The 72,089-nt window shown below is 35.8% G+C and overlaps 3 protein-coding genes and 1 long non-coding RNA gene across 7 annotated transcripts; 2 read left to right on the plus strand and 2 right to left on the minus strand.

The window, feature by feature from the left end:
- Positions 1-12,364: 12,364 nt before the first annotated feature.
- LOC144351484 (organic cation transporter protein-like) lies at positions 12,365-45,612 on the minus strand. Of its 4 annotated transcripts, XM_085494824.1 has the most exons (11): positions 45,423-45,612; positions 44,282-44,680; positions 43,297-43,400; positions 42,946-43,100; positions 42,293-42,464; positions 41,938-42,079; positions 41,725-41,807; positions 40,923-41,134; positions 40,658-40,766; positions 13,306-13,515; positions 12,365-12,571 (listed from the first exon to the last, which is right to left on the minus strand). In XM_085494824.1, the coding sequence occupies exons 2-11, from the start codon at positions 44,678-44,680 to the stop codon at positions 12,502-12,504; spliced, it is 1,656 nt and encodes a 551-aa protein (XP_085350950.1). In that variant the 5' UTR covers positions 45,423-45,612; the 3' UTR covers positions 12,365-12,501. The 4 variants fall into 4 exon arrangements, 3 of the variants coding, with proteins under 3 accessions (XP_085350950.1, XP_085350951.1, XP_085350952.1); XM_085494825.1 differs by lacking the exon at positions 45,423-45,612 and having other exon boundaries at positions 44,458-44,574; XR_014928007.1 differs by lacking the exon at positions 12,365-12,571 and having other exon boundaries at positions 13,383-13,515; positions 40,895-41,134.
- Positions 45,613-51,284: 5,672 nt separating this feature from the next.
- Positions 51,285-51,755, plus strand: LOC144343723 (uncharacterized). Its single transcript, XR_013419040.2, has 2 exons — positions 51,285-51,418; positions 51,704-51,755. It is a non-coding gene; the product is annotated as an uncharacterized LOC144343723 (long non-coding RNA).
- A 624-nt stretch (positions 51,756-52,379) lies between these two features.
- On the minus strand, positions 52,380-56,550 carry LOC102806434 (organic cation transporter-like protein). The gene is made up of 5 exons (XM_085495107.1): positions 56,155-56,550; positions 55,437-55,540; positions 54,398-54,552; positions 52,779-52,950; positions 52,380-52,554 (listed from the first exon to the last, which is right to left on the minus strand). Exons 1-5 carry the CDS (start codon positions 56,548-56,550, stop codon positions 52,380-52,382), a joined length of 1,002 nt encoding a protein of 333 aa, XP_085351233.1.
- A 6,941-nt stretch (positions 56,551-63,491) lies between these two features.
- Positions 63,492-64,842, plus strand: LOC146729830 (lactadherin-like). Its single transcript, XM_085495199.1, has 3 exons — positions 63,492-63,613; positions 64,021-64,135; positions 64,288-64,842. The coding sequence occupies exons 1-3, from the start codon at positions 63,566-63,568 to the stop codon at positions 64,419-64,421; spliced, it is 297 nt and encodes a 98-aa protein (XP_085351325.1). The 5' UTR covers positions 63,492-63,565; the 3' UTR covers positions 64,422-64,842.
- The last annotated feature ends 7,247 nt before the right edge of the window (positions 64,843-72,089 follow it).

The following is a 72,089-nucleotide window of genomic DNA, read 5'->3' on the forward strand; positions in this document are numbered from 1 at the left end:
TGCTTACCCCGTCCATGCACCCAAAGTTGAATAATTTGTGAGTCTGACCGGAGTAAGCGATACACTGAGTCAGACACTGGCAATTTGGTATAGCGCCACCAGCGGCCATTATACTATTATTACGGACTTCAGAGAACTCAAGTAGTCCTAGTGTTTTAATAATGGCGGCGACCGCATGTGAGGAGCTCCACATACTAGTAACATATAGGTACGTAGTTTTATTTGTTTACATAATTAGTTAGTGATGATCATCGTTTATTTATTCAACAGTGATTTCATTACAAATTGGCATAGTGGTGTGGCGATGACAGCACGAGGTCGCGTTTATGTTTTACGGTTAATTGGTGCGATTTTGCGATAACAAGAGCAGTTTGATGATCGACTGATACTAAATAAATCACACCACCTTAAGCCTTTTCCGAGGCATCTGAGAAGGCGTGTATTTCTACGTTGGTGACGTTGTTCGACTTTTGTGAGGCTACTCCGCATTCAGGAGCTGGGAGCTAGTATTCAATACAGGTCTTCAGTACAGGGTGCTATGTGAAAGATTAATTCGAGTGTTATTAAACCTTCACGTCTGAGGTACCACCTTTCTATCGAACAAAGACACACAGAGAATCGAATTGTTTCAACCTCTCATCTCAGCGCCACCTCGAACTCTTCCAAGACCGCGTCAACACTGCATCAAGGCTGCCCCAGGACTGCTTGCCTCGGGGTGAGCTTGCCACAACTAACTGAGATCAGCTTTATTCACATTCCAACTGTCAACCAATTACAGAGAAGTTTAAGAGCTCGAGGCGTGGCCTCCACACATATAGTCAATCACACAAAGTATTTAACACGCCATAATGTCAGATTAATCGCCCCTGATGTCGGGACATAACTTCTACATGAACCTGTTAGTTTGGCGCCACAAGTATTAGAACAACACTTCATAGTTGACAATTATATCAGCCAGTTATTCCAACACTAATCTCCTTTTAACATACGAATGAACCTGATCATGAGAAGTTACGAGCAGGTGTGGATTATCAAGGGGTCACCAGTGAATATGACTACAAAAAACGGCCTCATCTAAACACATGGAAAATAAATCATGACAGCTACTGGAACCAGGGAGTATCGGCAACTGCACTGTACTGTTATCTCCTACCACTAGTAGCACCCGTACAAGGGGAGCCATTCCGCTTCACATAGACCGGGCGGGCTTCACGGGATGGTATAGTTTGGCAGTTCATCGATGAATGTCGTTCTTTGCACTATACATAAGCTCGTTGAGTGAATCTTGAGTTGGTCCATTGATGGGTAGATTCTTTTGGCGATTCAGCATTTCAGTGAGTTGGAGTCAGTAATTCAATCTATGAATAGCGGTATATACAGGTTTTTTTGGACCGGTTCGGGGGCGGGTTTACAATGTGTTGAATCGTAAAACTGCGTTGCTTGGGCGAGCGTTTGTCCAAGTATTAAAATAGCAACAGAGTGGAAAGTGTAGTTATCATGTCCGACACTCAATACATGTATTCCTTGTAGCATGACTTTGTTGAGAGTATATAGTGTCCAGTTTTGGTCATCTTTTGAACGTGTGAAGTTTTGATAACAATACTGGAATCAATAGTTTCTCGTCCTGTTGTTCAACTTATGACCAGGACCTTTTAAGGGAAAATCGATTTCGTCGTGGTATTCTCTCAGGCTGGCTGCATTATAATCTGGAGGTACTCGTGACCACAGGGATGACATGTGGGCTTAAATAATATCCTGGGGTTCAACAGGTCGAATGCTAGTTTGTAATTGTCAGCGGATGTAGAAAAGCCATCTATTTATCTTTTAGCCTCGCCGTCCACAAAACTACGGAGGTAGGCAAACTTCTGATTGTCAGATATTTTGTATATATCAGTCTTAAGCATGACCAGGTTTCCAGCTCGAAATGTTATATCTGCTGATCCAATTTCGATTTAACAAATCAACTGTATTTGGCAAAATATCTTCAGAAAATAAATAAAATTGTTATTATTAATATTTTGTTCCTTTATATTCACCAAAATACACTTCAGTATTAAGAGATTTTTACAATAAAGGTGCTCGATATAAACTAGGCCAGTTAATATGTATGAATAATTATGATGACTTACCCATTTCAGAAACTATCTTATCTATAATTGTATTTTCATAGCTAAGACTGGCATAATGGTCTATGAAATTTGTCTTATTCGTGCAAGAAAACATATAATTAGACATAAAAATTGTCAAAATGGGACCATTATATAACAGATTTTATGAATTTGACCCTCCACGAAAAGTGTGTTGTCATGTCGACATTTTCGGTCATTGTGACGAAACGGAGGGGCAAAATAAGAACTATATAAGGACTTGATTTAGCATAGATGCCTGCTTGTAACAAAGCATGCCGAAACAAATTTGTTAGGCATTTTCTACATTCTGCTGGTGGTCTCTAAATGACGACTTGATACATTAAAATTTAAAAACCTGCGCAATGAATTGAATTTCATGAAAAGATGTTTTGAAAATAAAGATATACGAGCCGGGCCTGGAAGTATACTGGCTATGATGAAAAACACTATCTGATGAAAGAGGGCAATACGAACTCTTATGCAACAAAAGTGAAGTCGCGTGTACCTGATGTAAGCAGGAATGTATCAACATTTAATAATGATGGTGGTTTCAAAATCGTGAAGCGCATGTTGCCATGGTAGCCATATGTATGTGGCACCTGTGCGTGATGATAGTGGCTTCACAATGGTTCAGAGCCGGCGACAAAGGCGCCCTCAGCTTACAGTTGGAGCAGCAGCTATGGATGAATAGTGCGCTATCACAGCGGTTCGCTCTAATTCTCTTTTTAAATTATTCGTATCTACATTAGCACCGACCGCAAAGTCAGAGGGCATTTGCAGTTACCTGAAGAAGTCGATCAACCTGGAAGTAAAATGTGAAAAACTTAAATCGAAGTTTCATACGTATTCCTCGTTTGTAGTAGACTCTAACCAAGAAAGTGTCTGTCTCGACTATTAAGTCCTGCTTCAAAGGCAAATGGGATATTAATTCGAAGGTATTACTAATACTGGACATGGCAGTCAGACTGGTCACATATAATTATAGATGTGCAAAATCATATATTAATGATATTCGAACACTTTGTGACTCATGACATTGTTTTAGTTCAGGAGCATTGGCTCTGTAAACATGAACTTCCATTAAATGTCAAAAATATATAAAGGGTTTTCATCATGTAGAGTTTCCGCTATGAACGACGAATTAGGCATCCGTATGGGGAGGCTATATGGTGGAGTAGTAATAATGTGGCGACAGTCCGTGGGTAATATGGTTAAAATCAAATATTTAAATGACTGTAGACTACTGCAGTGGAACTTTGCAATGATTAGGAAAAAATAATTGTATTATTCAAGAATGTGCTTTGGCACATTTCATTGTTTCAACGCTGGAATAGGGACAACATTTGAACAGGAGCTTAAGCGATTTTCCAGTGAAAGCAGCTTATTTATTTCACATTCACGTTTTATAGTGAAGCCCATGGTAGTACCGCTTGGTTGGACCATTGTATTCGGTGCCTAATGTTATATCAAGTATCAATATTATGCACGATGCTTTGTCTGCGGACCATTTTCCGATGGGCGTGACAGTCGAGTTGACAGGTCTAGTTCATTTTAGAAATAACGACCAAATGATCAGTGAACACGTGATTCTTTTCTTAATTGGAAGAAAGCGATCGCAAAGGATCTGAACCAATATCGTTTAAACTCAGGCCATCTATTTAGTAATCTCGAACTCTCTAAGGATGCGCTAAGCAGTTGTAATCCGAATTGTATTAATAACAACCATACTGAGGAGTTGTGTAAATTACGTGTATATACTAATAGAGTGGCATCGTCGCACCAATCGACCCAGCATTGTATACCTAAATCAAAAACTAGGAAGTCACGTCACAAGAAATCGTGCAGGAGATGAACAGGTTAGAGAAAGGTAAAGCCATGGGTATGGAAGATATAGTCTTGAAAACGTGATATATGCCGATTTAAGCCTTTACTCAATTATTAGTAAGTGTTTTACTGCATATCTTGTGTACGGGAAACTGCCTGGTAGTTTGACGAAAGCACATATTGTTCCTATCGTCAAAGATAAATCTAAAAATGTGTCGTCAAAAGAAAATTATAGACCAGTGACAATTGTGTCTGTTTTATTAAAGGTTTTGGAATCTTGTTTGCTTTCGCGCGTCTTAAGTAGTATATTTATACCAGTGACTACAAATTTGGCTTCAAGAGCAGAATTTTATAAGTGCCGCCAGTCGCCGGTATTCGCTTGTTTTATGGGCGTGTCTAAAGTATTCGATCGGGTGAATCACTGGACATCGTTTAGTAAGTTAATTAATAGAGGTATTCCATCGTTTATTGTGCGTTTTTAATGGTTTGGTATAGAAGCTAGCTTTTCTGTGTACGCTGGGGTACGGAGGTTACAAGTAGTTTTATTGTGACTAATGTGTCCGCAAGGGTAGTATACTGTTATTTGCAATGTATGTAGACGAGCTTACTAGTGATAAACTTTGTTTGGCAAAAATGGGATTCCATTTATTAGGCGTGCATATAAATCATTTACTTTACGCCGATGGCTTGATATTAATGTCTCCGTCGATGAAGGCGCTTCGTAAAGTGTTGACATATGTGAGAAATATGATATATGCCATGATATAATATTTCATTATATTTCCAATAAAAACAAAATGTACTGCTTTTTCCCAAAATATTGGAAACAAGCCGGAGTTTCTTCTGTATATTTGTATAACAATTTGTTATATTGTGTTCGTGATATATGGTGTCTGCCACTGGAGATGATGGTGGAGACAACTCAGATCAATTTATGCAAGGGCAAAACTTATTTTGAAGAACTTTGGGAAGTGTTCGGAACATGTTAAATTTTCGACATTTTATATAGTAACTATACTTGCTTAAATGTATGGAGGAATTATACTGTTAAGCAGTTGCGTGCTCTGCATGTAACGTTACTGTAAAACAATGCACCTCGGTTGATTTTTAACATAGAGAGGTGGAGCAGTTTTCATAGTTACAATAGTATAATTGATAGTTGTATAAACAGTGACTTATTCCCGAGGTCAAGTTTTTGGCGTAATTACAGACGCCTTCTTTACAAATATACACACAGTATAGATATGAAATTAGCAGTGCCCGCTGTCTACGAAATAAACAGCAATTAATTGTTCTCCAGTTTACATAATACTTTATTTGTACACCAAACTATAACGAATGTGTCCAGTTTAGGACACAGTTGTGCGTATTCAAATTCAAGTAAAATGCGTTTCTTGATTCTTCCATACAAATGTCACTATGTGTCACATTAGTAAAACTTTTAAAATGAGTAGTATGACAGAACTCCAACCCTCCCCGTGTTCCATATTTTATTATTTCATATTAAAGAAAAACACGTGCAACAAACCGGAGTGGGATTTAGGTCGGGGAACCCCATTGCCCATTAATATGTTCCAAGATAGGGTTACAGTCTAGCAACGCGTGTCAGTGTAAAACGCGTGTCATTGTCTGTGTGAAATAAAATGAAATAATAAGACGTCTAATCCGAATAAATAACTATGATACACAGTTTATGTTGAAATTAAAAGTTACTCCAAAGAATTGTGCATTGGCAAACATGCCGTGCAACTGCGGTACTTCACTGACGTCGACAGCAGTCATCGCTGAGCTGCACGCTACAACTTCGTTTGTGATTTTGCTTGCTGGTCGTGGATTGAATGAGTCTTGTTGCCGGTTAAAATTTTGCTCATTTGGCGTTAATAATCATTATTTGGAACTGAGTAACGCCGTAACGTTGCCAACAGAAACCGCATGCTATATCAAATGTGATGGTTGCGGCTCCATATTATTCTCTGGTGTTACTGTGGGTGGATTTTCCGAAAGCCCTCGAAGGCAGCTTCAAGGTATATAAAACTCAGTTTCCAGGTGGTCAACATACATTAATTTTTCCCAATCGTAGTATTCCATGAGATGTACACCTAATATGCCTAAAATGTTGCTGAACGATTTGAACCGAATAAAAATAGCAGTCGAAAATGTGTTTACAAAGTGAAAATAGTTCGGTAGCCAATGGAAATACCATGTTCATTTGCATATCGATCGTGAAAATACCGAAAACATTATTGCATGGGTGATATGCAAATTAGTTTTAGTCTAAATAAGTGACAGCCCAAAAGTACCATTACTGTTGTTCAAATTTCATTTCACTCGGCATATTAACGGTATTCTCTCCATAGGCAGAAAGTAATGCAAACATATCTGTACATAAAGGCATGTACATCCCATAAGAAAATATATGCTATCATGATGGCCCGCCCCGTGTTTAGAGAACCGATTGTACTGTTGATGCTGTTCAACATAACAATTGGACTTGAATAAATTAATTGCACGGTACGCCATCTTGTTCAAGTTAGCACCCACTTTCGATGAAACTGCTAAGTTTTGTCAATTTTTAAGACAGCCAACAGCCAACCATTTCCACACAATATAACAGTCCTCGCAGATCAGATACGTGCATATTTATGAAGTATGGTCGAAATGTTGGACATTTGGTAATTAAATAGCTGTTTATAAGTGGCTAAATTTGAAGAAACGTTTTATTGAGTTTTTACAGAAACTAATTTTTGACTATCATAACAATTGAAGATGTTTATACTCTTGGAAGGAAAATCTACCAGATGTACTTATGATTTACATAACAAAGGATGTTTACAATTCTACTGACTTGCCTACGTGAGACAGCTGCTAGCAAGACCACATTCTGATTGGCTCATGTGGAAACCAAGGTGTGGACCTTAATCTGGACCAATTATGCCTATAAATTGGCTAGACCGAGAACAGTTGTGGTCTACCATTTCCACTGAGTACTGTGTGTGTTGCTGCTGTGATACTGTGAGACAAGTGATACATGCTTCAATCATTATTCTGTGAGACTTTTATGAACTGCTCTATGATCTCCTGCCACCAGTGGTGCCTCCATAATAACAGCGTTCCTTAGCACGCAAGACTTTATCTCTTCGTTGTTGTGTTGCAGAAGTCAATGACTGTCATCAATTTACACATCCTGGAACTGTGAGTTATCACCAATGCACACTTCCCTAGGCAATGCCCTATTTTAGTGAATTTATTCATTGTATTTATGTTGTGCTTTGTTTCTTGTAATTGTTTTGAGAGGTAGGTGTGTAATAGTACGATTTTGCGCTTAAGAATGGGAATTCGAGTTTTCCAGCAACGGTACTTCAGATTCATCATATCAATAATTCTGGTCACTCCAGCACAAACGAAGTGATCTGTACAAAAATGGTTGGATGGTAGAGGGGTTCAGAATCGGCGGGTTACTAGTATTATGAATAGGCTCGTTAAAGAATTCATGAATTTAGAAGGTTTAGAAGTTCGTTTAACTCTAATTGAGCTGCATACGGCAAGACGTTCGTTATAGAATACTGGAACGTTCAAAATGTTAGCGAGTTTTCAAAAAATGTAAGGTAACGGAAGAGTTTTTTATTGTAGTTTAGCTTTCCGTGATTCCCTAAAAAATTAATCAGTTAAACAGAAGCTTAGAATCCTGGATTCAATGTGAATAAGGCCGTGCCCGCCCTCTATCTGAGGTTGGTAGATATGAGCCACACAGTGTTTACCTTGCCACATAAATTTGTTGAATGTTGTTTGTAGCGATTCGATCAGATCTTCGGGCGACATAGAATAGAAATAAGGCGATGTCACAGTTTGGATGCACAGAGCTGGTTGATGACCAGTACCCGACCACGGTAAAAAGTGCTTTCGCAAATTGACCCTGCTGTAGTTTGTTGTCAATTTTGGTTAAAACATCATTCCAATTTTTCTGGCTGAATGTCTTGTTTCTCTCAATAACTGTTCCAAGGTTTTTAAGACCTTTAATATCCCATTTCAGACCCAGAGGATTGTCCGACCAGTTTATCCGACCGACCACACCCGACCACAGTCCTTCAGATTTATTAACGTAAACTTTTGCATTTGATGAGTTATGATGAAATCCACGTCATCTGCGTAGGTTGAGAGGTGTCATTTTCTTTCATTGCAGCCTGGTAAAGTCAACCCACTAATGCCACTTTTGGTGCGAATTTTCTGTAATAGGGGTTCGATACATACTGCATAAAGTTGTCCCAAGAGAGAGCACCCTTGTCGTATACCATGATTAAAATTAAGTGGAGATTTACGAGTTTGGTTACTTTCAATGAGACTTACAGAGTCAGTGTATATTGCACTAATATAATTAATGAAAGCTTCTTCAAAACCAAACGCACGTAGAGTATTGAAGAGATACTGGTGATGAACACGATCAACCACTTTTTCTTGATCAATTGAGACTATTTCTAACGGAACGTCACGCACGTAACAAATTAATATTGTCAAAAATGTTTCTTTCTGGAATAGAATAACTTTGATCAATATGTATGATTTCGGCGAGATCAGAGCGTAAACGGATAGATAATGTTTTGGTAAGAATTTTGTAGTCTGTGCAAAGTAAAGACACAGGACGCCAGTTTGTAATTAAATTGCTGTTGCCCTTCTTTGGTATAAGGGTTAATAGAGCCCGATGGCATGATAAAGGCAATGTGCTTTTGTTGATAGAGTCAGTAAATACATCAAAGTAGTCGGGCCATATGATTGGCCAGAATTGGTTAAACAATTCGGTTGGCAGACTGTCATTGCCAGGCGATGTATTGTTTAGTTTATTAACAGCCGATCCTAGTTCACCATAACTGATAGACAAATCAAGGGTGTTTTTGCTATCACTGTTTATTTGTAGTAAGTCTCTGAGCAGTTCGTGTTGTGATGCATCACATGTGTCATCGGGGCTATACAGCTGTGAATACAATTTTTACTTATTTTTCTGATCTCCGCAGGGTCATCAGTTGTCGATCCATCACGCATTACCAGCTGTGACGTGGACTTGTTCACACCTTGTAATGTTCAAGGTTGGGATTTAATAAGTTTATTGAGCAAGGATTTCATTTCAGTAATAACCGATTGAACGTTATTACAAGTGGCGTCATTATTTTCAAGCGTAAGTAGCTCGTTTTCACGAGATTGTTTAGCGACTTTGAGTCTGTGTTTTGGCTTTGCTGTACAGTTGTGAAAGCAATTTAATTTTCAGTTTGCCTACTCCCCACTAATTTTGAATAGACGCGAACTTATCTTTTTCTAAGCGCCACTGCCTATATAAGAGTTCAATGAAATCACAATAATTCTGTTCTTGTAATAATTGTGTCTTGAGACACCATATCGGACTATGTGAGCGGTGAGAGCGTCATGTGTCATTTTTGTTGACAGGGGAGTGGTCAGAATCAATACCTGATTTGTTAATTGATAGCGGAAACTATTTTTGTGGCATGGTTCTTTGAAATGTAAATATGATCAATACGAGCAGCCTTGTTATTGTTTTCCGAGAAGTATGTTTTGTGGGTTGTATCGTCGGCATGGAGACGAGCCCATGTGTCGATACGTTTTTGTTGCTTTACGATCGCAGAAAACAAATTTGAACTGAGAATGTCTGGTTCGGTACGACTACGGTTGTCGTTTAACGCGTCCACTGTACAATTGAAGTCACCTCCAAGAATACATTCCAGCTCACTATTCACATAGTAACGTAGAATGGTATAATTGAGTTACTACAGAGAGTTTGATTATTGGCCACATTACACTAACAAAATTTCCAATAAGGAACCACAGATATGAAAACATCAGAATAAAAAAAGCCTTTATGGAATCCTCCATATTCTTTAATAACACTCACGAGGATATATACAACAAAAATAACATGCATTTTTAGAAATATAGGCAAACTAATGATGAAAGAAATTCTACAGCATAAAGCATCTAATCGGTCATGTACCTTGCAAAGAACAAGTCATTGTCAATGACATAGTCCCCGTCATGTTATAGTGACATTGTCAAACAATGACAAGCATAGTCAGATTATGTTTACCGATCATGCACACTGTGGAGCCATCAAGTTCACATTAATTTCACTGATTGGTTAATTAGGATTCATAGAGCATGATGCCTGATCAACCATCAGGATGTACACTGTGGTGCCAGCAAGTTCACATTATTTCCACCGATTGATTAATGTCAGCATCCTTTATTTTATGTTTTTGTCATATTACCTCAAACCCTGCACATGGAAGTTTGCATAGAATCATGGGAAGAAACGGTGTGCATTGCCGTGTGTTAACTGTCATAAGGGTGATTGAAAGGTCATACTTGTTTTCAACTCTGGAAGGACAGTTCGAATCTACCAGGTGTGCTTGTGATTTATATAACAAATGGTGTTTACAACTTTGGAAGAAGAATTGGAATCTATCAGGTGTGCTGTTATTTGAATAACAAAAGATGTTCATGATTTACTGAGTTACCTACGTGACACAGCTGCTAGCAAGATCACATTGTGATTGGCTCATGTGGAAACCCAGGTGGTGTCACTGAATCATGTCTATAAATTGGACAGAACAGTTTGGGTCCATCATTTCAACTTGGTATCATGTGTATGCTGCTATGATATTATGTGACAAGTGATACAGGCTACAACCATCATTCTCCTGCTTTCAGCGGTGCCCTTCAGAATACCAGCGCTCCTCTGCAAGCTCTCTCAATTGCGATAAGCAAGTCTTACTCTGTGACAGTTAATTTAGATCCATAGAACAGAATGCTTGATCAATAATCAACATGCACACTGTTGTGCCATTAGGCGTATCTAAAAAATAGTTGATGACAAAACAGTTCGTTTTTCATCAAAATGGCCGCCAATTCACTAAATTTGTACAATCATCTCTGTAATATGAGCAGTACACCTGTAAAAAGCATAATGGCCTACACTTCGAATTCAATCGGTCAAGACATGTCCGAGAAAAGATTGATGATGTGTCCAAATGTTGATTTTGGTGTTTTCAGGACAAAAATGGCCGCCAGTGGGTCAAAGTCAAAGTGGGTCAAATCGATGAGCACATGTTTCTTATTGTGACCTGTCTTTGTACAGCTTGAAGAAAATCTGTCCAGGCGTCTAAAATAAATGACGACCGACTTACGGTTGGGTGGTCGGGTGTAACCCAAAAAACATTCTACTAAGTAGAAGAGTCATCAGTTCATGTTGTAATATTGTCAAGAATATGCCTGACCAGCGCATATGTGGCATTATAATTTGTTTAATTCATGGTAACGCCGACATTACATCTAATTAATCTAAAATCAATATATAATCTTAGCCCTACTATAAAACTAAAAGACTAACTTTCATTCAATGCATAATTGGAATGAAGTAGAAATGTTAATCGGTTTATAAGTAATCAACACGTAATTCTCTATTCATTGGACGGGGCTTTTTTAGAGACCAAGAAACACTGGTTTAGAAAAATATGTTGTATACTATCTTAACGATCAACAACATAGTGAAGAGTTAATTGTTTAGCTATAAAATATGTGAAAACATTGTCAACAATACATCAAAGCACAGTTGCTGTCACATCTATGTCCCATTGTACCAGCAATTTCCCGTTTGAAAACAAATTTAGCAAATTTACATTCGATTTTTGTATTCATTCAAATTGTATGCTTGATAATAGGGATAATAACGGATAATGCAGTAAAGTCAACGTACTTTGACTGGTCAAATGACACTAGTACTGAACATGATCAGATTTTAAAAATATTAGTACTAGAATGGTTTGACCTCAATTGCTTGACTATAGTTTTTATCAATGAATAATTGAAAGGGAGTTATCCTTTCACATTGGCCACAAAATTATGGGTGAATCTTGCTAATGTAGACGGAGGCATTTACCACTCGAACATTTCACTGTGCATAATTTTAGAAAATGAACAATACTATAGTTATACAATGCAGTCATTTTCTTTTGACAATCTTACCAAGAACATGTTCAATTTCACCATGATGATAAACAACTTTGAATAAGGTTATATCTCACAGTAAAATTCGTTGTAGACAGTTCAATTTAACACATTCCTATGTCGAGTGTATAAACATGTTTCAACACCAAAAGCAAACAAATACGTGTCATAGATATATTGCCAGCTAATTAATTTAGAAAGTATCAGTTATGTTACTCCTTCGTCCAAATAATGGGATCATTAAACTGCATAGGTTACGTTTTCGACGCAAATTGCAACCGACATCTGGTTGTGGACGAGAGACCCATGGGACCGGGTTTCTTAAACTACCAAATCACTATTATTGGTTTTCCGTCTTAAAAAAAACAGTTGTTCTGACATACATTAAAACAATATAACAAGTATAAACTTTTAACTAGGATATATGCATTTATATATTCAATCTTTCATACATGTTATTATTATCTAATCATCCCATGATGACGTAATCTCGGAACACTACGTGTTTCATCTCAGCGTTGATGTGACTCGCTGTTTTTATTCAAGGTATATGCATGTCTTTTACGACAAGTTGCATATGCTCGCCGCCATCTGTTGTCGATTCAAGTATTCTACATTAGAAAAAAATGTAAGATATATAATGGTAATCTGCAAACTTAGACCAATATCTAGACTGTGTATTTCGAATGTCAACTCTGACATCCCACAAAATAGCTGACAATTGTATAATGTGGATAATATAATATTATAATATATTATAATATAATAATTATATATTATCCAATTGGATTGAATTCACGGCACTGCTCCGCAAAATAGTTACACAAATGAAATATGTGTGTCTGGAATCGACACATATTTTATTGAAAACTGATAATACTCAGCCACTACCATATCAACCACGAAATAAGTGCACCTCAATTGTGTTATGAACAATTACAGCATTTGGGTGTTGAAATATATTTTTCACATAAATACACAAATACAGCAATATTTCAAGTAGCTGGTTAATTCTGAAGCATGTGCAAAGAGTGTAATGTTTAATTAATACCTGACAAGGTTATTTCATATTGTTGATATTTATAACATACATTTTAAGATAATTTTGAATATGTTCTTCTTATTTTTTATTTATATTAAGAGCATATGTTATTCATGAATGTCAAATACATCTTACTGATTTTCATTTGTCGTAATTGTACACTTCAATTTCTTTACCCAAATTAGCAATGCTTTTAGTGTTGCTTCTTATTGTATTTATCAACTTATTTATTATTGCGCAAATATATATATATATTTATTGAATACGTATGTACAAGAAAATAAATGAATATTATCAACGTACCTTTGTGAATTCTCTAGTTCATCAATAGAATCAGGTACTGGTTTGTTCATGGTATCGGGAAGAAGAAGAATTAATAGTGCGGATATTATACAGGGAATGCTTAAAGCTGAGATCGGAGCAAGGTACCACAGATTTTCCAACAGCATGATAAACGGTGCAATAATATCGCCAAGAAACATGAATGCATGTCCAACACCAACAGCACTATTCCTAGAAAATAAAACATACATGCCATCCATTTTAACTGATTTGTTTAATTTGTTTGCAACCGGGTTGGGTTATATACAGATTGCTAGAATGTGATTGTTAGCTAATTGTAACAAACCATTAATATACACTTTCAGTATGTATTCGTTTCCAGTATGGTACACTGCTCCCTGTGGTTGGTCTGGTATCAGTCTCGTTGTCATCACCATCATAGTCTAGTAATTAAAGGGTAAAGGTAAACTCGGCCAAACTGACATTCTTCTCTGGGATGTCAAGAATGCTCATGTCTGAGATTGGTCGCAATTACATTTAACAGTATACATAATAGGGTTTACAAAAGAAATTTGCAATGCCACTCTGCTCATTTGCACACAACTCGAAACAAATTAAAATGTTTCTAGAAATTGTTATTGCCATTTTGACAATAGGTTTTAGAGAAACGTTTTTTTTCAACAAGACTATCGTAAATAATATCCCACATTTCTCTGAGAAAAGCCCATTACTGTGGTTATCTGGTGAAAAGGGGTATTGCTGTAATGTAACTGTAAACATAATGGCGATTTACATTATTTATGTATGTGCAGCATTAAGCTACAAGGGAAATAGCTGTGAACACTTCAAAGACAAAAGGTCAGGGTCACAGTGTGTAATTATGTGTATTTGTGCTATGTAATAAAACTACATTGGGAAAATAGCCAGTGGCATTATTATTTGCACACATGTTCCGTGTGAGATTCACAAGACCTTGCTACATCTTCAGATCAAATTCACAGTATGAATTTATGTATGATTGTTAAATAACTTCAGGTGAAGGGTCATAGACACAGTATGTGTTTATGTATGTTCAGTATTGGACTACAAGGAGTAATAGCTAAGAACTTCAAACTTGTTACACAGGGTATTTTTAAGGACAAATGTCATTGTGATAGTATATATGTGTATGTCTGTCATGGAAAAATTACCATTGTCTTTAAAACAAGGCGCATATTCGAGTTGACATTTGACATTTGCAACATTTAACGTCAGAGGTCAAAGTAACAGTATATGTATATATATATATATATATATATATATATATCAGTTCTTTTTATTTAGATCATGGCAATTTTTTGGTCAGAGCGCCCTCTAGTTTTGTGGAGAATCATGTTCATTTGGAATGCTCTGATTGGATGGAAGTTCAAGCCTAGCAAGGTGTGATAGAATTGGCCTGTTATGTTCAGATTCAAATAAGCATGAACCACTAATTTGACAGGGAAGTGATACTTATAATGCAGCAAGCTGTTCTAATTGCTGTTGTGGTAGAGTTTTTCTATTTTCCTGTCAAATGCATTTATTGGTCCACTGAAAAATGAAAATAATGTTCCCTGTAACTTAGACTCTTATTGATCAAGGCATTTTAAAAATCATGGGTGTTAACTCCCCTCAAGTTATGACCCGTTGTCCCCTACAGAATAATGGTTGCATCTAATATTAAAATAAAGATGGCGGAGTATAGCGTTGATTCATCTCGTTCTACTCTGGATTACTTGGAGTCAATAAAGATCCTAGAAAGTTAGTATTTATATGCCTGTGTGTTTTTTGTTTGTTTGTTTTTTCACTGTCTTTGACTTTCCCAGTATGTTTGTTGCTGTTGACAACAATTCAGTCCTCTGCCAGGCTTCAGTCAATGTTTTTCTTCACTACCTACCCAACTCCTCGTCGGGCACTATGTAGCTGGTGTGGTATATTTATCACAGACAGTAGGGCAATTGTCACATTTAGTGCTCCAAGAAAATATTCTCTGTCCATGTGTATTTATATAAATAGATGCAGTTTCTTTGGCTTGAATAACGATCACTGGCTTCGTACATACAGGTATACTGGTTTACCTGTTTCTAGTTGAAATATAGCCAATCTTATTAACCAAGACAGTTGGACATTTGCCACATGTCACAACACTCATTTCCAAGTGCCATAGCTTGAAACAAGTAGTCAAATCTGATATTGGCTGGAGCTTTAGTTTATATGGACATGGTAAATGGCAAACTAGATGGTCAGAAAGTAATAAAAATAATCACAGCTTTACTCCACCCACCCCAATATGAAGTAAAAGGCTGTTTATAAGGCCATGTATGATGGTTTCATTTTTCTTATGGAAAACAATTTTAATTAAAAACTTCTATGCTCCTGTACCCAACCGTGGGGGTTCATCACACTAAACAACAGGTGTCACTATTACTAAGATAAATGTACTTTTTTTTCATTAAAATTACTGAATGCTTATACATATGTACTAAAACGTTAGTTAACATTTAATATCAGGCAATGCATTGGTTCATTACCCTGGCTACGTGTTAAAATGGTTATGAATTCATTTTGGATAAGTACGTACATAACCGACCAATCTTGGACTTTATTTCAATATGTTGGTCAGGGTTCTGACCCTGTGTATTTTTCGGTGGGTACCGTTTAATTTCACCACCCTGGCTACGTGTTAAAATGGGTATGAATTCATTTTGGATAAGTACGTACATAACCGACCAATCTTGGACTTTATTTCAATATGTTGGTCAGGGTTCTGACCCTGTGTATTTTTCGGTGGGTACCGTTTAATTTCATTACCCTGGCTACGTGTTAAAATGGTTATGAATTCACTCTGGATAAGTACGTACATAACCGACCAATCTTGGACTTTATTTCAATATGTTGGTCAGGGTTCAGACCCTGTGTATTTTTCGGTGGGTACCGTTTAATTTCATTACCCTGGCTACGTGTTAAAATGGTTATGAATTCACTCTGGATAAGTACGTACATAACCGACCAATCTTGGACTTTATTTCAATATGTTGGTCAGGGTTCTGACCCTGTGTATTTTTCGGTGGGTACCGTTTAATTTCATTACCCTGGCTACGTGTTAAAATGGTTATGAATTCACTCTGGATAAGTACGTACATAACCGACCAATCTTGGACTTTATTTCAATATGTTGGTCAGGGTTCAGACCCTGTGTATTTTTCGGTGGGTACCGTTTAATTTCATTACCCTGGCTACGTGTTAAAATGGTTATGAATTCACTCTGGATAAGTACGTACATAACCGACCAATCTTGGACTTTATTTCAATATGTTGGTCAGGGTTCAGACCCTGTGTATTTTTCGGTGGGTACCGTTTAATTTCATTACCCTGGCTACGTGTTAAAATGGTTATGAATTCACTCTGGATAAGTACGTACATAACCGACCAATCTTGGACTTTATTTCAATGTGTTGGTCAGGGTTCTGACCCTGTGTATTTTTCGGTGGGTACCGTTTAATTTCATTACCCTGGCTACGTGTTAAAATGGTTATGAATTCATTTTGGATAAGTACGTACATAACCGACCAATCTTGGACTTTATTTTGCATGCAGGTAAGGTACACCTACAGACATAACTGTGGACATTCAGTTCTTTTTATTTAGATCATGGCAATTTTTTGGTCAGAGCGCCCTCTAGTTTTGTGGAGAATCATGTTCATTTGGAATGCTCTGATTGGATGGAAGTTCAAGCCTAGCAAGGTGTGATAGAATTGGCCTGTTATGTTCAGATTCAAATAAGCATGAACCACTAATTTGACAGGGAAGTGATACTTATAATGCAGCAAGCTGTTCTAATTGCTGTTGTGGTAGAGTTTTTCTATTTTCCTGTCAAATGCATTTATTGGTCCACTGAAAAATGAAAATAATGTTCCCTGTAACTTAGACTCTTATTGATCAAGGCATTTTAAAAATCATGGGTGTTAACTCCCCTCAAGTTATGACCCGTTGTCCCCTACAGAATAATGGTTGCATCTAATATTAAAATAAAGATGGCGGAGTATAGCGTTGATTCATCTCGTTCTACTCTGGATTACTTGGAGTCAATAAAGATCCTAGAAAGTTAGTATTTATATGCCTGTGTGTTTTTTGTTTGTTTGTTTTTTCACTGTCTTTGACTTTCCCAGTATGTTTGTTGCTGTTGACAACAATTCAGTCCTCTGCCAGGCTTCAGTCAATGTTTTTCTTCACTACCTACCCAACTCCTCGTCGGGCACTATGTAGCTGGTGTGGTATATTTATCACAGACAGTAGGGCAATTGTCACATTTAGTGCTCCAAGAAAATATTCTCTGTCCATGTGTATTTATATAAATAGATGCAGTTTCTTTGGCTTGAATAACGATCACTGGCTTCGTACATACAGGTATACTGGTTTACCTGTTTCTAGTTGAAATATAGCCAATCTTATTAACCAAGACAGTTGGACATTTGCCACATGTCACAACACTCATTTCCAAGTGCCATAGCTTGAAACAAGTAGTCAAATCTGATATTGGCTGGAGCTTTAGTTTATATGGACATGGTAAATGGCAAACTAGATGGTCAGAAAGTAATAAAAATAATCACAGCTTTACTCCACCCACCCCAATATGAAGTAAAAGGCTGTTTATAAGGCCATGTATGATGGTTTCATTTTTCTTATGGAAAACAATTTTAATTAAAAACTTCTATGCTCCTGTACCCAACCGTGGGGGTTCATCACACTAAACAACAGGTGTCACTATTACTAAGATAAATGTACTTTTTTTTCATTAAAATTACTGAATGCTTATACATATGTACTAAAACGTTAGTTAACATTTAATATCAGGCAATGCATTGGTTCATTACCCTGGCTACGTGTTAAAATGGTTATGAATTCACTCTGGATAAGTACGTACATAACCGACCAATCTTGGACTTTATATTTCAATGTGTTGGTCAGGGTTCTGACCCTGTGTATTTTTCGGTGGGTACCGTTTAATTTCATTACCCTGGCTACGTGTTAAAATGGTTATGAATTCATTTTGGATAAGTACGTACATAACCGACCAATCTTGGACTTTATTTCAATATGTTGGTCAGGGTTCTGACCCTGTGTATTTTTCGGTGGGTACCGTTTAATTTCATTACCCTGGCTACGTGTTAAAATGGTTATGAATTCATTTTGGATAAGTACGTACATAACCGACCAATCTTGGACTTTATTTTGCATGCAGGTAAGGTACACCTACAGACATAACTGTGGACATTCAGTTCTTTTTATTTAGATCATGGCAATTTTTTGGTCAGAGCGCCCTCTAGTTTTGTGGAGAATCATGTTCATTTGGAATGCTCTGATTGGATGGAAGTTCAAGCCTAGCAAGGTGTGATAGAATTGGCCTGTTATGTTCAGATTCAAATAAGCATGAACCACTAATTTGACAGGGAAGTGATACTTATAATGCAGCAAGCTGTTCTAATTGCTGTTGTGGTAGAGTTTTTCTATTTTCCTGTCAAATGCATTTATTGGTCCACTGAAAAATGAAAATAATGTTCCCTGTAACTTAGACTCTTATTGATCAAGGCATTTTAAAAATCATGGGTGTTAACTCCCCTCAAGTTATGACCCGTTGTCCCCTACAGAATAATGGTTGCATCTAATATTAAAATAAAGATGGCGGAGTATAGCGTTGATTCATCTCGTTCTACTCTGGATTACTTGGAGTCAATAAAGATCCTAGAAAGTTAGTATTTATATGCCTGTGTGTTTTTTGTTTGTTTGTTTTTTCACTGTCTTTGACTTTCCCAGTATGTTTGTTGCTGTTGACAACAATTCAGTCCTCTGCCAGGCTTCAGTCAATGTTTTTCTTCACTACCTACCCAACTCCTCGTCGGGCACTATGTAGCTGGTGTGGTATATTTATCACAGACAGTAGGGCAATTGTCACATTTAGTGCTCCAAGAAAATATTCTCTGTCCATGTGTATTTATATAAATAGATGCAGTTTCTTTGGCTTGAATAACGATCACTGGCTTCGTACATACAGGTATACTGGTTTACCTGTTTCTAGTTGAAATATAGCCAATCTTATTAACCAAGACAGTTGGACATTTGCCACATGTCACAACACTCATTTCCAAGTGCCATAGCTTGAAACAAGTAGTCAAATCTGATATTGGCTGGAGCTTTAGTTTATATGGACATGGTAAATGGCAAACTAGATGGTCAGAAAGTAATAAAAATAATCACAGCTTTACTCCACCCACCCCAATATGAAGTAAAAGGCTGTTTATAAGGCCATGTATGATGGTTTCATTTTTCTTATGGAAAACAATTTTAATTAAAAACTTCTATGCTCCTGTACCCAACCGTGGGGGTTCATCACACTAAACAACAGGTGTCACTATTACTAAGATAAATGTACTTTTTTTTCATTAAAATTACTGAATGCTTATACATATGTACTAAAACGTTAGTTAACATTTAATATCAGGCAATGCATTGGTTCATTACCCTGGCTACGTGTTAAAATGGTTATGAATTCATTTTGGATAAGTACGTACATAACCGACCAATCTTGGACTTTATTTCAATATGTTGGTCAGGGTTCTGACCCTGTGTATTTTTCGGTGGGTACCGTTTAATTTCACCACCCTGGCTACGTGTTAAAATGGGTATGAATTCATTTTGGATAAGTACGTACATAACCGACCAATCTTGGACTTTATTTCAATATGTTGGTCAGGGTTCTGACCCTGTGTATTTTTCGGTGGGTACCGTTTAATTTCATTACCCTGGCTACGTGTTAAAATGGTTATGAATTCACTCTGGATAAGTACGTACATAACCGACCAATCTTGGACTTTATTTCAATATGTTGGTCAGGGTTCAGACCCTGTGTATTTTTCGGTGGGTACCGTTTAATTTCATTACCCTGGCTACGTGTTAAAATGGTTATGAATTCACTCTGGATAAGTACGTACATAACCGACCAATCTTGGACTTTATTTCAATATGTTGGTCAGGGTTCAGACCCTGTGTATTTTTCGGTGGGTACCGTTTAATTTCATTACCCTGGCTACGTGTTAAAATGGTTATGAATTCACTCTGGATAAGTACGTACATAACCGACCAATCTTGGACTTTATATTTCAATGTGTTGGTCAGGGTTCTGACCCTGTGTATTTTTCGGTGGGTACCGTTTAATTTCATTACCCTGGCTACGTGTTAAAATGGTTATGAATTCATTTTGGATAAGTACGTACATAACCGACCAATCTTGGACTTTATTTCAATATGTTGGTCAGGGTTCTGACCCTGTGTATTTTTCGGTGGGTACCGTTTAATTTCATTACCCTGGCTACGTGTTAAAATGGTTATGAATTCATTTTGGATAAGTACGTACATAACCGACCAATCTTGGACTTTATTTTGCATGCAGGTAAGGTACACCTACAGACATAACTGTGGACATTCAGTTCTTTTTATTTAGATCATGGCAATTTTTTGGTCAGAGCGCCCTCTAGTTTTGTGGAGAATCATGTTCATTTGGAATGCTCTGATTGGATGGAAGTTCAAGCCTAGCAAGGTGTGATAGAATTGGCCTGTTATGTTCAGATTCAAATAAGCATGAACCACTAATTTGACAGGGAAGTGATACTTATAATGCAGCAAGCTGTTCTAATTGCTGTTGTGGTAGAGTTTTTCTATTTTCCTGTCAAATGCATTTATTGGTCCACTGAAAAATGAAAATAATGTTCCCTGTAACTTAGACTCTTATTGATCAAGGCATTTTAAAAATCATGGGTGTTAACTCCCCTCAAGTTATGACCCGTTGTCCCCTACAGAATAATGGTTGCATCTAATATTAAAATAAAGATGGCGGAGTATAGCGTTGATTCATCTCGTTCTACTCTGGATTACTTGGAGTCAATAAAGATCCTAGAAAGTTAGTATTTATATGCCTGTGTGTTTTTTGTTTGTTTGTTTTTTCACTGTCTTTGACTTTCCCAGTATGTTTGTTGCTGTTGACAACAATTCAGTCCTCTGCCAGGCTTCAGTCAATGTTTTTCTTCACTACCTACCCAACTCCTCGTCGGGCACTATGTAGCTGGTGTGGTATATTTATCACAGACAGTAGGGCAATTGTCACATTTAGTGCTCCAAGAAAATATTCTCTGTCCATGTGTATTTATATAAATAGATGCAGTTTCTTTGGCTTGAATAACGATCACTGGCTTCGTACATACAGGTATACTGGTTTACCTGTTTCTAGTTGAAATATAGCCAATCTTATTAACCAAGACAGTTGGACATTTGCCACATGTCACAACACTCATTTCCAAGTGCCATAGCTTGAAACAAGTAGTCAAATCTGATATTGGCTGGAGCTTTAGTTTATATGGACATGGTAAATGGCAAACTAGATGGTCAGAAAGTAATAAAAATAATCACAGCTTTACTCCACCCACCCCAATATGAAGTAAAAGGCTGTTTATAAGGCCATGTATGATGGTTTCATTTTTCTTATGGAAAACAATTTTAATTAAAAACTTCTATGCTCCTGTACCCAACCGTGGGGGTTCATCACACTAAACAACAGGTGTCACTATTACTAAGATAAATGTACTTTTTTTTCATTAAAATTACTGAATGCTTATACATATGTACTAAAACGTTAGTTAACATTTAATATCAGGCAATGCATTGGTTCATTACCCTGGCTACGTGTTAAAATGGTTATGAATTCATTTTGGATAAGTACGTACATAACCGACCAATCTTGGACTTTATTTCAATATGTTGGTCAGGGTTCTGACCCTGTGTATTTTTCGGTGGGTACCGTTTAATTTCACCACCCTGGCTACGTGTTAAAATGGGTATGAATTCATTTTGGATAAGTACGTACATAACCGACCAATCTTGGACTTTATTTCAATATGTTGGTCAGGGTTCTGACCCTGTGTATTTTTCGGTGGGTACCGTTTAATTTCATTACCCTGGCTACGTGTTAAAATGGTTATGAATTCACTCTGGATAAGTACGTACATAACCGACCAATCTTGGACTTTATTTCAATATGTTGGTCAGGGTTCAGACCCTGTGTATTTTTCGGTGGGTACCGTTTAATTTCATTACCCTGGCTACGTGTTAAAATGGTTATGAATTCATTTTGGATAAGTACGTACATAACCGACCAATCTTGGACTTTATTTCAATATGTTGGTCAGGGTTCAGACCCTGTGTATTTTTCGGTGGGTACCGTTTAATTTCATTACCCTGGCTACGTGTTAAAATGGTTATGAATTCACTCTGGATAAGTACGTACATAACCGACCAATCTTGGACTTTATTTCAATATGTTGGTCAGGGTTCAGACCCTGTGTATTTTTCGGTGGGTACCGTTTAATTTCATTACCCTGGCTACGTGTTAAAATGGTTATGAATTCACTCTGGATAAGTACGTACATAACCGACCAATCTTGGACTTTATTTCAATGTGTTGGTCAGGGTTCTGACCCTGTGTATTTTTCGGTGGGTACCGTTTAATTTCATTACCCTGGCTACGTGTTAAAATGGTTATGAATTCATTTTGGATAAGTACGTACATAACCGACCAATCTTGGACTTTATTTTGCATGCAGGTAAGGTACACCTACAGACATAACTGTGGACATTCAGTTCTTTTTATTTAGATCATGGCAATTTTTTGGTCAGAGCGCCCTCTAGTTTTGTGGAGAATCATGTTCATTTGGAATGCTCTGATTGGATGGAAGTTCAAGCCTAGCAAGGTGTGATAGAATTGGCCTGTTATGTTCAGATTCAAATAAGCATGAACCACTAATTTGACAGGGAAGTGATACTTATAATGCAGCAAGCTGTTCTAATTGCTGTTGTGGTAGAGTTTTTCTATTTTCCTGTCAAATGCATTTATTGGTCCACTGAAAAATGAAAATAATGTTCCCTGTAACTTAGACTCTTATTGATCAAGGCATTTTAAAAATCATGGGTGTTAACTCCCCTCAAGTTATGACCCGTTGTCCCCTACAGAATAATGGTTGCATCTAATATTAAAATAAAGATGGCGGAGTATAGCGTTGATTCATCTCGTTCTACTCTGGATTACTTGGAGTCAATAAAGATCCTAGAAAGTTAGTATTTATATGCCTGTGTGTTTTTTGTTTGTTTGTTTTTTCACTGTCTTTGACTTTCCCAGTATGTTTGTTGCTGTTGACAACAATTCAGTCCTCTGCCAGGCTTCAGTCAATGTTTTTCTTCACTACCTACCCAACTCCTCGTCGGGCACTATGTAGCTGGTGTGGTATATTTATCACAGACAGTAGGGCAATTGTCACATTTAGTGCTCCAAGAAAATATTCTCTGTCCATGTGTATTTATATAAATAGATGCAGTTTCTTTGGCTTGAATAACGATCACTGGCTTCGTACATACAGGTATACTGGTTTACCTGTTTCTAGTTGAAATATAGCCAATCTTATTAACCAAGACAGTTGGACATTTGCCACATGTCACAACACTCATTTCCAAGTGCCATAGCTTGAAACAAGTAGTCAAATCTGATATTGGCTGGAGCTTTAGTTTATATGGACATGGTAAATGGCAAACTAGATGGTCAGAAAGTAATAAAAATAATCACAGCTTTACTCCACCCACCCCAATATGAAGTAAAAGGCTGTTTATAAGGCCATGTATGATGGTTTCATTTTTCTTATGGAAAACAATTTTAATTAAAAACTTCTATGCTCCTGTACCCAACCGTGGGGGTTCATCACACTAAACAACAGGTGTCACTATTACTAAGATAAATGTACTTTTTTTTCATTAAAATTACTGAATGCTTATACATATGTACTAAAACGTTAGTTAACATTTAATATCAGGCAATGCATTGGTTCATTACCCTGGCTACGTGTTAAAATGGTTATGAATTCATTTTGGATAAGTACGTACATAACCGACCAATCTTGGACTTTATTTCAATATGTTGGTCAGGGTTCTGACCCTGTGTATTTTTCGGTGGGTACCGTTTAATTTCAACACCCTGGCTACGTGTTAAAATGGGTATGAATTCATTTTGGATAAGTACGTACATAACCGACCAATCTTGGACTTTATTTCAATATGTTGGTCAGGGTTCTGACCCTGTGTATTTTTCGGTGGGTACCGTTTAATTTCATTACCCTGGCTACGTGTTAAAATGGTTATGAATTCACTCTGGATAAGTACGTACATAACCGACCAATCTTGGACTTTATTTCAATATGTTGGTCAGGGTTCAGACCCTGTGTATTTTTCGGTGGGTACCGTTTAATTTCATTACCCTGGCTACGTGTTAAAATGGTTATGAATTCATTTTGGATAAGTACGTACATAACCGACCAATCTTGGACTTTATTTCAATATGTTGGTCAGGGTTCAGACCCTGTGTATTTTTCGGTGGGTACCGTTTAATTTCATTACCCTGGCTACGTGTTAAAATGGTTATGAATTCACTCTGGATAAGTACGTACATAACCGACCAATCTTGGACTTTATTTCAATATGTTGGTCAGGGTTCAGACCCTGTGTATTTTTCGGTGGGTACCGTTTAATTTCATTACCCTGGCTACGTGTTAAAATGGTTATGAATTCACTCTGGATAAGTACGTACATAACCGACCAATCTTGGACTTTATTTCAATGTGTTGGTCAGGGTTCTGACCCTGTGTATTTTTCGGTGGGTACCGTTTAATTTCATTACCCTGGCTACGTGTTAAAATGGTTATGAATTCATTTTGGATAAGTACGTACATAACCGACCAATCTTGGACTTTATTTTGCATGCAGGTAAGGTACACCTACAGACATAACTGTGGACATTCAGTTCTTTTTATTTAGATCATGGCAATTTTTTGGTCAGAGCGCCCTCTAGTTTTGTGGAGAATCATGTTCATTTGGAATGCTCTGATTGGATGGAAGTTCAAGCCTAGCAAGGTGTGATAGAATTGGCCTGTTATGTTCAGATTCAAATAAGCATGAACCACTAATTTGACAGGGAAGTGATACTTATAATGCAGCAAGCTGTTCTAATTGCTGTTGTGGTAGAGTTTTTCTATTTTCCTGTCAAATGCATTTATTGGTCCACTGAAAAATGAAAATAATGTTCCCTGTAACTTAGACTCTTATTGATCAAGGCATTTTAAAAATCATGGGTGTTAACTCCCCTCAAGTTATGACCCGTTGTCCCCTACAGAATAATGGTTGCATCTAATATTAAAATAAAGATGGCGGAGTATAGCGTTGATTCATCTCGTTCTACTCTGGATTACTTGGAGTCAATAAAGATCCTAGAAAGTTAGTATTTATATGCCTGTGTGTTTTTTGTTTGTTTGTTTTTTCACTGTCTTTGACTTTCCCAGTATGTTTGTTGCTGTTGACAACAATTCAGTCCTCTGCCAGGCTTCAGTCAATGTTTTTCTTCACTACCTACCCAACTCCTCGTCGGGCACTATGTAGCTGGTGTGGTATATTTATCACAGACAGTAGGGCAATTGTCACATTTAGTGCTCCAAGAAAATATTCTCTGTCCATGTGTATTTATATAAATAGATGCAGTTTCTTTGGCTTGAATAACGATCACTGGCTTCGTACATACAGGTATACTGGTTTACCTGTTTCTAGTTGAAATATAGCCAATCTTATTAACCAAGACAGTTGGACATTTGCCACATGTCACAACACTCATTTCCAAGTGCCATAGCTTGAAACAAGTAGTCAAATCTGATATTGGCTGGAGCTTTAGTTTATATGGACATGGTAAATGGCAAACTAGATGGTCAGAAAGTAATAAAAATAATCACAGCTTTACTCCACCCACCCCAATATGAAGTAAAAGGCTGTTTATAAGGCCATGTATGATGGTTTCATTTTTCTTATGGAAAACAATTTTAATTAAAAACTTCTATGCTCCTGTACCCAACCGTGGGGGTTCATCACACTAAACAACAGGTGTCACTATTACTAAGATAAATGTACTTTTTTTTCATTAAAATTACTGAATGCTTATACATATGTACTAAAACGTTAGTTAACATTTAATATCAGGCAATGCATTGGTTCATTACCCTGGCTACGTGTTAAAATGGTTATGAATTCATTTTGGATAAGTACGTACATAACCGACCAATCTTGGACTTTATTTCAATATGTTGGTCAGGGTTCTGACCCTGTGTATTTTTCGGTGGGTACCGTTTAATTTCACCACCCTGGCTACGTGTTAAAATGGGTATGAATTCATTTTGGATAAGTACGTACATAACCGACCAATCTTGGACTTTATTTCAATATGTTGGTCAGGGTTCTGACCCTGTGTATTTTTCGGTGGGTACCGTTTAATTTCATTACCCTGGCTACGTGTTAAAATGGTTATGAATTCACTCTGGATAAGTACGTACATAACCGACCAATCTTGGACTTTATTTCAATATGTTGGTCAGGGTTCAGACCCTGTGTATTTTTCGGTGGGTACCGTTTAATTTCATTACCCTGGCTACGTGTTAAAATGGTTATGAATTCACTCTGGATAAGTACGTACATAACCGACCAATCTTGGACTTTATTTCAATATGTTGGTCAGGGTTCAGACCCTGTGTATTTTTCGGTGGGTACCGTTTAATTTCATTACCCTGGCTACGTGTTAAAATGGTTATGAATTCACTCTGGATAAGTACGTACATAACCGACCAATCTTGGACTTTATATTTCAATGTGTTGGTCAGGGTTCTGACCCTGTGTATTTTTCGGTGGGTACCGTTTAATTTCATTACCCTGGCTACGTGTTAAAATGGTTATGAATTCATTTTGGATAAGTACGTACATAACCGACCAATCTTGGACTTTATTTCAATATGTTGGTCAGGGTTCTGACCCTGTGTATTTTTCGGTGGGTACCGTTTAATTTCATTACCCTGGCTACGTGTTAAAATGGTTATGAATTCATTTTGGATAAGTACGTACATAACCGACCAATCTTGGACTTTATTTTGCATGCAGGTAAGGTACACCTACAGACATAACTGTGGACATTCAGTTCTTTTTATTTAGATCATGGCAATTTTTTGGTCAGAGCGCCCTCTAGTTTTGTGGAGAATCATGTTCATTTGGAATGCTCTGATTGGATGGAAGTTCAAGCCTAGCAAGGTGTGATAGAATTGGCCTGTTATGTTCAGATTCAAATAAGCATGAACCACTAATTTGACAGGGAAGTGATACTTATAATGCAGCAAGCTGTTCTAATTGCTGTTGTGGTAGAGTTTTTCTATTTTCCTGTCAAATGCATTTATTGGTCCACTGAAAAATGAAAATAATGTTCCCTGTAACTTAGACTCTTATTGATCAAGGCATTTTAAAAATCATGGGTGTTAACTCCCCTCAAGTTATGACCCGTTGTCCCCTACAGAATAATGGTTGCATCTAATATTAAAATAAAGATGGCGGAGTATAGCGTTGATTCATCTCGTTCTACTCTGGATTACTTGGAGTCAATAAAGATCCTAGAAAGTTAGTATTTATATGCCTGTGTGTTTTTTGTTTGTTTGTTTTTTCACTGTCTTTGACTTTCCCAGTATGTTTGTTGCTGTTGACAACAATTCAGTCCTCTGCCAGGCTTCAGTCAATGTTTTTCTTCACTACCTACCCAACTCCTCGTCGGGCACTATGTAGCTGGTGTGGTATATTTATCACAGACAGTAGGGCAATTGTCACATTTAGTGCTCCAAGAAAATATTCTCTGTCCATGTGTATTTATATAAATAGATGCAGTTTCTTTGGCTTGAATAACGATCACTGGCTTCGTACATACAGGTATACTGGTTTACCTGTTTCTAGTTGAAATATAGCCAATCTTATTAACCAAGACAGTTGGACATTTGCCACATGTCACAACACTCATTTCCAAGTGCCATAGCTTGAAACAAGTAGTCAAATCTGATATTGGCTGGAGCTTTAGTTTATATGGACATGGTAAATGGCAAACTAGATGGTCAGAAAGTAATAAAAATAATCACAGCTTTACTCCACCCACCCCAATATGAAGTAAAAGGCTGTTTATAAGGCCATGTATGATGGTTTCATTTTTCTTATGGAAAACAATTTTAATTAAAAACTTCTATGCTCCTGTACCCAACCGTGGGGGTTCATCACACTAAACAACAGGTGTCACTATTACTAAGATAAATGTACTTTTTTTTCATTAAAATTACTGAATGCTTATACATATGTACTAAAACGTTAGTTAACATTTAATATCAGGCAATGCATTGGTTCATTACCCTGGCTACGTGTTAAAATGGTTATGAATTCATTTTGGATAAGTACGTACATAACCGACCAATCTTGGACTTTATTTCAATATGTTGGTCAGGGTTCTGACCCTGTGTATTTTTCGGTGGGTACCGTTTAATTTCATTACCCTGGCTACGTGTTAAAATGGTTATGAATTCACTCTGGATAAGTACGTACATAACCGACCAATCTTGGACTTTATTTCAATATGTTGGTCAGGGTTCAGACCCTGTGTATTTTTCGGTGGGTACCGTTTAATTTCATTACCCTGGCTACGTGTTAAAATGGTTATGAATTCACTCTGGATAAGTACGTACATAACCGACCAATCTTGGACTTTATTTCAATATGTTGGTCAGGGTTCTGACCCTGTGTATTTTTCGGTGGGTACCGTTTAATTTCATTACCCTGGCTACGTGTTAAAATGGTTATGAATTCACTCTGGATAAGTACGTACATAACCGACCAATCTTGGACTTTATTTCAATATGTTGGTCAGGGTTCAGACCCTGTGTATTTTTCGGTGGGTACCGTTTAATTTCATTACCCTGGCTACGTGTTAAAATGGTTATGAATTCACTCTGGATAAGTACGTACATAACCGACCAATCTTGGACTTTATTTCAATATGTTGGTCAGGGTTCAGACCCTGTGTATTTTTCGGTGGGTACCGTTTAATTTCATTACCCTGGCTACGTGTTAAAATGGTTATGAATTCACTCTGGATAAGTACGTACATAACCGACCAATCTTGGACTTTATATTTCAATGTGTTGGTCAGGGTTCTGACCCTGTGTATTTTTCGGTGGGTACCGTTTAATTTCATTACCCTGGCTACGTGTTAAAATGGTTATGAATTCATTTTGGATAAGTACGTACATAACCGACCAATCTTGGACTTTATTTCAATATGTTGGTCAGGGTTCTGACCCTGTGTATTTTTCGGTGGGTACCGTTTAATTTCATTACCCTGGCTACGTGTTAAAATGGTTATGAATTCATTTTGGATAAGTACGTACATAACCGACCAATCTTGGACTTTATTTTGCATGCAGGTAAGGTACACCTACAGACATAACTGTGGACATTCAGTTCTTTTTATTTAGATCATGGCAATTTTTTGGTCAGAGCGCCCTCTAGTTTTGTGGAGAATCATGTTCATTTGGAATGCTCTGATTGGATGGAAGTTCAAGCCTAGCAAGGTGTGATAGAATTGGCCTGTTATGTTCAGATTCAAATAAGCATGAACCACTAATTTGACAGGGAAGTGATACTTATAATGCAGCAAGCTGTTCTAATTGCTGTTGTGGTAGAGTTTTTCTATTTTCCTGTCAAATGCATTTATTGGTCCACTGAAAAATGAAAATAATGTTCCCTGTAACTTAGACTCTTATTGATCAAGGCATTTTAAAAATCATGGGTGTTAACTCCCCTCAAGTTATGACCCGTTGTCCCCTACAGAATAATGGTTGCATCTAATATTAAAATAAAGATGGCGGAGTATAGCGTTGATTCATCTCGTTCTACTCTGGATTACTTGGAGTCAATAAAGATCCTAGAAAGTTAGTATTTATATGCCTGTGTGTTTTTTGTTTGTTTGTTTTTTCACTGTCTTTGACTTTCCCAGTATGTTTGTTGCTGTTGACAACAATTCAGTCCTCTGCCAGGCTTCAGTCAATGTTTTTCTTCACTACCTACCCAACTCCTCGTCGGGCACTATGTAGCTGGTGTGGTATATTTATCACAGACAGTAGGGCAATTGTCACATTTAGTGCTCCAAGAAAATATTCTCTGTCCATGTGTATTTATATAAATAGATGCAGTTTCTTTGGCTTGAATAACGATCACTGGCTTCGTACATACAGGTATACTGGTTTACCTGTTTCTAGTTGAAATATAGCCAATCTTATTAACCAAGACAGTTGGACATTTGCCACATGTCACAACACTCATTTCCAAGTGCCATAGCTTGAAACAAGTAGTCAAATCTGATATTGGCTGGAGCTTTAGTTTATATGGACATGGTAAATGGCAAACTAGATGGTCAGAAAGTAATAAAAATAATCACAGCTTTACTCCACCCACCCCAATATGAAGTAAAAGGCTGTTTATAAGGCCATGTATGATGGTTTCATTTTTCTTATGGAAAACAATTTTAATTAAAAACTTCTATGCTCCTGTACCCAACCGTGGGGGTTCATCACACTAAACAACAGGTGTCACTATTACTAAGATAAATGTACTTTTTTTTCATTAAAATTACTGAATGCTTATACATATGTACTAAAACGTTAGTTAACATTTAATATCAGGCAATGCATTGGTTCATTACCCTGGCTACGTGTTAAAATGGTTATGAATTCATTTTGGATAAGTACGTACATAACCGACCAATCTTGGACTTTATTTCAATATGTTGGTCAGGGTTCTGACCCTGTGTATTTTTCGGTGGGTACCGTTTAATTTCACCACCCTGGCTACGTGTTAAAATGGGTATGAATTCATTTTGGATAAGTACGTACATAACCGACCAATCTTGGACTTTATTTCAATATGTTGGTCAGGGTTCTGACCCTGTGTATTTTTCGGTGGGTACCGTTTAATTTCATTACCCTGGCTACGTGTTAAAATGGTTATGAATTCACTCTGGATAAGTACGTACATAACCGACCAATCTTGGACTTTATTTCAATATGTTGGTCAGGGTTCAGACCCTGTGTATTTTTCGGTGGGTACCGTTTAATTTCATTACCCTGGCTACGTGTTAAAATGGTTATGAATTCACTCTGGATAAGTACGTACATAACCGACCAATCTTGGACTTTATTTCAATATGTTGGTCAGGGTTCTGACCCTGTGTATTTTTCGGTGGGTACCGTTTAATTTCATTACCCTGGCTACGTGTTAAAATGGTTATGAATTCACTCTGGATAAGTACGTACATAACCGACCAATCTTGGACTTTATTTCAATATGTTGGTCAGGGTTCAGACCCTGTGTATTTTTCGGTGGGTACCGTTTAATTTCATTACCCTGGCTACGTGTTAAAATGGTTATGAATTCACTCTGGATAAGTACGTACATAACCGACCAATCTTGGACTTTATTTCAATATGTTGGTCAGGGTTCAGACCTTGTGTATTTTTCGGTGGGTACCGTTTAATTTCATTACCCTGGCTACGTGTTAAAATGGTTATGAATTCACTCTGGATAAGTACGTACATAACCGACCAATCTTGGACTTTATTTCAATGTGTTGGTCAGGGTTCTGACCCTGTGTATTTTTCGGTGGGTACCGTTTAATTTCATTACCCTGGCTACGTGTTAAAATGGTTATGAATTCATTTTGGATAAGTACGTACATAACCGACCAATCTTGGACTTTATTTTGCATGCAGGTAAGGTACACCTACAGACATAACTGTGGACATTCAGTTCTTTTTATTTAGATCATGGCAATTTTTTGGTCAGAGCGCCCTCTAGTTTTGTGGAGAATCATGTTCATTTGGAATGCTCTGATTGGATGGAAGTTCATGCCTAGCAAGGTGTGATAGAATTGGCCTGTTATGTTCAGATTCAAATAAGCATGAACCACTAATTTGACAGGGAAGTGATACTTATAATGCAGCAAGCTGTTCTAATTGCTGTTGTGGTAGAGTTTTTCTATTTTCCTGTCAAATGCATTTATTGGTCCACTGAAAAATGAAAATAATGTTCCCTGTAACTTAGACTCTTATTGATCAAGGCATTTTAAAAATCATGGGTGTTAACTCCCCTCAAGTTATGACCCGTTGTCCCCTACAGAATAATGGTTGCATCTAATATTAAAATAAAGATGGCGGAGTATAGCGTTGATTCATCTCGTTCTACTCTGGATTACTTGGAGTCAATAAAGATCCTAGAAAGTTAGTATTTATATGCCTGTGTGTTTTTTGTTTGTTTGTTTTTTCACTGTCTTTGACTTTCCCAGTATGTTTGTTGCTGTTGACAACAATTCAGTCCTCTGCCAGGCTTCAGTCAATGTTTTTCTTCACTACCTACCCAACTCCTCGTCGGGCACTATGTAGCTGGTGTGGTATATTTATCACAGACAGTAGGGCAATTGTCACATTTAGTGCTCCAAGAAAATATTCTCTGTCCATGTGTATTTATATAAATAGATGCAGTTTCTTTGGCTTGAATAACGATCACTGGCTTCGTACATACAGGTATACTGGTTTACCTGTTTCTAGTTGAAATATAGCCAATCTTATTAACCAAGACAGTTGGACATTTGCCACATGTCACAACACTCATTTCCAAGTGCCATAGCTTGAAACAAGTAGTCAAATCTGATATTGGCTGGAGCTTTAGTTTATATGGACATGGTAAATGGCAAACTAGATGGTCAGAAAGTAATAAAAATAATCACAGCTTTACTCCACCCACCCCAATATGAAGTAAAAGGCTGTTTATAAGGCCATGTATGATGGTTTCATTTTTCTTATGGAAAACAATTTTAATTAAAAACTTCTATGCTCCTGTACCCAACCGTGGGGGTTCATCACACTAAACAACAGGTGTCACTATTACTAAGATAAATGTACTTTTTTTTCATTAAAATTACTGAATGCTTATACATATGTACTAAAACGTTAGTTAACATTTAATATCAGGCAATGCATTGGTTCATTACCCTGGCTACGTGTTAAAATGGTTATGAATTCATTTTGGATAAGTACGTACATAACCGACCAATCTTGGACTTTATTTCAATATGTTGGTCAGGGTTCTGACCCTGTGTATTTTTCGGTGGGTACCGTTTAATTTCACCACCCTGGCTACGTGTTAAAATGGGTATGAATTCATTTTGGATAAGTACGTACATAACCGACCAATCTTGGACTTTATTTCAATATGTTGGTCAGGGTTCTGACCCTGTGTATTTTTCGGTGGGTACCGTTTAATTTCATTACCCTGGCTACGTGTTAAAATGGTTATGAATTCACTCTGGATAAGTACGTACATAACCGACCAATCTTGGACTTTATTTCAATATGTTGGTCAGGGTTCAGACCCTGTGTATTTTTCGGTGGGTACCGTTTAATTTCATTACCCTGGCTACGTGTTAAAATGGTTATGAATTCACTCTGGATAAGTACGTACATAACCGACCAATCTTGGACTTTATTTCAATATGTTGGTCAGGGTTCAGACCCTGTGTATTTTTCGGTGGGTACCGTTTAATTTCATTACCCTGGCTACGTGTTAAAATGGTTATGAATTCACTCTGGATAAGTACGTACATAACCGACCAATCTTGGACTTTATATTTCAATGTGTTGGTCAGGGTTCTGACCCTGTGTATTTTTCGGTGGGTACCGTTTAATTTCATTACCCTGGCTACGTGTTAAAATGGTTATGAATTCATTTTGGATAAGTACGTACATAACCGACCAATCTTGGACTTTATTTCAATATGTTGGTCAGGGTTCTGACCCTGTGTATTTTTCGGTGGGTACCGTTTAATTTCATTACCCTGGCTACGTGTTAAAATGGTTATGAATTCATTTTGGATAAGTACGTACATAACCGACCAATCTTGGACTTTATTTTGCATGCAGGTAAGGTACACCTACAGACATAACTGTGGACATTCAGTTCTTTTTATTTAGATCATGGCAATTTTTTGGTCAGAGCGCCCTCTAGTTTTGTGGAGAATCATGTTCATTTGGAATGCTCTGATTGGATGGAAGTTCAAGCCTAGCAAGGTGTGATAGAATTGGCCTGTTATGTTCAGATTCAAATAAGCATGAACCACTAATTTGACAGGGAAGTGATACTTATAATGCAGCAAGCTGTTCTAATTGCTGTTGTGGTAGAGTTTTTCTATTTTCCTGTCAAATGCATTTATTGGTCCACTGAAAAATGAAAATAATGTTCCCTGTAACTTAGACTCTTATTGATCAAGGCATTTTAAAAATCATGGGTGTTAACTCCCCTCAAGTTATGACCCGTTGTCCCCTACAGAATAATGGTTGCATCTAATATTAAAATAAAGATGGCGGAGTATAGCGTTGATTCATCTCGTTCTACTCTGGATTACTTGGAGTCAATAAAGATCCTAGAAAGTTAGTATTTATATGCCTGTGTGTTTTTTGTTTGTTTGTTTTTTCACTGTCTTTGACTTTCCCAGTATGTTTGTTGCTGTTGACAACAATTCAGTCCTCTGCCAGGCTTCAGTCAATGTTTTTCTTCACTACCTACCCAACTCCTCGTCGGGCACTATGTAGCTGGTGTGGTATATTTATCACAGACAGTAGGGCAATTGTCACATTTAGTGCTCCAAGAAAATATTCTCTGTCCATGTGTATTTATATAAATAGATGCAGTTTCTTTGGCTTGAATAACGATCACTGGCTTCGTACATACAGGTATACTGGTTTACCTGTTTCTAGTTGAAATATAGCCAATCTTATTAACCAAGACAGTTGGACATTTGCCACATGTCACAACACTCATTTCCAAGTGCCATAGCTTGAAACAAGTAGTCAAATCTGATATTGGCTGGAGCTTTAGTTTATATGGACATGGTAAATGGCAAACTAGATGGTCAGAAAGTAATAAAAATAATCACAGCTTTACTCCACCCACCCCAATATGAAGTAAAAGGCTGTTTATAAGGCCATGTATGATGGTTTCATTTTTCTTATGGAAAACAATTTTAATTAAAAACTTCTATGCTCCTGTACCCAACCGTGGGGGTTCATCACACTAAACAACAGGTGTCACTATTACTAAGATAAATGTACTTTTTTTTCATTAAAATTACTGAATGCTTATACATATGTACTAAAACGTTAGTTAACATTTAATATCAGGCAATGCATTGGTTCATTACCCTGGCTACGTGTTAAAATGGTTATGAATTCATTTTGGATAAGTACGTACATAACCGACCAATCTTGGACTTTATTTCAATATGTTGGTCAGGGTTCTGACCCTGTGTATTTTTCGGTGGGTACCGTTTAATTTCACCACCCTGGCTACGTGTTAAAATGGGTATGAATTCATTTTGGATAAGTACGTACATAACCGACCAATCTTGGACTTTATTTCAATATGTTGGTCAGGGTTCTGACCCTGTGTATTTTTCGGTGGGTACCGTTTAATTTCATTACCCTGGCTACGTGTTAAAATGGTTATGAATTCATTTTGGATAAGTACGTACATAACCGACCAATCTTGGACTTTATTTTGCATGCAGGTAAGGTACACCTACAGACATAACTGTGGACATTCAGTTCTTTTTATTTAGATCATGGCAATTTTTTGGTCAGAGCGCCCTCTAGTTTTGTGGAGAATCATGTTCATTTGGAATGCTCTGATTGGATGGAAGTTCAAGCCTAGCAAGGTGTGATAGAATTGGCCTGTTATGTTCAGATTCAAATAAGCATGAACCACTAATTTGACAGGGAAGTGATACTTATAATGCAGCAAGCTGTTCTAATTGCTGTTGTGGTAGAGTTTTTCTATTTTCCTGTCAAATGCATTTATTGGTCCACTGAAAAATGAAAATAATGTTCCCTGTAACTTAGACTCTTATTGATCAAGGCATTTTAAAAATCATGGGTGTTAACTCCCCTCAAGTTATGACCCGTTGTCCCCTACAGAATAATGGTTGCATCTAATATTAAAATAAAGATGGCGGAGTATAGCGTTGATTCATCTCGTTCTACTCTGGATTACTTGGAGTCAATAAAGATCCTAGAAAGTTAGTATTTATATGCCTGTGTGTTTTTTGTTTGTTTGTTTTTTCACTGTCTTTGACTTTCCCAGTATGTTTGTTGCTGTTGACAACAATTCAGTCCTCTGCCAGGCTTCAGTCAATGTTTTTCTTCACTACCTACCCAACTCCTCGTCGGGCACTATGTAGCTGGTGTGGTATATTTATCACAGACAGTAGGGCAATTGTCACATTTAGTGCTCCAAGAAAATATTCTCTGTCCATGTGTATTTATATAAATAGATGCAGTTTCTTTGGCTTGAATAACGATCACTGGCTTCGTACATACAGGTATACTGGTTTACCTGTTTCTAGTTGAAATATAGCCAATCTTATTAACCAAGACAGTTGGACATTTGCCACATGTCACAACACTCATTTCCAAGTGCCATAGCTTGAAACAAGTAGTCAAATCTGATATTGGCTGGAGCTTTAGTTTATATGGACATGGTAAATGGCAAACTAGATGGTCAGAAAGTAATAAAAATAATCACAGCTTTACTCCACCCACCCCAATATGAAGTAAAAGGCTGTTTATAAGGCCATGTATGATGGTTTCATTTTTCTTATGGAAAACAATTTTAATTAAAAACTTCTATGCTCCTGTACCCAACCGTGGGGGTTCATCACACTAAACAACAGGTGTCACTATTACTAAGATAAATGTACTTTTTTTTCATTAAAATTACTGAATGCTTATACATATGTACTAAAACGTTAGTTAACATTTAATATCAGGCAATGCATTGGTTCATTACCCTGGCTACGTGTTAAAATGGTTATGAATTCATTTTGGATAAGTACGTACATAACCGACCAATCTTGGACTTTATTTCAATATGTTGGTCAGGGTTCTGACCCTGTGTATTTTTCGGTGGGTACCGTTTAATTTCACCACCCTGGCTACGTGTTAAAATGGGTATGAATTCATTTTGGATAAGTACGTACATAACCGACCAATCTTGGACTTTATTTCAATATGTTGGTCAGGGTTCTGACCCTGTGTATTTTTCGGTGGGTACCGTTTAATTTCATTACCCTGGCTACGTGTTAAAATGGTTATGAATTCACTCTGGATAAGTACGTACATAACCGACCAATCTTGGACTTTATTTCAATATGTTGGTCAGGGTTCAGACCCTGTGTATTTTTCGGTGGGTACCGTTTAATTTCATTACCCTGGCTACGTGTTAAAATGGTTATGAATTCACTCTGGATAAGTACGTACATAACCGACCAATCTTGGACTTTATTTCAATATGTTGGTCAGGGTTCAGACCCTGTGTATTTTTCGGTGGGTACCGTTTAATTTCATTACCCTGGCTACGTGTTAAAATGGTTATGAATTCACTCTGGATAAGTACGTACATAACCGACCAATCTTGGACTTTATATTTCAATGTGTTGGTCAGGGTTCTGACCCTGTGTATTTTTCGGTGGGTACCGTTTAATTTCATTACCCTGGCTACGTGTTAAAATGGTTATGAATTCATTTTGGATAAGTACGTACATAACCGACCAATCTTGGACTTTATTTCAATATGTTGGTCAGGGTTCTGACCCTGTGTATTTTTCGGTGGGTACCGTTTAATTTCATTACCCTGGCTACGTGTTAAAATGGTTATGAATTCATTTTGGATAAGTACGTACATAACCGACCAATCTTGGACTTTATTTTGCATGCAGGTAAGGTACACCTACAGACATAACTGTGGACATTCAGTTCTTTTTATTTAGATCATGGCAATTTTTTGGTCAGAGCGCCCTCTAGTTTTGTGGAGAATCATGTTCATTTGGAATGCTCTGATTGGATGGAAGTTCAAGCCTAGCAAGGTGTGATAGAATTGGCCTGTTATGTTCAGATTCAAATAAGCATGAACCACTAATTTGACAGGGAAGTGATACTTATAATGCAGCAAGCTGTTCTAATTGCTGTTGTGGTAGAGTTTTTCTATTTTCCTGTCAAATGCATTTATTGGTCCACTGAAAAATGAAAATAATGTTCCCTGTAACTTAGACTCTTATTGATCAAGGCATTTTAAAAATCATGGGTGTTAACTCCCCTCAAGTTATGACCCGTTGTCCCCTACAGAATAATGGTTGCATCTAATATTAAAATAAAGATGGCGGAGTATAGCGTTGATTCATCTCGTTCTACTCTGGATTACTTGGAGTCAATAAAGATCCTAGAAAGTTAGTATTTATATGCCTGTGTGTTTTTTGTTTGTTTGTTTTTTCACTGTCTTTGACTTTCCCAGTATGTTTGTTGCTGTTGACAACAATTCAGTCCTCTGCCAGGCTTCAGTCAATGTTTTTCTTCACTACCTACCCAACTCCTCGTCGGGCACTATGTAGCTGGTGTGGTATATTTATCACAGACAGTAGGGCAATTGTCACATTTAGTGCTCCAAGAAAATATTCTCTGTCCATGTGTATTTATATAAATAGATGCAGTTTCTTTGGCTTGAATAACGATCACTGGCTTCGTACATACAGGTATACTGGTTTACCTGTTTCTAGTTGAAATATAGCCAATCTTATTAACCAAGACAGTTGGACATTTGCCACATGTCACAACACTCATTTCCAAGTGCCATAGCTTGAAACAAGTAGTCAAATCTGATATTGGCTGGAGCTTTAGTTTATATGGACATGGTAAATGGCAAACTAGATGGTCAGAAAGTAATAAAAATAATCACAGCTTTACTCCACCCACCCCAATATGAAGTAAAAGGCTGTTTATAAGGCCATGTATGATGGTTTCATTTTTCTTATGGAAAACAATTTTAATTAAAAACTTCTATGCTCCTGTACCCAACCGTGGGGGTTCATCACACTAAACAACAGGTGTCACTATTACTAAGATAAATGTACTTTTTTTTCATTAAAATTACTGATATATATATATATATATATATATATATATAGACATATGACATATCGAGTGTTGATATGAATATTGATGAAATATAGCGCATGTTTGCATCTCCTCTGAGTTGTTAGTTAAATTATTTTCACTTTGGTGTTTTTCATAGTTAGTAATCATGAAAATTATACTGTAACGAGCGCACGTCTGTCTGTATTTGCTTATGAATAAAATGGAACGTAATTTTATATTGCATTCATGTAGATTTGATGCGTGTGCTGCATGAAATGCATTAACATCACTGGAATTCATCAATAGACCTGTTTCAAAAAGCACCCGCCGATATATAATGTAAACTACTCTCAGATGAGCGGTGCATATTCAAAGACATGATTAACAGTTAAGTCATAACATTTGCTTTCAAGAAAAACAAAATATTCGCCAACATGGTTTATCTGCATTGGTTGAATGCGAAATATTTCTATTGGCTTTGAGTATTGGTCTGTGGTCAGTAATGTTGTGAATAGTCTGAAACTAAGCAAACTTAAGCAAACTTACTAAGCAAACTGCTATACTCAATCTTTGTCTAAATTTGGGCTTGAAGAAAATTGAAAAGAATCTATGAATTTGCAAGCACTATCAAAGTAGTGGTAACATAAGTACATTCAGATTCACCTACTATACTTCAACTATTGGTGTAAATGTTTGTTATGATATAACTGCATTCATGTCTTAGTACTGCGCGTTTCGGGTAGATTACAATACAGGTGCCAGATGCTAAAGTTTTTGAAATAAACGTATTGAACATTTCCAATGATGTTAGTACATTTCATACAACACGCGGTTCAAATCTATGATGAAATGCACTATAATTTCGACAATTTTCCGGAAACGTGTATAACAGAAGGCCGTAGCCTCGCTCTGGCGTTTTATAAAGTATGTTACTTTTTACCCGTGATGCGGTGTATCAAAACTGTAACTTGAAACGCGCTGTATACACTCTCCACAGATCGGGGCTTCGCTGTCTTGTGAAGCATTCACACTGTTTATAACGTCTTATGTATGTTAATGCTGATGCATCGGAAGTAGTACTGACTTTTTTCTGCTTTGTTTTTTAGACTATGGTCTCTAAATGAAAATCTTTCAATGTTTTTGATTGGATATGATGTTATTTCTCCTTGTGCGTTTATAACTCCGTACGATAGAATTCCAGAACACTTATCGCAGTATTGCGAGTATCAGACTCACTAAGTAATCTCTTCCAAATTTTATAATATTAATAAGTCGTTCAAAAGTTCTTAATATCATTTTGAAATGGATATTTATGCCTGATTAGCGCACAATGTCATATGTTGTATGTTGTTATGGATACATACCTCACCGATGTGGGGAAAAGTTCTGCGGTATATATAACAATTGTTCCCATACTAATTTTCACAAGCAGCTTAGCAAGAACTACAGCTACAAATAACAACTCGTATGTACCTGGCAACAAATATGATAAATTATACGAGACGATAATTAAAATGTATTCAATACAATTTTGAATTACGAGTGGCCAAATGGCGGCATTTATATTCAGACAAATGTTTGAATAATTATTTTCTACCTACAAGTTGTATATTGAAGGTTGCAATTTACCAGAAATACCACCAAACAACAAAACGGCTCCAGTGAGTATCAATGATATGCATTGTACTAATCGTCGCTGATATCTTTGAAGTAACCACAAGTTCAAAAACACAGCCGGTATTTCAACTGCAGCAGTGAATATGAAAATGGCATAAGGATTCTTCTTTGCAAAAAAGTTGGCGTTCATAGAAATACCAAAATACATCATTCCAGTTGCGAACCTGGAAAGTATAATGAATATAACAACAACATCCGCTCTCACTTAAACTTTACATAAAATGGCATGAAAGTTACAAATTTTAGTATTTTTGTGTTAATCACACATTCTCTGAGATGAAAAGTATCCATGTGTTTATATATCCGTTACCACGTTTGTGTTGTTCGATGTGTCAGGTGATCTTTGAATATGAATTTTATGTTGCTTTGTATGTCGCATTTATTTTACAATTATTAACATTGATAAAACAATCTATGTCATGTACATAATATTGATATGCTATTTACAAATATGTTACCAATACAATTTGCCATCGTAAGCTTTGGAAGAGACATATAACAGACGCAATGGGGAAAATGACATTACTTTTAGTGTTTAAAATATCCCTCTAATTTGTTTATTATATCAAAATTCATAGAACATTTTTACAGAATACGAAAACAAAGGTTATTTATTGAAACTCGATTCAAATATATACCTTTAAATTAGTGTTGCAGTGTATACAGATGTAAATGATTAAAATTGCATTTAATGTTTGTGGTGTGTTATATGTAGAAACACGATAACGTTTATGTATTTGTTAAACGAACTCACCAACATAATGATATATTTAGAATTCGTTTTCTGATAACGGGTGTCTTGAGCAGTGATAATAGTGACTTGCGTTCAGGCTGCTTCTGTGTTTGAAGTAAGAAGTTCGTGTTAGGTTTAAAAAACACCCGTGACAGCCGGATAAAAAGTTGTACACAGCTAGATAAGCATATGACGATAGTTATATTCCAAAATACGGTACAATGTATGACCTACCACCATCGAGCATAAGAAAACAGTATCCATCATCTCTTCGTTCATTGGTTCTCCATTTATGTTTGTAGCTCTTTTTATAATGTTTCTGGCTTTGGTTATTTCACCGGCTTGCAAAAGCCATCTAACAGATTCTTCCATAACCCTGCACAATTATTCGTTGGCAAATTTTATAAAACAAATGAATACAAAAGTTTCAACTATTGAACATAAGCAGGTTGTTATAATCAATTCCCAGCAAACAACAGCAAGTAATACTCAACTACTTAGCAAAGCGTTGTGCTATTGCACTTAATTTAAATTAGACTTAATTAAACTATTCATTATTCTATAATAATTACATTTCTGTATAACTCACCAAATATACGGTATGTATAGTAGACAAACTACACCACTTATGAATTGAAGTACTCTCCAGTTCCCATGAACAATATATGCTGTTATTCCAAGAAACACATATCCTGTTGAGTAAGACAATGTGCAGCCACTGGATACAAGAGGTCTTCGTATTGAGGGTGTGGCTTCCATTGCTGAAATGGGGTTGAATTTTACAATGCATTCTGACTTTGTTTGTAACATTAACTGCATTTATTTAATAAAATGTTTTATTATTTTAGAAGAATTCCAGACTTTGCTAATCGGGACATTATACAATTGAAAACATTATCAGTGTTTAAATCGTCGAAGCTGGAATGAAAACAATTTTTGAAAAAATACATTTGTTACTTGTTTCTTTGATCTTCTCAAACAGGCAATCAGCAGGTAATCAGTTAAGTGTGAGCTACAAGATTACTAATATTGAATTGATATCTGATATTTGTCCATAGATATTGAATATCGTGTGATCGCATAATTTCCGTTTTAGAACTGAGTATTGATCCTCATATTTCCTTCAAAATGAATTTAACATTTGTAAAAATAAATACATTATCCTTGTTTTCGTTTTGCGTCACGTTTTACTATTGAAATACCATATATGTCAATGCCAAATATACTGAAATAAATACTTACCAAGTACATACATTATCATAAAAATAGCTGATATTGACATTGCTGACAAAAACGTTCCTGTGATGAATAGGATGAAAGAAGGGACAAACGCCGTAGAAATACCGAATATAAAAGACAGTGTGCCTGCAATAAGCACTGTTGGCTTCCTCCCATACCTTCAGAAAATAAGATGGTACATGACTACAAGATTCTGGAGCTGCAGAATCGTCGAGTATTTTGATAGACGTCTTCTTGATATAAAGATTTGATTCTGGTATTTCTCAATATCAATAAAAAATGGGTACGATTAAGTGTGATTATGCATGCTTAATATGTGTTTTAATATTATGTCTAATCATACTGTATACTTACACGTCAGCAAACTGTCCGAATATTAAGCAACCAATAAGTTCTCCAAATGCGCTTACAGATTTCGATATTTGTTTCATAAAATCCTTCTTACAAACTAAATCAAACTGCAATATATATATATATATATATATAATATAAATATATAATATATAATATATATATATATATATATATATATTAGGAAATATCCGCGTATGTGCACCAAAATAACGTCAATGGTGTTATTGGTATTGGTATTGGCACTAGTAAAATTGGATTTGAATGAGCCCCCCCCCCCCCCCCCCAACCAGAATATAATTTGACATATCTAGTGTATGTGTTTTGAATAAAACATTGTAAATTAGTACAGACTTGAGATTATCATATCTAAAATTAAGGTGTTTAAAAAATTGAACTTACAAAGGACCTTTCTTGTCAATAGTACTAGAAAGGTAGGATTAACAAAGGCCCTCTATTAATTGCATGCGCAAAACTTTCATTGTCAGTCTCAGGCCCCTGTTTGTCATTTGAGTGATTGGTCGTTTTAAGTGAATAGGAAATAAACCTATCTGAGAATGGTTATTTCAAATCAAAACTATAATTGATGATTATATTAAACATATATTGCTTACATTACATTAACATAATCTACATAATTTTCTCCAAAAATGTTTTTCTCATTGTTAAATGGTGAGTGTATTTATTACTTCATTTACACTTTTGTTACATTACCAATGTACGTTGTATTATCTTTTCCATGTCAAAGGAGGTATTGCAAATACTTTAAAATAGCTACATGACATTTTAGCGAAGTTGGCTCAATGTACGAAGTAACAGAATCTGAATTTAGCTAAAGTGCCAACAACCTTACTGTGAGAATATACATTTTAGCTTGAATAAACGAAATGTCAGATTAGCCAATTAGCAAGCTAATGCTTGATATGTGTCACAGTATAATGATATTACAATGCCTTCCTCTAAAGAATGCGATTTCTGTTGTCCTTACCTCTGTGACAACAGTGCTGGCCAAGTACCGCTTATCATAAATCCATCCTTGATCACATTTACGTGTAATGTTGGAGGACTGGCATGTGCGTGAAAATCCATCATGTGCTGAAATGTTTGTATTTGTTAAATTGGTACCTGGATCATACATTATACATGAATCCCATTCCAGCCTACCTTTCACATAGTAAGAAGGTATGAAACATTTTTTCAGCTGTGAGTTTTCGGAATATGTTTGGTTGTCAGCCACACGGCAGTAATGATCAACGGATGCACTGTAAAATGTGTTTCCAATACTGAACCATGCATGTGGGAATATTCCAAGGCAGAACAAAAAAAACTGGGACTTCTGGAATCTTCCAAAATCTTTGATGACACTTAGAGATTCAACGACCGCCATCTATACGTATTACAAAATAAAAAAAATAACATACATAGTATATATGTAAGATTAGAAAGCACGTAATGAGTCAGACCGAACAAATGAAATTCCATCACGAAATATAATTAATTGGCAACATTTAAGCATAAATGCTTCTTCTTATGTCCAGAAATTTACTTACACTTAGATAAAGTGTAGTTATACACTTAGATAAAAAAATATTCGGAAATGGGCCCCTATGATTCACAACTCTGGAAGGTTTAAATATACTTATCCGCCGCCAAGATGAGAGCGAAGGAGCCACAAATACAAATGAGTACAACCCAGTGAATATTATATAGAATTCTGGCACATCACAACATAATTTAGTGCAGAGATTTAGTGAACGTTCATTCTATTTATGTATTCACATCAGATGGCTTAAAATAGTAAATCTGCATTAACAACAATGCTGCTGATCGAATAAATAAATGTATGTGTGTTATTTTAACACTTTTAGTCCAGTTCCAATCAGAATTGGCGAACTGACACGTTTTCTGATAATGAAGAATAGAAATGAATTAATACGATGTGTTAATATGATATATTAAACTTATCGAAGATGATGATTTGCGAACTAATCCCTGCATGTGATGTTTACATATTATAATGATGTATTGTAACAGCGTGTTTGAACAAATACGTTAACCATTTAACTCTCTATTGCTACACATATATCCTGACCGCCATCGTCCAGTCGAGTAAGCACTGCTGTACTTACCTTTTTATCATTATTCAACTGAACAAAACCATTATCATGCCTTAAAACAATGAGAACGAAAATAACCACCCAATAGAGTGGTACGCCACATCATGTTACTCCGTTCCTGATACCGTGCTCTCAATTCACAAACAAGATTCATGCTCAAACTCACATGGTCCGTGCCGTGATGCTGTTATGTTGGGGCAATTCATTTGATGTACACTTAGTCTACGTCATCAAAATGTTTCCCGGAAGCTGTGCATGACTGTACTGTATTACATTAATGTATTCATAAACTGACGTCAGTCATGCGTTATGATATATATTGCCGGTAAAATCTGAGCGGAGCGAAATTACAACTCAGTATAGTCACTATAGACAATTACAGTGCAGGTAAAAAAAGTATTACGAGATCCTTTCGTCAATAAGCACAGTGCGATTCTTGTTGTGATTATCAACAATTATTGCTTTACACTCACTGTAACCGTCATTGCTTGGTGACTACGCCGAGTTGTCGTTTCTCACTGTTCAGTTGTTACGGGTAGTATGTTCATGCTATTTTTTATTCAAAATGATCTTTATTAAAAGACATTTTTCCTGCTGAAATGCAATGAAAACGTATGACGGTGGTTGAATAGGCGACTGTTCCAATGTAAGTAGACAATAAAGACCGGTAAATAACAAATTCAAACAAATATTCTCAATTTTTCATGCCGCTTATGTGTATTTGATGGCATTGACAATAGACCCTATTCGCTAATGGTCGCGCCCCAGTAGCGTGCTATAGGCCACTATCGCGACTAATGTTTCCGATACATACCGGCTCTCTCGCTCTCTAATTCGAATTCCATATTTCAAATTGTAAAATAGCGTTTTCATGTACATAAATAAAACTATGTAGTTAACTCTGCTGGTGGGCAATTTTTTTGTTCGAAAGCAACTGGAACCGAGTAGGTTTATTTCTAACCAAGAAGACATATTTTTATGTTTTATGAATGTATTACCATCTAATTACTGTAGGGAGGTACTCACTACATGCTATTTTGAACTGTTTTGTTTGTTTGGTTTTGGGTTTTAGTGCAGCTTGCGTATTGTCTTCTTCACTGACACGCAATATATACTATTTTGAGCTGACTTAATCTATGTCAGTTAGTATGGTATGGTTAACCCATTTCGCCTGTAGTGTCGAGGCGCTAGACTGTGTGTGTGAGTTTGAATCTTGTCTTGCGTGTTTGTGAATGTTTATGATATTCAGAATCCATGGTTTGCGAATAACCGATATATATATATATATATTCAAACAGTATGCCGTCGCATCGACCTTCACTGCGCGTCGGTCGATACTTCCGCTGTACTGTTTTCGTGTATACTTTGAGGCATCCTCGTAATAACCTCATATCATTATTACTAATATTACTAATATTATTATTATTATTATTATTATTATTATTATTATTATTATTATACTGATACGAGGAATTGTAATTATTTTAAACAATATTACCTAACTATATAAGACATATTTTTTAGAGTGTTTAATGCATAGAGCACACATGCATACACGACGAAATTGAACAATATTCTTGATCTCGCGTAATACATTGTACTCAACATTTATTTCATTTTTCAATCTGTAAGTAATAACATAAACTAGGAAACTGGTATTTAACTTTTGTAAACGAATTCGAATATCGGATCAAGAGGTACATCCAATAGCAACAATTCTTGTATCTTTAGAAAGTTAACTAGATACAGATGTGCAAGATATAGCACCACAGGAACCGCTCTCGGCAGGATTATTGATCCACACTGTATTATTTGTCACTAATAACGCTGCAGTAACAAGTAGGTGTTAAGAGATATACCAAATTACATCACTGAATCTAGCAAGTAAATTGGTACAGGTAGTATATTTTCAGGTTAAACAACTGCGAAAACATGACCGTGCGTAATGAGGTAATTGACCACACCATTAGCGGTTGTTTTGGCAACTATTGCTATTGTACTATTGCGTAAAGCGCAATTACATATGGGAAGGACATTAAAATAATGCGTATCGAACTGTTCGCCATGGTTTTTACGCGGTCGACGTACGTTTTCTAAAACTCGCGAGTATGGGCAGGGTGCAAAACAATACGAGTTGAGGCAAAACATGTCATCACAGCAATGCGTGCAGTACAGTACTGCTTTTTATGTACTTTTAATAACAGTGTAAAAGTGTGAGATTCAGTTCCAGAGACCGGAGACGCCGAGTAGGTGACTTGAGTGGGTGACCCGACGGTAGAGATGAAGTTATTAATAAAGTGAAAGTCTAGCCTGCAAAGCAAGTTAAAAGCCGACGTCTCATTATACTTTTAACTGAAAACAATTATAAATACTACCCCAATGGTTTGGTTGAACGAGCGTTCCTTTCAGTTATTAATTTGTTATTGAATACTCCCCGAAGCTGTTCAGGAATATATCAGGTTTTGGATTTTTGTTGGTTATTGGTTTATTGTTAATCTGCATACAATGTAGTAACAATATATACAGAAGGGATGATTCAACTGTTGGCTGTCTTAAACATGATCATGCTCAGTTTAAATGACTTTAAGGAGAATCCAGGAGTACTATTTTTATTGTTGCCACAATGAATTCTGATTTGAGTCGCTCATGAACACTTTCAAATTGAATCACGATAAACTGCGAGGCAGATTATAATACAATCATAGCATTGAGTTGTACTTTACATTTTATTGTCCCAAGTTTTCTTTGTTCCAAGGAATATTCATTTGATGTTCGATAGCATGAACTAGGCAATGCAAATCTATCTTCACTATCAAATATGCAAATGTCAAATATGTATTACATTAAATAAATCTATATCTCAGCAGATAATCTATGATGATTGTATAAGTATTGCAGGTTCTATTCTTGCAGAGTTGTATTCATGGGATGTATGTGTGCTCAAGACAAGCTGTATGTGCTCTTCATTATTTTTATTCGATTCAAGTATCCTGGAAAATAATAGAGAGTAGATTATTCTAGGTCATTCTTCCAATATGTATAAGGCAACAACACTTGTAACAATAACAACTTGTAACAATAGCTAAGACATGTATTAGTACTCAATATACCTCACATATCGCACGTCCAGGGTTAATTTATTTCTTTGGCTTATAAACCCTTTGCTCGACATGATAGCTTAAATGCGTATGTATATTATGGATAAAATTTGAAAACAACAATAAAACATCAATAAACGTGTTGAACTTATTGAATCATTGTCTAGATGTACAACACCATGCATAATATTTAATCAATTTACTTCTGGGAATTTTCTACTTCTTCGATAGTATCGGGCGCTGGCTTGTTCATTGTATCAGGGAGAAGAAGGATGAACAGTCCGGATATAATACATGGGACACTCAATGATGCGATTGGAGCAAGGTACCACACATAGTCTAACAGCAAGAGAAATGGTGCAATAATATCACCAAGAAAATTGAATACATGTCCAACCCCAACAGCAGCATTCCTTTCGAGAAAAATAGAGATGATTGAAATAATAAATACAGCATTTTGTGTCTATAATTATGTGTAAGGTGAAATTTGAATGATTCAAGAGTTTTATATATGTTTAACACCTCAAATGCTGGAATATCACGTGATCTGATGTATGCGAGATACAACTGGATAATTAGTGAGTTAAGGATTTACAGTCAGATATAACACCATACATAGTCAATATCCATAAATAATGCATAAATGAAATTACAAGTTTAAGTCTATACAAAACAGCAATGTAATTCAGCAATGTAATCCAGCAAAACAGCAATGAAATCCAAATTTTCCATCAGAAGTCTAACAAACTCTCGACAAGTACACAACTTTCAAATAATGGAAAAAAACAACTCGCAAGTAAATCAAATCTACAAGTGAAACACAAGAAATTAATATGATAATGAATTGTCTTCGGATTTATGGATGAGTCAGAACTCCTTATTTTTCTGTAGCTATATTTTATTTTTAGCGCTAAGTTATACGAGTTACATCATATGGTTTTCATGGAACATACTCAACAACGTGGCAGAAAAAGTCATAATTAGTTTTAGTTTTTCAAATATTAATGAAATTAAAGGTAAGTTGTTATCAGAATAGTCACACTAATTAGCGTCTTAGAATTACCACGAGACAGAGGAATGATACAGTGCTGAATAATATTTTCGAATCTATATTGTTTATTCTGTTATGGATACACACCTGACCGGGGTTGGGAAAAGCTCGGACGTATAAATATAAACTGTACCAATACTGATTTTTATAAAGAACTTAGCAAGCACTACTGATACGAATAGCAATCCATCAATACCTGGAAAGACAGAGAGTATGATAATGTATATTGTACTGGTAAACGAAGTCATTGTACATATGATTTTGTGTGAATTCGTTGATAAATATGAATTTACCAGAGATACCACCAATCAGCAGAACTGATCCAGACAGTATTAATGATATACTTTGTGTTAACCGTCGTTGATAATTGTTAAGTAGCCAACAGTTCAGAAGTGCAGCGGGAATTTCAACTGCAGCAGTTAACACGAAAATAATGTAGGGATTCTTGGCAAACAAGTTGGAGTTAACAGATATTCCAAAATACATTAATCCAATTGCAAACCTGAAAAGAAGAACATATCAACTATATTTATGTCAACGTAAAACTTATAAAATCAGTTATCAGCAATGTCAAATAAAAAAAAGAAAAACTTACACTGTCACTTTGTCGAAATAGTATACGATGTGTGTAAGGTATATCAGCATTGACATAATTACTTGTTTTATAAAACAGTTGTTAAATTACTTTTTTAATAGTTGGATATCCGCTCAAAATAAAGTATTAGACATTGTGTTCATAGCATTTAAAAATGTAGGCAAGTTTGGAAATCATACTACTACATATCAAATACATTTGACTGTATGGACGATAGAGCAAATTAATATATTACTTTTTAGTATGTTAAATGCATAGTTTGCTGTGCATTTTTTAAAGATGAAATGTTAAGTACTTATTTGATCTTAGAAAAAGCATTACATGTTTTAATTACATGATACTACAAGTATATCAGTGGGGTCCACTTGAATATATATTAACCTATATATGATGTGAAATAAAATTATATAATTATGCGTGCATGACCTTCTTTTGAAATACACTCACCAACAAAATGATATATTTATAATTCTTTTTCGGATAACAGGTGTCTTGAAAAGTGTAAATATTGACTTGCGTTCAGGCTGTTTCTGAATTGGAATACACTTTTGTATTATTGTTATGTTATTCAGAGAGCTATAGTTACTTATGATAGAACATTGTTCAGATGTGACTTATACTGTATTTGTATTGATTTCAGAATGTGGATGCAGCTGTATATATTGCTACACATAGGTTTGTTTATGAACACATATATCAATTCCACTAATACTTATTGTAACGTGTTTTACCCATGCCGTTTTTATAAGGACGTGACTGTCTTTCAACAAGGTAGGGGAATTTTGAGTGAAATTAGTTCACTCTTAAACGTGTATATATAATAGGGCTTTGTAGTAATTAAATCACGCAATATAATAGATACCATTTGTTATTATTATTTACCAAGTACACAATGTTGATGGCTAGGATGCATTGTTGCCAGCGTACCCAGTTGTCAAATGTCAAATTGGCCTTGCTTGACATCGGCACAATATGGCAGTTTCATAGATTCTTTAGACATGAAGTCAGTAAAGCTGTAGCCACGAACAATAACGCAATTGTTATGGCCAAATAACGTTATACTAATTTGCTATTGTACAGTGTGTCGCCCTCTGTAGTTGAGATTTGGTAAGGTGGCTATTTATAGCACCGGGAAAAAGCAGAGAGAAATGGCGGATCGCAGCATGTCTTGCTAGTGTTTTGACGCATTTGCATGAATTGCAGCAGTCGAGTGAACTACACTAAGCGAAGTTTAGGTTGTTGGTTGTTGGGGTCTAATATTACGGTGAGCCGAACTGCTGACTTTTTCGATGTTTGTTTGAGGTCATTGCTTCGTATACATGTGACTCGTGTTTACCGATCACGCTAGTCTTTACGCTTTACGATCTACTGCGTGTAATTCCATGTATTTCTAAGATGTGTTGTGATATCTTTACCTTTTGTGAGGTAGTCGCTAACTGTGATGATAGTAATATTACTGTACAAAATGTACATGTATACTATGCATATCAATCGATTATGTGAAATGTATTGTTTACTTATGTGCTTTATTTCTCTGTATACCTTTCAGTCAATCGTTTCTCAGTGGTGGAAAGGAATAAAGTGTCAAGTTCATGTTCGGACATTTGTTTCTTATATTTTTGGAGAGCGCATTGACAACTCCCAATAATCCAACAAGGGACCGATCATTAGCCTTTTTGTTTGCGTCCTACAGCAATGTACAACTCGGTTAGGAAAAGAGCCTAGTTTTACTTCTATATAGTCATGAAAGTATAAGTGTACATGCCTTCAGTTATCAGGGAGTCTGGACAGGGAATACTAGCAATGCAATTTGCTAGGGAAGCACTGGCTGACCAAGAGCATTGGTGTATGGGAATTGTATAGACTAAATGTGAGGTGAAAGTTGAAGCAACCATAAATGACTTGTTATTGGGCCGTGTATTAATTAATTATAGTAGATAGGTTGGTAATACCAAATAATGAGGTGATTGTTAATTATAACTTGCTTGAATGAATTGATTTAGGTATCACTGCTTGTTTATTCACATTCCAGACATTCCCAGTGCAAAGAAGAGAGCGGCCCAAAATATCAATTTTGTTACAGGACAAGATCAGGGAAGAACAACTGATGTGCCAAATAAATTGCTCTATCGTTACATTTTATGTGGTGATAATACACACAGTACAGCGATTTTAATAAACAATATAAATGTGCAAATATCCATAGAAAAGGTCATATTATAAATTTATTCTACCATGTACAGATATTTACGTACCTCTGCTGCTGAATCCTCGAAAGCAAAATCATCCAAGTCTTCGTTTATTGTCTCCCCATTCATCATAGCAGCTCTATTTAAAATACATTTCACTTTTTTATGTTCACCACCCTGCAAAAGCCATCTTACTGATTCTTCCAGAAACCTGTGAAATTATTAAGCTTTGGTGGAGGTAGACAGGTAATTACATCACAGGCGATTATTGGTTTAGTCGCTTTCTGGAATCAATGTTCTGTGACGTAACTTTACTGACATACTCAGCCTTTTCTACAACTGTCGTTCTATTACACACTATTCATTCAAAAAAGAACATTTACATTATTCCCCTATATATATTATTCAATTGTTTGATATGAATCTGTAGCCTACCAGAAATACGGTATGTACAGCAAACATAATAAACCATTTATTAGTTGAAGTACTCTCCAGTTTCCTTGCACTATATATGCTGTTATTCCAAGGAACAAATACCCTGCACCATAAGACAGTGAACATCCTGTGGCAACGAATGGTCTTCGTGATGATGGTGTAGCTTCCATCGCTAAGTGTGAAAAATATTATGTGTGCGTTATAACAATTCATAATCAAATAGTTCATTTGAGCTCACAAACGACTTTCTATAAAAAAAAATGTATAAGAATGTCAATACATATCCCACAGTTGTAAGACTGCTCGTTAGAAAGATATGTTTTTTTTAAAATCTTCATTTTTGTTAACTAACTATACATACAGATAATTGTATATGTTAGTCGACAAGCTTTAGCAATTTTAATTAATAATAGTGGCGTTTCCTCAGTGTAGATGAATTACTTATGATTACATTTCAAATTGTAGGCTTCAATAGGTGATTTTCCGTACAACTGCGAGATCTCGCGAGATGCATGAAAGACGCGCGTCGAACGTCTGCCGCAAAAATCGAACGATTTGATTTTGAACTAGAATTTCTTTATTTCGCAGCTTACATTGACCGGCCGATCTTCGACAGAGGAATATTGCTTCCGAATACCCTTACTTAACCGAAATTACCTATCATTAAATGTGAACAGCACATTATTAAGCTTGGAAATGTCCCCGAAATACTTTCATGTTTGTCGAATCCCACGCGATGTTTGACGCGACTACGACGCTATGACCTTTGTTTGTCCTGTTTTACGTTCGATTTCACGCATAACGCGTGATTCTCGCAGTGAACGGAAAATGGTCTATTAAAGGGGTTTTCAGAGAGTAAATATAGAACATGGACTTATATATGCGTAACTACAATGTATACGCACTCTCTGTTTTTGACATTTTCAAGTCACATAGCTAGACAAATATGTTCCTATTATCCCGATATTCCAAATATCCCAAGCAAACATGCAAATTTAACATGCTCATGTGAAGTGGTTGTGTCTAAGCTAATTCTTGAAACTGTTTTTATCAAGGTTAACTGAGTTAAAGAAATGTTGTTTTTTTCTAATTTGTTGGGGTCTATCAATGAAGAATATTTTACGAGTTGTTATATTCCGGTGAACAGCAAAGATACACCATAGTTTATTGATTAATAAGCAGTAAATTCGGTCTACACGGTTAAGTGGCGATATATTATTCATCAATAATTTTATGTTTATTTTGAATATGTTGGATAAATTTTCAAATTATTGTGTGGCCAGATTTGCTAAATATATTTGCTCCGGGTTATGTTATACACAATTTAAATATTTTCCCTTATAACAGAACATATACAGTTATGTTTAGTAACAAGAGCAGCAGTCGTTATTATATTTTGTTTATAAAGTGTTGTTTAATACTTTTGATAATGTTAATGTTGGGGGTGTCGTCACCTGCGTATGCGTCAGATGGCCATAGCGTGTCATTGTTATAAACAAGCGTCAACCCATGAGGCTTTGCGTCATTAGCGTGTGTTGTTATCGTCGCTTGATACTCAATTCCCGCGCGTGCGCAGGTGACGACCCTCCCTCTTTAAAGTTGATAAAATCGATACTGACCTAGAACATACAATACTAAATAAAATGCTGACGCTGACATTGCTGATAAAAATGTTCCTATAAGAAACGTTGAGAATGACGGGACAAAAGCTGTCGCAATTCCGAATATAAGGGAACAGGTGCTTGCAATATGCACTGCTGGTTTCCTGCCGTACCTGTAGTTAACAGTAAATGATTATAAACATACAAGTGAAAAAGCCATTAGGTTAGCTAGCGATCCGCTCCGCTCAAAAAAAATGTTTTTGGCTGTCGCTATGGTAGAATATGAGCGTAAAGCTAACGTCGATTTATGACTGAAACCGGAGCCCCGTATACAAAGTCACTTCAGAAGTCACTTCACTTTATTACTAGCACGTATTTTTCATAATTACACTACATTTAGTGTTATTTACAGTTCACTCTCTCGTTGGTGCGCAACTTAGCCAAAATATAAAGCATGATCATTTGAACATTTCTATTACAACACTGGTAATATATTTGGGGCAAAAGTATTCAAAAATCTTTTTTTGTATTTTTTTTGTAGCCATGGTAACGGTGGGCCAGGATTTTTTTTTCCGATTTTACCATCCAACTAGAGTGACGGTGTTACCTGCCTGCAAGATATGAACAAAATCGGCCCGATCTAAAATATTACAGAAGAGTTGAAAGCCGTTACGGGTGAAACTATTCAAAAATCTTTTTTTTGGGCTGTTGCCATGGTAAAGGTTGACCAGGAATTTCTTTCAGATTTTACCACCTAACTATAGTTAAGGTGTGTCCTGCCTGCCAAAATAGCAGAGAATAATTAATACATGAAAAAATTGGAAATCACACAGATACACAAAAGGGATTTTAAAGGAAATGCTAGCGGAATGGATCCTCAATATCCATATGAAATATCAGACACAAAACACAGACGATTTCTTTACCTAATACCATGACATCCGTCGCATATAAGCAATTATTAGAAGATATTCATATTTGATTTAAAAATATATGCATATTATGTTCCTTTCCCAAATTGTGTGTTTTCATTGCGTAAGCCTATACATGAACTTACACGTCAGCAAACTGCCCAAATAATAGGCTACCAATAAGTTCTCCGAGAGCGCTTAGAGACTTTGATAGTTGTTTCATAAAATCATTTTTACAAACCAAATCAAACTGAAAATAGACAATATAGTATTATAAATGTGCAATATGATTCAGGCAATATATACACCAACTTACCTCGAACGTCTGTGAAATAGCGTGATGATCTAATTTAAACCTTAGTAAAAAGAGATGTTTACATGGGAACATTTGTCTAGTAATTAGACTTTCTGATTTTCCCCACATCTACCAAGTCATTAAAAACAGTGCAAATGTATGGATTGAATATCCAGCAAATTATAGACTTCGTCAGTATAGAGGGATATTTCTAACAAGGCTAGAGGAAATTTTCTGAATAATAAAGGGATAGTTAAAGCAGGGGGCGTCACCTGCGCATGCGCGGGAATCGAGTCCCAAACGATGCTAAAACGCAAAGACGCATGTGCAGGTTGCTACTTCCCCGCTTTAAGAAGAAACAAAGTTTAATGAACAATTATAATAACGAGGGCTTTCATGACAGACTTACTGCCGTTCTTTGTCACCAGCCATCTGAACGACCTATTCGTATATTTAGCTAGTGTCAATACTGGGTACATTCATTCACGATATACAAATAAAAAATAAACTATGAATAATAAAATTCACACTCTAAGTGGTTACATTATTTGGCGTGTATTACTTCTTACCTCTGTGACAACAGTGCTGTGCAGGTATTGTCTATCGTAAACCCAGCCTCGATCACACATATGTGTACCGTTGGATGGTTGGCATGTATGTGATAACCCATTATTGTTTGGTGGTACACTTTTATTTCTGAAATCTGTAGCATACATTCTACAAGAATCCCATTCCAACCTACCATTTACATAGTGACGAGGTATAGTACAATTCTTCAGCTGTGAGTTAATATAATATGTTTGGTTATCAGTCACACGGCAGTAATGCTCAACGGATGCACTGTAAAATGTGTTTCCAATACTGAAAAATGGATGCGGAAAGATTCCAAGACAGAATAAAAAAAATTGGATCTTCTGGAATCGTCCAAAATCTTTAATGACACTCATTGATTCAACGTCCGCCATCTATACGAGTTATATGGAAAAAAACAGGGAAAATATTTAAAAATATATAGGATATACGTTTGCTAAGTTTCCCAATTTGTTGTCTTTCACAAATAGTTAAATTAGTATACACTAAAATCAGCTTTGTGTAAAGCCCAAAAATGGGAAGGTATAACTGTGAATAAAGTTGCATTATTTGAGTATGTTAGTTGTAGTAGTGGTGGTGGTGAGTGACATACATATAGATAAAAAAATAATTGTTATATAACGCCGTATTAAAACCAAAGTCTTCTGATTACATGAAATCAATACGACGTCATTCACATACCATAGTTGCGTTCCGCTTCCCAGTGTGAGAAATATTACACTTTTTTTATTTTTACACGCCTATAATATTATTTCAGCAAATCGGTACCAACCTATGATATTCCGAATACAGTAAAGTGTGTTCCATTGTGTTGTATCATAGCAGGCACACGTGTATATTGTGTGGTACATTAAAATACTCATGCTAGTTACACAGTGCTTGTAGACACACTGATATATTGAGTTGTGTGTTAGTATACCCACTGATATATTTTATTGTTTGTTAGTAGACACACTGTTATATTTTATTGTTTGTTAGTATACACACTGATATATTTTATTGTTTGTTAGTATACACACTGATATATTGTGTTGTGTGTTAGTAGACATACTGATATATTTTATTGTTTGTTAGTATACACACTGATATATTTTATTGTTTGTTAGTATACACACTGATATATTTTATTGTTTGTTAGTATACACACTGATATATTTTATTGTTTGTTAGTATACACACTGATATATTTTATTGTTTGTTAGTATACACACTGATATATTTTATTGTTTGTTAGTATACACACTGATATATTTTATTGTTTGTTAGTATACACACTGATATATTTTATTGTTTGTTAGTATACACACTGATATATTGTCTTGTGTGTTAGTAGACATACTGAGATATTATGTTTTGTGTTAGTATACACACTGATATATTATGTTGTATATTATTAGACACACTGATATATTGTGTTGTATATTAGTAGAAACACTGATATGTTGTTTTGCGTGTTCGTAGACACTGATAGGTTACATGTTCGTAGACACACTCATATTGTAGTAGCTACTCATGGTTCATATGCGACAGCTCATGATTACTCCTCCTACCATTACACTTTGGCAGAATTCCCACTTTAAAACACAACGATGCCCGCATTTGACGCGGTTGTTTGGTAAATGAACAATTAGGTAACTTGTTGTGATGCGGTTGTATGGATAAAATATAACGTTAGATACTGTGTTAAAGCCGGGGAGTCGTCACCTGCCCATGCGTCAGAAGGCCATAGCGTGTATATGTTTCCAAACAAGCGCCTACCCATGAGCTTTTGCATTTTTAGCGTGTGTTGTTATCAGGACGGATGTAGCTAGATATATAATATTCAATAATCTTTCACTACGATATGTTCAACATTATATTGTTCGTCAATTAAAATGATGCAATGTCTACATGTGTAAGGGCAGCCAATTTACAGAAACACTCGTTCGGGGTTATTATTGTACCTATTGTACTTTATTTTTTGTCAAGTTTTGACATTGACAAAGTGACCTATTTGATTGTGGTGATAAAAATGATAAAAGATTAGCTGTTAGCAGTATCGCCATACTCCCATCAAAGAAGGCATTGTATGAACGAGTTTACACAATGTTTTCATCATGTATATTTCCTTCAGGCTTTTAATTATTCAATGACGTCAAATGTAATATACGCAATGTATCCAATTGTCTAATAGCAGTTGTGTATATAATGTAGGGAAATAATTGTCTATATCGTCATACTAAGTTAACAATCCTGTTCATTTGATTGGTTCATGTAAGCATATAGCGTGGCTGACTGTCACAAAACAACGCCAATATCCACATATTTAATTATTTTTTCACTAAATTAGATATTGTAGTATTACTCGTGGAATACCAGCTATATAACCGATATATCAATATACAAATTGCACTGATATATTTTACGTTAGTACAACACAAAGTCATAGGATTTCACGAATCCGGACATATCAGCCCAGGTCTCTTATTATACTAAGAACGATATGGCCCTCCGATCCCATATATAGCTAGTATCATATAACGAGACAACCATCTACATAAACATTCAGTACAAATACGAATACAAAAAGTTGTTCTACATGAACATGGAGTCGAAATTTACCTTTTGTGTGTGACGCCACTCAGCTTCTTTTAGTAACGGGTGCGAGAGTCTAGAGAAACAAAGTCGAAAACTGGCTTCAAGTCACAACAAATATGAAACCCAAATGCAATGAATTTATCCTTTATTTTTAGAAAATGTAATCCGCTTTTCTACATGTTCACTAAATTATTATCTATTAAATTTAAATGTGCAAAAATAAAATTAACTAGAAAAATACACGTCTGTAGGCGTACATAATTAATTAATGTTGGCAAATAATTAATCGATAATTATTGTATGAAGCGCCACTTCGAATTCGAGGTGTAAATATAGGTAAATAATTCGCGTTTATTTTTTATAATTTGTACGCCAGTTGACTGAGTAAAACTAATGTTTCTGACAATAATTCTGTATGCCACTGTAAAGACAGTTTTAGCAGTAAACAACATTGAATAGCTTGTCACTAAGTGATCAATTTCAGGTGTTTACAATGATTTGCAATACTGTGAAATTAATGTGTACGGCTGTCAGGATTAATTCAGAATACCAGTATACATATATATATTTAGATATTCCAGCCTTCTGTGTCGTGTCATGTCGTGTCGTGAACAACCATTTTGTGGCCTGAAATAAAAACTCAAGCCCTCTCTGTTTATGACTAGCACGTTTATTCTGTTTTTATTTTTATATTAGAATTGGTGGGTTGGAATAAACACGCTGACAGGACGTCCAAGGTATAAATATGATATGTGTGTCACAGATTACCTAACTAATTATGTTACATGGATCAGGAATATAATAATAATGAGTATTTCTAATCTGCATATTCTTAAAGAGCACATTATTATAAAATATAATGTGTGAAATGGTAATTACAAATTATAATTTTGTAGTGTTTGTTTACACAAATGACGTAGTATGATAGCACCCTTTGGTCTCACATTTACGTTTGTCAGGTATAGAGGTGAACCTGCGGCCTGGAGCAGCACGGAATCTCTACACCATGTGTGCAAAATTGTCATGGGGTTATATTATTATTACATATGTTCACATACGTAATAGAACATTTGTAGCCACGTGATTAACAATATCTGTATATGCGCACAAAATCCAGTTAACCCAGTATATTTGTATGAAAATATTTTGTGTATTTATTGACATTATATGTAAATTATATGTAATAATTACACGATTTGTCAATATATGTACATAATACGATTGTGGTACAAATTGTTTGTACAAAATGAAATAAATTATTGAACTTATTTGTATATAATAAAAATTAGTTCATTACTTATTTATATACAATTTTGCTTCCAATATATTATACATAAAAAAATTGTCATGGTACTATACTGGAACACAATATTTATATTCCACTCATTCCACTATATCAGACTGCGTCTTTTATCTTTTTCGAATACAAAGTATAATTGTGTGTTTTTCAACAAAAATAGTGTTGCTTCAATAAATTATTGTTCAAAAAGAAATCACCAATAAAAGCAGGATTAAATAAAGAAAATTGAAATATTGTTGTTACTTGTGATTATTTGTCTAGCATACTTGCTAAACACAGAGTTTAAGTTTCAACTTTGTATACGGACTCTGTATTATTTTATGATAGCAACAGTTTGACATCACCGCATTCCGAAGCCTTTCAAAACAAACACATCGTATGAAACCAACTCGAACAGATATTAAACAAAGCCATTTATTACTGGAGATCTAATTGGTGTAAGGAATTTGCGACAACAACATTTCTATTAATTAAAAAAATATATTGCAATATTATAATAAGTTGGTTGCATAAATCTATTGTATTCGTTATTACATCAAAAAGATATATTAAAGTTTTCGTTGTTTTTGAAATGTTTTTTTTTAGATCAAAGTATTATCTGATTCCTATACTACATGTTATATTCAGGGGTATTGTGTAATATATAGATAACTTAATGAAATATGAGATTGATGAAACCCTCAATTTTTATAGCCAAATTTGCAATCTTAATTTGGGATGCAAAATGTAATGCAATTTCCATCTCAACTTCGGAAAAACTACCTAGGACACCATTTTCAAGTCCTTATTGTGTTTATATGAGTACTTGAACATCTGGGATGTTGTTTATACCTTTAGTTTTGCCATTGTATCAATTAGGATTTTCACTACGATAATACGCATGGCTCATCTGCTCAGTACATGCAACACTTAAATTTGAGTAAAATTGTTGAAAAAGTTGACACAGCAGAAAGAAAGAAGAAACCTATAGATCAAATCAGTAACGCAATTTCGACCAGCGACACAGAACACATGAACTTCCCCTACCTAAACTCAGTGATAAATCCGATCAAGAACGCCATAAGGAAATACTCAACAAAACACAACATCCGCGATCTTACATTATTAAAACTGAAAAAGCACTGTAAGACAAAACAGGAAAGCACTGATTTATCAAGCAAAGAAGACAGAATCTCACTTAAACCTCAATTATATCCAGATAAATGTACACCAGAGTCTACTATTAAGTCTAAACCAACCACACCTGATCCAACAAAGAACAATTCAAACAATCCTTGTGTACCTGGTGTCGTGCAGACCCGATATGGAAGAATCGTTAGAATGCCAGAACGTTTAGGTTTGTAATCTTTCACAGAAATGGACGTACAAATAATTTAGTTAGTTCAGTTCTGAGAAACTGTTACCTTATTCTTATATTTACTGTTCAATTTTACTGATGTTGTATTCAGAGAAAACCGTGGACTCATAAACAATAGTAAGATACTCACTAATACAGAGACACTAGTCTTAAAACTCCCTCCAATACATTAAGAGAGGTGTAGGATCAAGCATTAGATATACATAATACGAGTAATATATGTGTATGGCGCCCTCTTGTAGTAAGCTATCAAATTTCACTTGTCTATAAGCTTATGTTAATGAGATCACCATCTTGGATAAACCACATGTTGAATCTAATTTGTTGTCCAACTCCCGTACTACCTAATACTACAACCGGCTACCATGAGTGCAAGTCGCACCCAGTTCAAACTTCATAGTGCACTGTATTGTGGGAAAATCAATGTTTATCAATGTCAATCAATGTCGCACATGCGCAGCGCGCAGACCACCGCCCTTTAGCTATGCTATGTCGGATGTGTGTAATGGTAATTCCAAATATGCAGTATTTAAGATAAAAATATAATTATGTAGTGTGTTTTTTTTTTCTCACAGCAGCACCCTATGACGTTACACTGACGTTTGTCGGACATGGAACTGATGAGGTGTATCCTGCGGCCGTGAACAGCCCGGATATTCCACACCGTGAGTGAAAAATAACGTTCATACACCTGCAAACGTCAAAGCGATGCAATGGTGTGCTGTTATTACACATATTCACAAACTTAATGAAAATCACTAGAAAGGCTGCAACCACGTCCTCCACAATTTTCGTATGTACGCACAAATGCAGTATCCTACTTTAAATTCTGTTCAGTGATGAAACAATTACACTGATACCTTTTAATCTCTCAAGTTATGCATATGCTAATTACGTGTAAACATAACCTGTGAGGTTTGCTAATTTGAACATTATTGTAACCGTGAAAGTTTACTAATTTGCATATTAACAAATAAGTTATTACAGTAATAGGTGAAAGTTTGGAACAATGGTGCACGTGACCATGAGAAGTATAATTAATACTAAACCTTCCTGTAAACTCGATAAGTGCACCCTTGCTCGAGCAAATTCAATAAAAGACCCCATTCTTTGACCGACCGACATGTTTTATTGTGCAACCTTTATTTTGTTTTAGATAATCTGAGAACCAAACAGAGGAATCTCATTCACTTATTTATCTCTATTTTACTAAGTTTCAATTGGCGAGTTTGCATCTATATTTGCCGTGTTTCAAGCCAAACGTTAAGCTCTGTGAACCCATAGGTTCAACCAATTGTCTTGGGAAAGTACCAGGTGAGTAGGATTATATTCAACAAGAAAGTAAATGTATTAAAAGTGTTTTACCTGCAAGCTATAAACATTGTCAAACTAAATGTACTTTGAGCACGTGCATATATTGATTAAATAATTCGGTTTTTCTTTCAATACACCGGGGTAAATGTATTTGTATTGTTTAAGTCGTGCCCTCTAGTGGCAAAGCGATTTTGTGACGTCAAAATGGTGTAGAGAGGTAACTGATTGGTTACCTTGCCGTGACGTCAAAATTGTGTTGAGGGGTAACTGATTGGTTGCCTTGTCGTTCGTAATTTCGGATACAGTATATTAATTCTTTCAAAAAAGTTATTTCTTATTAATGTGGACGGTATGAACCACCGATATACGCCACTTAAACGTTGTGTCGTTAGAGGGCGACATTTATAAAACCGGAATACAGTATTAACAACCAAAATTATTTTCGTGAGACCACTATTTTAAGCAGTATATGAACGATTAGTAGATTGAATACCTTGTAATCTACCAACTTAGCAAGAACTGGTGATTTAGTTTAGTTATCTTTTGAATCGTTATAAATATATGCATACGTAAAAGGTATTTAATTCTGGCGCTATTGAATACGTGTAGCTACGTGTAGCAATAATACATTCAATTCAATTCATTGTAATCCAAAATGCGGAATTCTCAAGCGTGATTATACTTTGCTCACTGTGTTGTAGACCTCGAGGGTATTACTGGACCACTTGTACTTAAAGCATATTGATTACCAACTTTAAAACGTATAAACACCGTAGACGAAGTGATTGTGGGAAAAGTCTCGGTGGTACCACGCTTTAGCATTACTTGCCTATCTGGTAGAATGGATTCAACTAATTCAAAGATATCGAGCGAGAGCAACCGTTGGAAGGTGTGTATAAAGTATCTACAGAAGTAGCTGCTCAGTTCAGCAATGTGTTTATTCAATTGAATTTCTCTGAACAGTTCACCGTGGTTGTTAATCAGTGCTAGTGTTGTGAGAGATTTGGACATATTGCTTGATCAGGTTCAAGAGGATTTACTTGCTACAGTCATAAACATAATAACAATAACCTGTCATAGTTTTAAACTCAGACTAGTAATACATTTTATATTACTAGTCTGAGTTTTAAACATGGTTGTTTCAGGGAACTAAATTACAATCTATTAAATTGCAAACGCGTGGTCAGATATATTGTACATAAAACTGTGAATTGTCCTTACAACGGGGTCCACTTGCAAATTGATTATTGATTGTATTGTTAAATATATTTTATCTCCTAATGTTATTATTTTTAGGAAGAAGAGAAGATACAGAATATTCGATGGTGTATAGTCATCCTAGCCGCTTTGTTTGCATCGGGTGTTTTCGTAGCTATAATATTATTAGACGAAGACATACTCGGGTTTACAAGTAAGTTACGCGTGATTTGGGAAGCGGGTGTTAATTGTATGATTATGGATATTTATAAAAAAAAATAATTATGAGTACATATATTTATTATCTGTACACAAAATAGTTCTGAAGTATTACTTTTTCCCATTTTTTTTTTTATTTTCTATAAGATATTTTATTGGGAACTGACGGCTGTGCTTCCAATACATGTGTGAATGGTGGAACTTGCCTAGTTGACTCAGATTCATTTATTTGCGTGTGCAACGATGGATTCAGCGGTGTATACTGTGAGACCGCTGTCTAAACACAGCAACATTGGACAGCAACGTGTTTATACTGTATATATTACTGTGTGAATAAGCCAGTAATTATTAGGGGATTAGTTTTGGTTTAGTTTTGACGGTATTTAGTTGAATTGTTTTGACATGGACATGGCTTGGTAAACAGCTTCAGTTAAAGGGGAACCGCTCAATCCCATGGATTGCACCAAAGAATCATGGGACACTATTGTTTATGTTGTTTACAATGTTAATCTATCTTTTGTTATCCATTGTTATTTTAATCCAGAAAGTAAATTTGTTGTGAAATTAATCTTAACTGGAAGGTGCCCCTTTAACTCCTTTATTTCATGGAAACATCGACAATAACATTCATTGTTACATAAAAAAAAACATATGTGAAATAAATAAAAACAATTTAAGTGAACACAGTGTGCTTTTAAAAAACATGTGTATTTTTTCTGTGTTTTTCTCTTGAAGCGCTCCTTTTCCCATCCAATGACTTTATGGGATGGCCCCATTAGATGTTGATTCGTCTCATTCGGTGCCCCCTGATTCCTACCGTAAAGTAGTGGGCACTCGCAGCTGTAATTTATATTTAGGCGGTTTTGGCTTCACACATTAACGAGTAACGAGTAAAACATAAAAAAGCTCCCAAATTATCATGAAAAGTGCACTTGTTTTTAGAACGTTCTGCATAATGTTCATCCTCGTTGGATGACCCCATTCGGTGGCTACGGCACGGGTGGGATGTAGCCCTCATTGGATGAACTCATTGGATACTCGAATTGAATGCTCTCATTGAACACCGACATGGAATGACGCTCAGTTAGTTAAGTACAAACATCATGTTAAATATGAATTCCTCAAAACGTCAAAACCGACGTAAACCAGTCCTCAAATATGGTAACATTGATTCTCCCATAATCCAATGGACTCTTCTAATTGAAATCTCAAGTATGAAGTTTGACCTCAGGGCGCGACTTGCACTGATTACAGGAGAGAGACCTAGCTCGAGCCATTCCATTAGAGCGCGTCCGTTCCATTACAGAGCGTTCCATTAGAGAGCGGTCACGTGACGTGTGATCACCTGATAAGTGCTGGATACACGCTCTAACGGAAAATACCGTTAGGTTTAGCGAATTTACGAACCGTTACGAAAGAGTTTGCTCGTTCGAAGATCGTTTTTGTAAAAGCGACAGCCTTGGTCGATACACTGTTCATTTACACAATCTTTCCTGGCACCATACGCACTCACACTGTTAGCGGCGGAGTGAAACGCGCCCATGTCATGCCATTAACCGATTATTGACGTCTATGTATTTCATGTCTTTGGCATGAAAGCTATAAAATATATAAAATAAAATGCCTTGCTATCGTTTGAACATTTCAAATATTTAATTAGTCTAGCGTTTTTTTTTTGTTCATTCCATTGGAGACGAGTCGCTCTTCATTTCATTACAGGACGGTATGACCCAAACCACTCTCTAACGTCGCTCTATTTCTATTTACTTGAATTGATATGGGAGCTATTAAATATATTTAATACAATATATTCAAACAGTTTTGAACATTTCAGTTATTTAATTGGCCAAGCGATCGCGTCATTCCATTACAGACGAGTCGCTCTTCATTCCATTACAGGACGGTATGACCCAAACCACGCTCTAACGTCGCTCTATTTACTTGAATTGATATGGGAGCTATTAAATATATTTAATACAATATATTCAAACAGTTTTGAACATTTCAGTTATTTAATTGGCCAAGCGATTGTGTCATTCCATTACAGACGAGTCGCTCTTCATTCCATTACAGGACGGTATGACCCAAACCACTCTCTAACGTCGCTCTATTTACTTGAATTGATATGGGAGCTATTAAATATATTTAATACAATATATTCAAACAGTTTTGAACATTTCAGTTATTTAATTGGCCAAGCGATCGTGTCATTCCATTACAGACGAGTCGCTCTTCATTCCATTACAGGACGGTATGACCCAAACCACCCTCTAACGTCGCTCTATTTACTTGAATTGATATGGGAGCTATTAAATATATTTAATACAATATATTCAAACAGTTTTGAACATTTTAATTATTTAATTTGCCAAGCGATCGTGTCATTCCATTACAGACGAGTCGCTCTTCGTTCCATTACAGGACGGTATGACCCAAACCACCCTCTAACGTCGCTATATTTACTTGAATTGATATGGGAGCTATTAAATATATTTAATACAATATATTCTAACAGTTTTGAATGTTTCAATTATTTAATTGGCCAAGCGATATTGTCATTCCATTACAGACGAGTCGCTCTTCATTCCATTACAGGACGGTTTGACCCAAACCACCCTTTAACCTCGCTCTATTTACTCGATTTGATATGGGAGCAATTAAATATATTTAGTACAATATATTCAAACAGTTTTGAACATTTCAATTATTTAATTTGCCAAGCGATCGTGTCATTCCATTACAGACGAGCCGCTCTTCATTGCATTACAGGACTGTAAGACCAAACCACCCTCAAACGTCGCTCTATTTACTTGAATTGACGTGGGAGATATTAAATATAATTATTAAAATATATTCAAACAGTTTTTAACATTTCAATTATTTAATTGGCCAATCGATCGTGTCATTCCATTAGAGACAAGTCGCTCTTCATTCCATTACAGAGCGGTATAACCCAAACCACCCTCTAAACTCGCGCTATTTACTCGATTTGACATGGGAGCTATTAAATATAATTAATACAATATATTCAAACAGTTTTGAACTTTTCAATTATTTAATTGGCCAAGCTATCTTGTCATTCCATTAGAGACAAGTCGATCTTCATTCCATTACAGGACGGTATGACCCAAACCACCCTTTAACCTCGCTCTATTTACTTGCATTGATATGGGAGCTATTAAATATAATTAATAAAATATATTCAAACAGTTTTGAACATTTCAATTATTTAATTGGCCAAGCGATCGTGTCATTCCATTACAGACGAGTCGCTCTTCGTTCCATTACAGGACGGTATGACCCAAACCACCCTCTAACGTCGCTCTATTTACTTGAATTGATATGGGAGCGATTAAATATATTTAATACAATATATTCAAACAGTTTTGAACATTTCAATTATTTAATTGGCCAAGCGATATTGGCATTCCATTACAGACGAGTCGCTCTTCGTTTCATTACAGGACGGTATGACCCAAACCACCCTTTAACCTCGCTCTATTTACTTGAATTGATATGGGAACTATTAAATATATTTAATACAATATATTCAAACAGTTTTGAACATTTCAATTATTTAATTGGCCAAGCGATATTGTCATTCCATTACAGACGAGTCGCTCTTCATTCCTTTAGAGGACGGTATGACCCAAACCACCCTCTAACCTCGCTCTATTTACTTGAATTGATATGGGAGCTATTAAATATATTTAATACAATATATTCAAACAGTTTTGAACATTTTAATTATTTAATTGGCCAAGCGATCGTGTCATTCCATTACAGACGAGTCGCTCTTCATTCCATTACAGGACGGTATGACCCAAACCACCCTCTAACGTCGCTCTATTTACTTGAATTGATATGGGAGCCATTAAATATATTTAATACAATATATTCAAACAGTTTTGAACATTTCAATTATTTAATCGGCCAAGCGATCGTGTCATTCCATTACAGACGAGTCGCTCTTCATTCCATTACAGGATGGTATGACCCAAACCACCCTCTAACGTCTCTCTATTTACTTGAATTGAAATGGGAGCTATTAAATATATTTAATACAATATATTCAAACAGTTTTGAACATTTTAATTATTTAATTTGCCAAGCGATCGTGTCATTCCATTACAGACGAGTCGCACTTTGTTCCATTACAGGACGGTATGACCCAAACCACCCTCTAACGTCGCTCTATTTACTTGAATTGATATGGGAGCTATTAAATATATTTAATACAATATATTCTAACAGTTTTGAATGTTTCAATTATTTAATTGGCCAAGCGATATTGTCATTCCATTACAGACGAGTCCCTCTTCATTCCATTACAGGACGGTTTGACCCAAACCACCCTTTAACCTCGCTCTATTTACTCGATTTGATATGGGAGCAATTAAATATATTTAATACAATATATTCAAACAGTTTTGAACATTTCAATTATTTAATTTGTCAAGCGATCGTTTCATTCCATTACAGACAAGCCGCTCTTCATTGCATTACAGGACGGTATGACCAAAACCACCCTCAAACGTCGCTCTATTTACTTGAATTGACATGGGAGATATTAAATATAATTATTAAAATATATTCAAACAGTTTTGAACATTTCAATTATTTAATTGGCCAAGCGATCGTGTCATTCCATTAGAGACAAGTCGCTCTTCATTCCATTACAGAGCGGTATAACCCAAACCACCCTCAAAACTCGCGCTATTTACTCGATTTGACATGGGAGCTATTAAATATAATTAATACAATATATTCAAACAGTTTTGAACATTTCAATTATTTAATTGGCCAAGCTATCTTGTCATTCCATTAGAGACAAGTCGCTCTTCATTCCATTACAGGACGGTATGACCCAAACCACCCTTTAACCTCGCTCTATTTACTTGCATTGATATGGGAGCTATTAAATATAACTAATAAAATATATTCAAACAGTTTTGAACATTTCAATTATTTAATTAGCCAAGCGATTGTGTCATTCCATTACAGACGAGTCGCTCTTCGTTCCATTACAGGACGGTATGACCAAACCACCCTCTAACGTCGCTCTATTTACTTGAACTGATATGGGAGCGATTAAATATATTTAATACAATATATTCAAACAGTTTTGAACATTTCAATTATTTAATTGGCCAAGCGATATTGGCATTCCATTACAGACGAATCGCTCTTCGTTCCATTACAGGACGGTATGACCCAAACCACCCTTTAACCTCGCTCTATTTACTTGAATTGATATGGGAACTATTAAATATATTTAATACAATATATTCAAACAGTTTTGAACATTTCAATTATTTAATTGGCCAAGCGATATTGTCATTCCATTACAGACGAGTCGCTCTTCATTCCATTACAGGATGGTATGACCCAAACCACCCTCTAACCTCGCTCTATTTACTTGAATTGATATGGGAGCTATTAAATATATTTAATACAATATATTCAAACAGTTTTGAACATTTTAATTATTTAATTGGCCAAGCGATCGTGTCATTCCATTACAGACGAGTCGCTCTTCATTCCATTACAGGACGGTAAGACCCAAACCACCCTCTAACGTCGCTCTATTTACTTGAATTGATATGGGAGCTATAAAAATATAATTAATAAAATATATTCAAACAGTTTTGAACATTTCAATTATTTAATTAGCCAAGCGATTGTGTCATTCCATTACAGACGAGTCGCTCTTCATTCCATTACAGGACGGTATCACCCAAACCACCCTCTAACGTCGCTCTATTTACTTGAATTGATATGGGAGCTATTAAATATAATTAATAAAATATATTCAAACAGTTTTGAACATTTTAATTATTTAATTTGCCAAGCGATCGTGTCATTCCATTACAGACGAGTCGCTCTTTGTTCCATTACAGGACGGTATGACCCAAACCACCCTCTAACGTCGCTCTATTTACTTGAATTGATATGGGAGCTATTAAATATATTTAATACAATATATTCTAACAGTTTTGAATGTTTCAATTATTTAATTAGCCAAGCGTTTGTGTCATTCCATTACAGACGAGTCGCTCTTCATTCCATTACAGGACGGTTTGACCCAAACCACCCTCTAACGTCGCTCTATTTACTTGAATTGATATGGGAGCTATTAAATATAATTAATAAAATATATTCAAACAGTTTTAAACATTTTAATTATTTAATTTGCCAAGCGATCGTGTCATTCCATTACAGACGAGTCGCTCTTCGTTCCATTACAGGACGGTATGACCCAAACCACCCTCTAACGTCGCTCTATTTACTTGAATTGATATGGGAGCTATTAAATATATTTAATACAATATATTCTAACAGTTTTGAATGTTTCAATTATTTAATTGGCCAAGCGATATTGTCATTCCATTACAGACGAGTCGCTCATCATTCCATTACAGGATGGTTTGACCCAAACCACCCTTTAACCTCGCTCTATTTACTCGATTTGATATGGGAGCAATTAAATATATTTAATACAATATATTCAAACAGTTTTGAACATTTCAATTATTTAATTTGTCAAGCGATCGTGTCATTCCATTACAGACGAGCCGCTCTTCATTGCATTACAGGACAGTATGACCAAAACCACCCTCAAACGTCGCTCTATTTACTTGAATTGACATGGGAGATATTAAATATAATTATTAAAATATATTCAAACAGTTTTGAACATTTCAATTATTTAATTGGCCAAGCGATCGTGTCATTCCATTAGAGACAAGTCGCTCTTCATTCCATTACAGAGCGGTATAACCCAAACCACCCTCAAAACTCGCGCTATTTACTTGCATTGATATGGGAGCTATTAAATATAATTAATAATATATATTCAAACAGTTTTGAACATTTCAATTATTTAATTAGCCAAGCGATTGTGTCATTCCATTACAGACGAGTCGCTCTTCGTTCCGTTACAGGACGGTATGACCCAAACCACCCTCTAACGTCGCTCTATTTACTTGAATTGATATGGGAGCGATTAAATATATTTAATACAATATATTCAAACAGTTTTGAACATTTCAATTATTTAATTGGCCAAGCGATATTGGCATTCCATTACAGACGAATCGCTCTTCGTTCCATTACAGGACGGTATGAGCCAAACCACCCTTTAACCTCGCTCTATTTACTTGAATTGATATGGGAACTATTAAATATATTTAATACAATATATTCAAACAGTTTTGAACATTTCAATTATTTAATTGGCCAAGCGATATTGTCATTCCATTACAGACGAGTCGCTCTTCATTCCATTACAGGATGGTATGACCCAAACCACCCTCTAACCTCGCTCTATTTACTTGAATTGATATGGGAGCTATTAAATATATTTAATACAATATATTCAAACAGTTTTGAACATTTTAATTATTTAATTGGCCAAGCGATCGTGTCATTCCATTACAGACGAGTCGCTCTTCATTCCATTACAGGACGGTAAGACCCAAACCACCCTCTAACGTCGCTCTATTTACTTGAATTGATATGGGAGCTATTAAATATAATTAATAAAATATATTCAAACAGTTTTGAACATTTCAATTATTTAATTAGCCAAGCGATTGTGTCATTCCATTACAGACGTGTCGCTCTTCATTCCATTACAGGACGGTATCACCCAAACCACCCTCTAACGTCGCTCTATTTACTTGAATTGATATGGGAGCTATTAAATATAATTAATACAATATATTCAAACAGTTTTGAACATTTCAATTATTTAATTGGCCAAGCGATATTTTCATTCCATTACAGACGAGTCGCTCTTCGTTCCAATACAGGACGGTTTGACCCAAACCTCCCTTTAACCTCGCTCTATTTACTTGAAAACATATGGGAGCTATTAAATATAATTATTAAAATATATTCAAACAGTTTTGAACATTTCAATTATTTAATTGGCCAAGCGATCGTGT

Source organism: Saccoglossus kowalevskii, chromosome 21 (genome assembly GCF_978046115.1).
Source record: "Saccoglossus kowalevskii chromosome 21, keSacKowa6.1, whole genome shotgun sequence".
NCBI lineage: Eukaryota > Metazoa > Hemichordata > Enteropneusta > Harrimaniidae > Saccoglossus > Saccoglossus kowalevskii.

Excerpts from the sequence above, each read along its gene's own strand:
- LOC144351484 (XM_085494824.1), bottom strand. The coding sequence starts at position 44,680 with ATGGCGGTCGTTGAATCTCTAAGTGTCATCAAAGATTTTGGAAGATTC. Across the intron at positions 43,101-43,296 it reads TTCGGACAGTTTGCTGACGT|GTATGGGAGGAAGCCAACAG; the intron begins GTAAGTATACAG and ends TATTTTCTGAAG. Across the intron at positions 42,465-42,945 it reads TATGATAATGTATGTACTTG|CAATGGAAGCCACACCCTCA; the intron begins GTAAGTATTTAT and ends ACCCCATTTCAG.
- LOC146729830 (XM_085495199.1), top strand. The coding sequence starts at position 63,566 with ATGGATTCAACTAATTCAAAGATATCGAGCGAGAGCAACCGTTGGAAG. Across the intron at positions 63,614-64,020 it reads GCGAGAGCAACCGTTGGAAG|GAAGAAGAGAAGATACAGAA; the intron begins GTGTGTATAAAG and ends TATTATTTTTAG. Across the intron at positions 64,136-64,287 it reads AGACATACTCGGGTTTACAA|ATATTTTATTGGGAACTGAC; the intron begins GTAAGTTACGCG and ends ATTTTCTATAAG.
- LOC102806434 (XM_085495107.1), bottom strand. The coding sequence starts at position 56,550 with ATGGCGGACGTTGAATCAATGAGTGTCATTAAAGATTTTGGACGATTC. Across the intron at positions 54,553-55,436 it reads TTTGGGCAGTTTGCTGACGT|GTACGGCAGGAAACCAGCAG; the intron begins GTAAGTTCATGT and ends TGTTAACTACAG. Across the intron at positions 52,951-54,397 it reads TTTAGTATTGTATGTTCTAG|CGATGGAAGCTACACCATCA; the intron begins GTCAGTATCGAT and ends TTTCACACTTAG.